Source organism: Papaver somniferum, chromosome 10 (genome assembly GCF_003573695.1).
Source record: "Papaver somniferum cultivar HN1 chromosome 10, ASM357369v1, whole genome shotgun sequence".
Taxonomy (NCBI): Eukaryota; Viridiplantae; Streptophyta; class Magnoliopsida; order Ranunculales; family Papaveraceae; genus Papaver; species Papaver somniferum.
In genome coordinates, this window is record NC_039367.1 from 143897170 (window position 1) to 143969258 (window position 72089).

The 72089-nt window shown below is 37.0% G+C and overlaps 3 protein-coding genes and 1 pseudogene across 3 annotated transcripts in view; 1 reads left to right on the top strand and 3 right to left on the bottom strand.

The window, feature by feature from the left end:
- LOC113316396 overlaps positions 1-5140 on the top strand; it is a 9752-nt gene extending 4612 nt beyond the window's left edge. The window contains exons 2-7 of the mRNA XM_026564583.1: positions 3372-3577; positions 3674-3982; positions 4059-4220; positions 4333-4386; positions 4489-4635; positions 4751-5140. Of these exons, the coding sequence (XP_026420368.1) occupies positions 3372-3577; positions 3674-3982; positions 4059-4220; positions 4333-4386; positions 4489-4635; positions 4751-5140 (1268 nt within the window). The remainder of the gene's footprint in view (positions 1-3371; positions 3578-3673; positions 3983-4058; positions 4221-4332; positions 4387-4488; positions 4636-4750) is intronic.
- Positions 5141-32185: 27045 nt separating this feature from the next.
- Positions 32186-34060, bottom strand: LOC113316876 (annotated as a pseudogene).
- A 3760-nt stretch (positions 34061-37820) lies between these two features.
- Positions 37821-39468, bottom strand: LOC113318634 (NADPH-dependent codeinone reductase 1-4-like). Its single transcript, XM_026566827.1, has 4 exons — positions 39009-39468; positions 38630-38876; positions 38308-38487; positions 37821-38208 (listed from the first exon to the last, which is right to left on the bottom strand). The coding sequence occupies exons 1-4, from the start codon at positions 39323-39325 to the stop codon at positions 37981-37983; spliced, it is 972 nt and encodes a 323-aa protein (XP_026422612.1). The 5' UTR covers positions 39326-39468; the 3' UTR covers positions 37821-37980.
- A 9066-nt stretch (positions 39469-48534) lies between these two features.
- Positions 48535-52444, bottom strand: LOC113318633 (cytochrome P450 71B9-like). Its single transcript, XM_026566826.1, has 2 exons — positions 51469-52444; positions 48535-49242 (listed from the first exon to the last, which is right to left on the bottom strand). The coding sequence occupies exons 1-2, from the start codon at positions 52381-52383 to the stop codon at positions 48631-48633; spliced, it is 1527 nt and encodes a 508-aa protein (XP_026422611.1). The 5' UTR covers positions 52384-52444; the 3' UTR covers positions 48535-48630.
- Between the last annotated feature and the right edge of the window lie 19645 nt (positions 52445-72089).

A 72089-nucleotide genomic window follows, 5' to 3' on the forward strand; every position in this document is an offset into this window, starting at 1 on the left:
TTCAAAGGGACTAGACGAAGTCATAGGTGATATGGAGATGCGAGAATCATGCTTTTGAAGAATTCATCCCACAACATGATATCCTGAAGGGAGTATAGGTTGAGATTAATTTTTAGTTTTTAATTTTTAAAGTCTTAATGATGTTTATATCTCTATTTAGAGTGGGGTACTTTCAGGAGTACTCTTGATAAACTCACCTATGTGAATGTAAAAGTGTGGCCGCTTTCTATGAGAATATGGGTTGTTCTCTAGATCATTCATTAAACTGGGATACAAGCACATGGCGTAATGTGTTGGCTTTAGACTTTACACTAGTATAGTCGTGTGTGTTAAGCATTCTTTTTATCTCCTAGAGTTCAAGAATTACGTTCACTCTATGGTCAGATTTTAAAAGAGCCTATTAAAACTACGTAAAGGTTCAAGTCGCAAGACACCTTTGCTTATGCACAACTTTGTACATTCTTGCTCAATATTTTAAAAATATAAGTGGGGGATTTTTTGGGATATATGTTTTAAAACATAATTTAATTTCCATAAAAAAATATTTTTTAATGCTCATAAATTTCTTCATGAAAGAAATTTATTTCTTACTCTCTCTTGACCGTTTTACTTTTGGGAGTTAAGAATATTAATTACACAATAATAATTTGGAAACATATTTGATGGGGGCGTTTTCTGATGGGGGCATGGGGGACAAATTATGTCTTGACACGTGTCTTTGTTATAATTTGATTCCATCAAATTTTGTTTCCAAATATATAAAAGAAGTGTATATTTGGTGAAAATATTGGTTATCTTAATTGGTGATATTTTATCCTTTATATTTTTGGTAGCAGAATTTGTTAAAATAATCAATTGGAAAAACACATGTCAAGACATGATTTGTCCCCCATGCCCCCATCAGAAAACGCCCCCATCAAAAATTTACTCTAATAATTTGTCATTAAATAATATTGAATTTGTAGACTATAAATCAGACTTTGGTCGGAAAATGAAATAAGTGTCAAATTTCTTTTATGTTTTTTGTTTTAACAAGAGAAAAGATTTTGTGAAAGAAAACAATGTGTGAGCATCATTTGTTTTGAAGAGTGATTCTGAGCAAGAATGAAAGTGTAGAAGTTTCACATCCTCTCACCGTGCAAGAGTGATTGTGTAAGAGATTGATCTCGGCAGTTTTATCCTGAGGACGATGCGCCATTGAAGAACTGCTTGCACAATCTTGGGCAGAGCCGCAAAACGTCTTAAAGAAAGCGACTTAGTCCGCGACTCAGCCATAACAATTTATTTCTTGTTTGATTTTATTTGTTTTGCAGGCATAATCGGCAATTGTTCCAACATAGAGTCATGTCGGGAGGGTTCTGTATATGTGACAGCTATCAAGAATTATGTTACAATTGTGGTTAAATAAGTTAAATACAATCAAGCTAACTGTTTGTGTCGAAATAATTAGGGATGGCCATTTGCCCCACTCAAATCCATCCCCGTGGGTACCCGCCCCGTTCGGGTAGGGTTTTACCCGCACAAATGGAGATGGGATCGGGTATGGGTAATACCCGAAAACTAAGCTATGGGGATGGGGTGGGGATGGGATTCAAGGTCCCCGCCCCATGCCCGCCCCATATCTTTCACAAGTTAGGGGTTTAGACTTTTATGCAACAATGTGTATAATTTTTATACTTCCACCACTTAGTCGAGCTTTCTTTCATTTATCATATTCTCGATCGTTCTTGTACATTCATCACTTTCGTTCTTTTTTTTGTGATCAAACACATTTTCTAAAAGTTAAAATAGAGAAAATGAAGCAGATAATGAAATGGTTAACGTGGACGAAGATAGAACGGGACAGGAAAAAACAGAAAAACTAATAAGTCATTAACAAATTCTTTTGTTCACTTTAAGATAAATTACGGAATTTAAGATTCCAGAATGCGTCGTTCTTACGTTATTATTTTTGTTTGAATCATATTTAAGTTTTGATTATAATCAAATTTATGTACTAACTCAGTGTTACGGGTAATCCATGAGAAACCTGCCCCATATAGATATTCCCCATACCTGCCCCGCCCCAATTCATATGGGTAACGGGGAGGGGTATTTTTTTTTACGAACGGGGCAGTGACTGGGATTGACACTACCCGCCCCATGACCATCCCTAGAAATAATGCTATATTTCCATATCCATTGCTCATTGGAGAACTCATTTCTGGCTAGGCGCCTGACACACTAGTACCAAGGATGCAGTAACTATTGCTAGCAAGGATTTTGCCATCTTCTTATGAATGGATGATAAGTGTAGTTATCCGCATATTCCATGCCTACTTCCACTCTTGTTTAACTCTGAGGTTCCGTTAGATCTTAAAGTGCACCATTTGTAACACAAGAGTTGCTGGGATGTCACTTTTTCCACCAGCAATGGCATCATTAAGAGGCTAGGTATGAGGAGATCTGTAGCTCGGACATCTGCCGTGCCCACAGTGTCTAGCCTCTAATCCAAAACTAGGTCTGTTGCATTTGTTTCTTCTAAAAATGCCTGCTTATATATGATTTTACCTGTTCCTGCATAAATCTATTGAATCATGTAAGGTCGAATATGCTTGATTCACTAGTCATATTCTCGTTAACCATTTGTTTATTGCATTTTATTTTCAATCAGAATGTTATCACAAAGAAATAAAAAAGTTTACTCAAAAATAAATTCAATTCAAGCGTAAATGATGAGGATGAGAAAATTAATAATTTTAAGATTTTGAATGCTTTTGAAAGATCCAACGGCTAACCAGATCCAACGATCATCCGTCTTTTTCATCAATTCTGATTCAAATTCCAGTTCCAGTTATCAGCTGTAGTCCTAGAAAGTTACCTGAGCAACGTCTCACTCTGGAGTTTCTCGCATGCTAAACCTGACCATTTTTAGTACTTAGAAATTTTTATAGTAGTTTTATTACATTTATAATCTAACAAACATGACAACATCTATATTAATCCTTTTCTTATTAGACTCAGCATCAAACAGAATCGAAAATTGTTGGCAAAAAAATATGCCATTTGGCTCTACCAAATATGGCAATGAAATCCCTTATCAGAGCTTCAAGAGTTCAAATCCTACTGAACCAATAACTACTTTGTTCCTCGTCTAGTCCCTGGGGCACAACTAAATATACACACACAAAAGAAATCTCAAGATTGTTCATCAAAACAAAATGCTTCAACTAAAAGAGACAATTAAGTTACATGATTCAACTTCACATTTTCGCTATTTAAATAAGTTTGGCATCCCTTAGTTACAGATATCAGAAGCCATAGTTATAGTACATTTCAGATGAAAATGGAAGTGTATGCTTTTATTTTGGTAGTTACATTATTGTTGTTAGGAATTACTGTTTCAAGCTTTGGAGCAGTACTAGGTGAAAAGTTACCATCAAAACAAACACATTCTAAGGTTGACGAAAAGTTAAAACTTCTCAATAAACTCTCACTTAAAACCATCCAGACTGAATATGGTGATGTTATTGACTGCGTCGATATCTATAAACAAACTGCTTTTGATCATCCTTCTTTGAAGAATCACACCCTTCAGGTAAAAAAACGAACATTTTTCTTTTATTGTTCGGTGAAGTTCACAGTATATTGTCTTCTTTTGCTGTTGTAACTTATTATGTACATATTGATACAGATGAAACCAAGCTTTTACCCAACAACTATGAGCAAAAACGGGTCATCGATGCAAGCCATGTCCCAAAGTTGGTGGAGAAGTGGAAGTTGTCCGATGGGTACAATACCTATTCGTAGAATCCTAAGACAAGAACTACTTAATGCTACCTCTCCTGAGAATTTCGGAAGAAAAAATCCATACATTGTTAATCCAAATAGGACTACAGTAACCCAAGAAACTAACAAGACACATACATTTAACTTTCTCGACAAAAATGGAACGTCAAATTTTCTCAATGGAACGTCGAATAGCCTTTACATCAATCGCTCGGTAAGCTCCCTTATAAGACTTGAACTGCCCTGCACGGTTTATTTTATATTGACTAAGAGCTATTATCCATTTGCAGACTGCAATGCTAATAACTGAAGGATACAGTTATATAGGAGCTAAAGGAGAGATCAATGTTTGGAATCCATATATTGAAAAGTCAAATGAGTATTCGACAGCTCAAATATGGCTTGTTTCTGGTTCTCGCGAGGGAATGGAGAGTGTCGAAGCTGGATGGATGGTAAGCTTACATGCATGCGTATAATTCTAAGTTCCATATTCACCACTATAATTACTTGTCAGGTAAATATTTTCCGATTATCCTTAAATCTAGATTTCATGAAACTTTTCAGGTAAATCCCACTCTGTATGGCGATACAAAAACACGATTCTTCGTATATTGGACTGTAAGCATCTATTCCACAACACAACACCTTACTGTTCAGCTTCTTCATCTTTTCATAAGTTGCGTACCAAGCAATTTCTTTCTGAATATTATTTCACAACAGGCTGATGGATCACATACGACGGGTTGCTTTGATCTTACATGTACTGGGTTTGTACAAACAAACCATGAAGTTGCTCTAGGTCTCCAATTGAACCAGTTTCCAGCGAATTTTTGCCCTCAATACGAAATAGCAGTTTTTATCTTTATGGTAAGACTACGTGCTTTTTCATGTGAGAAATATTAATTTGGTCATTCTGTTCTAAAACAATGTAATTTTATAGTGTAACGAATAGTCATTTTGGTCATTTTTTGGGTGGTTTCAGGATGTAAACACAAGCAATTGGTGGTTACTGTTAAACCATAAAGAAGTAGGATATTGGCCAGCTGAACTATTCGTGTTATTGAAAGGAAGTGCTAAAGTGGTTCAGTTTGGCGGTGAAGTGTATTCCGAAACCATAGGTAAAGAAGGAGTGAAGCACACATCAACAGCAATGGGGAGTGGAGGTGATGCAAGGGACATGTATACTGGTGCAGCTTACATTCATCATGTCCGAATCATCGATTATTCTTTAACAGCAAAGTACCCTGAATGGGTTATGGAGTATATGGATGAACCTTATTGTTACAGTGCTTACAACTATGTTCAGTACATTAAAGAACCAGAATTTTATTTTGGAGGCCACGGTAGTCATTGGAACCCTTATTGTCGATGAGAAAAGAGACTAGATAGTTATTCCGATTATTCTTTTGTTGTCTACCTAGTACTGCTGATTAACTAAGGACTTGTTTAATGATACATTTTGCACAAGTTGTCCATCATTGTTTTTTCTTGTACCACCTCAAAAACGTGTGTTTACAACTGCTTTACATCTATCCAAATGTTTAGAACTATTGGTACGTTTCTCGGCAAAAACAAGTGTTGTTAGAACAAATGAAAAAAATGGGAAAGGCGAATGCACTATATTGACGTGCAAATACCATGCATGAGTAATTCTTCTTGCCTAGGCCACGGTAAAGTTTGAGTCTGCGTTTCAAAGAGAGAATCTAGTGTTTAAATTGCAAGATGTTAAGGTCTAGTGTATGGGATCTTATATCTAGTGTGTTTTGAGCCCCACGGTAAAGTTTGCTATGTCCTCCTTTACGGAAATTATGGTAGCATTTCTCATCAAAGTAGACAGTTTGCTATATTTAGGGTAACCAGCTTAGGGTTCATGACCCATTTCAGCGTAGTTTTTGCCCTTTTGGAAATATAGGATTTCCGAAAAAACAAAACGATCGAGTCCTACATACAAGTAAAGGAAAGGGAATGGATGGCCTATACGGACATACCTAGAGGTAGAGGTGTAAATTGGGCTGTGCCAGCACGAGCACAACCCAGCAAAACAAGCTAAAATCTGAGCCCAACCCAGCCCAACACGTGATTTAGCCCAGCACGGCTCAGCACATTAGTTTCGTGGGTTGTGCTGGGTTAGCCTAATCAGCACAGTAGCACAACACAGCACCCGACACGGATAAGCACGTGGCCCAGCCCAACAGAACACGTTAAGAAAGGACGTCATAGCATGCACATGTACACCATATAACAAGGCATAATACATCACATTTTGTGTATATTTCACAAAAGAGTCACTATTCAAGCTAATTTTTGACATTTTATGCTGACTTATTTTTATAACAACACATATAATACCTTAATATTTGGAAAATATATTTCAATATTGTTGTTATAATGTCGTTACCTATATTTGACTAGAACATTAATTTACATAACAATGATCCAATTTTATATTTGATGAGCGATTTATTTTTATTGAATAAACTTGTTAATTTTACTTGAAATAATTTCAAATGATATGTTGTCTATTTAAATTCTCGTGATAATGTCCGACTTAATGTATACATTAACTGATTTCAAATTGTTTATAGCATGTGTGCCAGCACGGCACAACACAACACGTTTATTTGTGTGTTGTGCCCAGTTTTGACTAGTAAAGCACAACACGGCACAAAAAGTTTAAATCGTTGGCACAACACATCACGACACATGACATAGATCTGTATTCAGCTTCTGCCGAGGAACGCGAAACTGTGTGCTGCTTTTTAATCTTCCAAGAAACATGAAAAAACCAAGAAGAACAAACCATCCTGTTAATGAAGGTCTAGTCAATGGACAGCTCGCCCAATCTTAATCACACCATCCTTTTAAACTATGACCATTATCAGAACGCAGTAAAATTCCTTGTCCTGGACTCTTCTTCAAATATCTAACCACACGAAGTGCTGCTTCCCAATGCTCCATTCTTGGTTGTTGCATAAACTGTGTAAAATGTGCACTGAGTAAGTCAGATATGGTCTTGTAGCTGACAGATAAATCAAACGACCAACCAATCTTCTATACTTTTCCATATCCTCAAGGATTTTTCCCTTTGCCAACGCCAGTTGATGATTCGTCTCCATTGAAAACTCTGCAGGTTTTGCACCCAATTATATTGTCTCCATTATAATATCTGATGCATATTTCCTCTGGCATATGTAGAAACCTTGTTTGCTATGAGCCACACCAATCATAAGAAATATTTCAACTTTCCCAAATCCTTCATCTTGAAACATTGTCCCAAGTAAGTTTTAAAATTATGAAGTCCAACAAGATCATTGCTTGCCATAATCAGATCATCCACATAAACTAAGACATTAAGTTGTATTTTTCCTTTCGTCATAGTAAAAAGAGAATAACCTGAATACGATTGTTTAAAACAATAATTCTTCAAGGTTGTTGATAACTTTGCAAACCAACACCTAGGCGCCTGTCTTAGACCATATAATGATTTGTTCATTCTACAAACCATATTGGAATTTCCTTTGGCAAATCCTGGAGGTATCTTCATATACACTTCCTCCTCCAAATCTCCATGAAGAAATGCATTATGGACATATATTTGATGCACTTCCAAATTCTTAACTTCTGCAACAACTACAAAAGTACGAACTGTTGTCATCTTTGCCACTGGCGCAAATGTTTCATTATAATCCAGTCCTTCAACTTGATGATTCCAAAATATCACCAATCTTGCTTTTAGACGTATTAAATTCCTATTTTCATCACGCTTCTCTGTATAAATCCATTTACTTCCTAATGCCTTCTTACCAGGTGGTAATTCTTCCAATTCCCATGTTCCTTTTTCCTAAAGAGCTCTTATTTCTTCATCCATGCCTTTTTGCCAACCTAGATGCTTCGTAGCTTCTTTGGATCTCTTGGGCTCATTTCCAGCCGTTATAGCTGCAAGATACTTTCTATGCACATCATAAAAATGATCACTTACAACTAACATGATATGTCAAAGGATAAGGCGTACCTGAGGCTGATGATTGTGTAGGTTGAGTGGAAGGTGGACTATTCTCATGTACTGTATGCGTCATAAATCCCTTGAGTCAGCTAGAAGGAATTTTCAGACGTTTTCGTTTACCCATCTCAATGATGTTATTATCTACCATAACTTCAGCCGGAGTTTCATTGGATGAGGCATCCTGTTCAGTCTCCTCATGATGTTCTTGAACATTTCTTTGCAAATCTTTTGTTGCACATTCAATACCAAGCTGTGTTTCATCGCTTCTTTGTTGTTGCTGCATCTCAGGATGCTGAGTTTCAATAACTTCTCTAGGAAACTGTACTTCTTCTCTATCCTCATCATCACTCCAACACGTTTCCATACTTGATGAAACAATATTAGTTGACTGTTCAACATTGATTGTCATATATGGAAACTAGTGTTCATAAAAATCTGCATCTCTTGACACCCAAAATTGTTTTGTGTCTAAGTCATACACTTTCCACATGGATAACTAAGAAATAGACACCTTCTTCCTCGGCTTGCAAACTTATCTCCTTTACTATTCTGATTATGCACATAACACAAACATCCAAACACTTTCAACTGATCATATGGAGGTAACTTTCCAAACATAATTTCATATGGTGTCTTGTTATTATAAAAAGGGATATAGTAGGTTCAAATCGTCTTTCTTAGGGAGTTTACTGACTCATATGTTCTATCTTTATCACAGAACAATCTAATGGACGCAGATGTCATGTCAAATTTATTTACAGAGCAGGCTTTCTCTTACAAAACGAGGATATCCAGACTTTGCAGATAAGGTTTTTCGTAGTTCAAGATCGGATTGACCATGAATTTCATATAATAAGTGAGTATAGGTGTTGGTGTTCGATTAATCAAGTATGCTACAGTCAATGCACACTCCCCCCCAGAATTGTATTGGTAAATTGTCTTGAAATCTCAAAGCTCTTGCAACATTCGTTATATGCTGATGTTTTCTCTCAAGTCTCCCATTTTGTTGCGGTGTACCAACACAAGACGTCTCAAATATTATTCCATTAGTCTTAAAATAGACACGCAAAACATTAAATTATGTTCCATTGTCACTTCTAACATTTTTGATTTCCTTGTTAAACTGACGTTTAATAAGAGCAATAAAGTTAAGAAATACCAATTCAACTTCAGTTTTATTCTTGATCAAATAAATCCACACACCTCTTGAAAAATCATCACTGTTGTTAAAAAATAATGAGATCCACAAGACGAAGGTGTCTTGTAAGGCCCCCATAAATCCAAATGAACTAACTCAAAGATGCAGCTAGCTTTACTCTGACTATTAGGAAAACTTATTCGACGATGGTTTGCTCGTGGACAAATATCACAAGTATTATTATTCTTCCAAACTAACCTACTCACAGTTGGTATCTTTTGTAATACTTTGTTTTACCGGATGTACCATTCTTTGATGCCATAGCTTGTACGAATCTCCACAAACTGCAAGCATTTTAACTGAAGGTACACCACGAAATAGATATAGTCCACCTTGTCTCTCACCGACTCCAATCATCTTCCTCGTCAACTGGTCCTGTATAAGACATAAACTGTTAGTACATTGCACAACACAAGCTAAATCATCGATCATCTGTGTGACCGAGATCAAGTTACATGTTATTTGAGGTATATAAATAACATTTTTAAGCTTCAAACCACCAGGAAGAATCACAATTCCTATTTTATCAGAGTTCACATACTTTCCATCTGGCAAGCCTAATGAGCATGCCGTAATTTCTTTTACTTCTATCATGTCATCAATGTTACATGTGGCATGATTCTTAGCCCCTGTATCCACAATCCAGGAAGTACAATTATATTTACCTTGTAATTGTAGTTTTGATTTGTTTGAACTGATGAGTGCCTAAATTCCAAGCCTTCAGATTAGATTGTAATTGAATCCAACGATCGCTTTTTTGCCTGCGCACCAAACCTCGATACTTCCGCTTAACACTACAACATCTAACTCCATCTGGTGTCGTTAATTTTGTTGTACTATATAATCCAACGGTCGCTGCAGGATCCACTTCATCTCACCGTCGGATTGATCTTTCATCTCCATATCCCACGGTCGAGATTCGTCAAACATAGAACTCGATGATCCCGCTACACACCATAGGTATCGAACACCTATACCCATCGCCAAACACACCCTTCTCCCAAAACCATCGACTTCACCTCCCCCATCCCTCTGCAGAGAAACTACCACCACCACCATACCTCACCTGCTACCACCTCGCCACTGCCATCACCACCACCTAACCACCTCCAATTCAGTAAACCCATCATCCCATACTGCAAAACCTATTCACCTAGCCAAAATTATTTCATCAAACCCACACTCACGCCACTGAACCCTAGGGTGTGGAGTTGATGAAGCAATTCAAGCTAGACACGGCAATTGACAGCGGAACAGGGAGCAAAAGAAGAAGATAAAGCATGGGTCGAAGAAAAATTCAGAGAATTAGGTGATATTTCTCAACTTTCAAAAAACCCTAATTTCTCAATTTTTGGGGATATTTATAGAAAACCCTAATTTTCTGTTAGGAAGGCATGGAGGAGCTAGAATAGGGATGTGGGTTCGAATTAGACCCATTACATTAGGTAAAATCATATACCTAATTTTACTGTTCAATTGGGTAAATTTGGGAATTGGGTGTAAGAACCCTAAAATGTAAATTGAGTATAAAAAGGGGACTGTGGTGTGTGTAATTGGGATGCTGGACTAGCCAGTGTCCAGAACTTAGTTCTGTTAAATGTTCATTTTGCTGTTCACTGTTTATCCATTTTAATGTTTTGATTTTCTCCATTTTATGTCAATGTGATGTTGTTATGTGTTGTTCCTGTTATGAACTCCACTGTTGTGTTATGTTTGTTCTTTGCTGTCACTCCCATATTCCTGTTATGTTATGTTTCTGTAATGTTTGTATCATGTTCTGTAATGTTCTTGTTATGTATGTTCTAAACCTCAAATGCTAGGACTAGATGAAACCATGAATCAATAAGATAGTCTTCATCATGTGCAGCTCATGTCCAATGTTGTTAAGCCCTTAGACTAGTTGTACTTTAATCAGACAATTAGTACTTTGGTAACTATTTTCGCTGTGAGTAGAATATCCCCTAGGTTAATGGTGGATTCAACATCCTAGTGTTCTTTCATCACTCATGTTTACTGTTTTGTGTGAATGTTAGGCTAAAGCCTTTAGAGCATTGTGTTGATTGAGCAGTGGGGAGAAACTAGTGCTCACTAGTGACTGTGAGCAAACTAGTTCTCTTCCCACTATAGTAGTATGCCTAGGCTCACATTCACCATTTCACCTTCTCCACACTCCTGCCCTTGGCAACAGCCTTGGTTTACTTCAATACCATTGCTTCACATCATCTTCACTGTCACCTTTCTCTTACCACTTTCTTTTGTAACTTACTTTGCTTCGTTGGCACTTTGCCACTGTTAACAATCACCATTTCACTGCCATTGTATATGCTTCCATTGTTTCATTGTCTTTACCACTGTTACTTTAGTGTTTTTGTCTCACTCTTTTCTTATTCACTTCATCTGTTTTCTTTCTCTGTTTCTTTTCTGTTTTCATTTCACTGTAAATAGCATTGCATTGTAAATAACATTGTCTTCTCTAGCTTCCTTTGCCTCATTAGAGCCATTGTCTTGGCTTGTTAGCTTACTGCCCTGCCTTGGCCATTGTCTCTTAATTGCATTCTGTTTTGCAAAGGACCAGCTCATTGTACGGCCAAAGGCCCAGTCCACCGTTGAGTCAACCAAAGCCCACTTCATTACCAACTCAGTTCATCCCATTTCCAAGGAAAGGCCAAGTTCAGGTGTAAACCAAAAGCCTAACTTAACCTGAGGCCCATCCAACTGAGCCCAAGGCTCAGTTCACTTCAAGAATATTGAGCCCAGACCACTTGAGTACAAAGGATCAGTTCACTTCATTGGTACTCAAAACTCATTGGTACCAAAGCCCATAGCCCATTGTTATCACCTTAACTCAAAAGCCCAATAGCAATTTAGAACCCAAAATAGCTAGAAACTACAAAACACACCCAGTCTCTGTGGATCGACCCGTACTTGCACGAGCTATAACTGACGACCGTGCACTTGCGGTATTACTGTAGGCCCGCGTTTTATTACGCTTAATTTTACACATCTCCGGGTCCACCAAGTTTTTGGCGCCGCTGCCGGGGACTCGGGTTGTTTTCTCTAGTAGTTTTATTAGCTATTTTGCATTCCACTTCATCGCACTTGCATCTGCATCTGCTTCACTTCATTTGCTGTTGGACCTGCTGTTCTGAACCAGTTTCTCCTCTGCTGGGACGCCACCAAGGAAAAGAACCAAAGCCCAACTGGGTTTTTGCAACAATATCAGAGCAGCTGGGCTGTGCTAAAAAGGTAACCCATTTAAGAGAACCCAACCTGTGGGCTTCCATTTTTAATTGTGGGCTTGTAATAATTAACCCAATTTTTGGGCTTTTTATTTTCTGTTGGGTTTGTAATTAATTTTTGTGGGCTTGTTTGTTTAATTTGTGGGCTTGTATTTAATTTTTGTGAGCTTGTTTAATTTGGACTTGTATTTTGTATTCTGGGTTTTTAAACCCAGCTGAGCTTGTAACCGATCACGCTAGGTTAACTCGTTAGTGGGCCGAGTACCCAAATTCTAGGTCGAGATTTTGGACTCAGTTTCACCAAACGTTTTCAAACGTTAGTGGGCGTGCTCCCATTCAAAAACCAAATTTTATTTTCTTTTTTAAAAAAAAAAAAAGAAAAAAAAAAAAATTTACTTTTTCCCATTTTTACAACCAAATTTTTTCCTCTTTATCCCATTAAAACCAAACTTGCTCCCAAAATTTTTTAAAAAAAAAAAACCAAAATTTTCTTTTGCTCCCAATTTTAAAACCAAATTTCTACTTTGCTCCTATTTTTAAACCAAATTTTCTTTTTCAAATATATCCCATCAAAACCAAAATTTTCCCATAAAAAACCAAATTTTTGAAAACCCATTAAAACCAAATAGTGGGCTTTGTGTCTTTTCAATATGAGCCAACCTCGTGCTCTCCATGAATACATGTATCCGACAATAAAAATTCCATTATCATGTATTGTATTACCTCAAACCAATAACCCTTTTAAAATAAATGCAAGCATGATACAAATACTTCCTATATTTCGAGGGTTCGATTCTGAGAACCCCTATACTCATGTAATAGAGTTTGAACAAATTTGTCGGACTATGCAACCTGATCATATGTCCGAAGACTCTCTGAAATTGCGTTTGTTTACATTTTCTTTAAAGGAAAGGGCCAAAACATGGTTTTACGGTTTGAGACCACAATCAATCAACACTTGGGACCAACTCACAGATCTATTTTTCAAAAAATTCTTTCCACATCATAGGACCATCGCTATTCGTCAAAGTATCAATTGTTTTGTCCAATTGGATGAGGAAACTGTTTTTCACTATTTTGAACGTTTTAATGATTTGTTGAGCGAATGTCCGCACCATGGATTTGAGAAGTGGAGACTTGTCGTCATCCTCTATGAGGGACTAGACTTTAAATCTCGAACCATGGTTGAGTCTATGTGTAATGGTGAGTTTATTGATAAATCTGTGGATGATGCATGGAATTTTTTAGCCGAGATTGCAGAGAAAACCCATCAATGGGAATTCGTTAGGGAAACAGGAACAACACCACATGATATGAGTCACCCCCATGAATTAGAGTTTTATTCTTGTAATAGCTCCGACCTTAGGATTGAAAATTATCCTAGATTGCAAAATCCCTATCATGATGATGATGATTATGATGTTATGTTAGAAGAACATGTCTATACTGAAAATGTTATGGAACCTTTGGGTTCAAATACATTAGGCTTCTCTGCCCCGACCTTAATGCATGATATTTCTTCTAGTATTCCATGTGATGTTTCCCCTGATGTGCCGATACACGAGAATCAATCTGTTGATGATGTTGAGGATTCTGATTGTGATCTTGCCAATTTGATTGATGATTGTGAGCATGATGTGACATGTGTAGATGAGTTAGGAGATTTTGATTTGATTGATAATGATATGCCTATTCTTCTACCTAAGTCACAATCTGATGGCCTTCCACCCAACCTAGATTTGGTTTGTACCCATATTGTCAAACCGATTTTTCTGAAAATTCCTAATCTAGGATTGGAACTGTATGCTTCCCAAGTCCTTTTGGACTATTTTGCTTCTAAGTATAATATCTTTGAGGCCAACCAAGTTTTTGGCGCCGCTGTCGGGGACCATTTTGCATTTAAATATAATATCTTTGAGGCCTACCAAGTTTTTTTTTTGTTATCAGTGCTAGGATTGTGCCTTTGATAGCTAGATTGACATCTCCATTTTGCTGTGAGCTTAAACTGACTTGCACATGTCACATTTGATGGAATCTGAGCTTATATTTTGACCTAGAACTTTGTAGGTACGTTCTAAGCAAACCTTCACGAGACTTCAACTCGTCCACTAGGGACACTTAGTGGTTTAAAAGGCTTAGTGCATACGCTAAATGCATTCGAGAGACCAGCGACAGTGGTATAGGTAGGATTTCCTTAGTTTTGTTTTACTTGAGGACAAGTAAAATTCAGGTTTGGGGGTATTTGATGAGTGCCAAATAATGTATATATTTATCCCTTTTTGTTGGCATTTAACTCATCTTTTGTGCAGTAATTCTACATTTTATCCCATATTCTGTATTTTCATTGTTTTCAAGAATAAATATTTTTCTTACTTAATTTTGCATTTTTAGGTAATAAATAAAGTTTGGATGAATAGCAGAGCGGAAAAGAGCAGAAAAGTAGTGAAAAGCCGGGAGGAATTACACAAGGAAGACGCGAAGAATGGTGTGCACAAGACCAAAAGGCTAGAAGTGGGCTTGAAGAAGAAGAATTGTCCTTAAAGAAGATATGGGCTTGGCATACCCAAGGCCCAAAACCCTTACTCAAACACATTTCCACTATCCAAGCCCGTCTCGGATTTCAGCCGTCAGATCGAAGCATCTCAGCATCCTACGGTCGCTCCATCATCGCACATCAAACTCCGAAGCCCCCGATTTACATCGCAACGCCCATCTCCATCTTGGGTCGTCCGTTTTGCTACATCCCTTCATCCGACGGTCGCTCCACGCTTACCTCCGTATCGCCGTTGGATCCACCTACCATCTTCCCATCCATCGCTCCTTGTCGCAGATCATCAAACCTCTCTGCACCCGCCTAACACCCAAGTATCGAACACCCTATACCCCTAGCCAAACGCCCCCTAACCCTAACTCTATCGACTTCTTCTTTCTTCTCCATCTCTTCTTCCTTCCCCCGTCTGCAGAACCCGTACCACCACCATGTCCGCCATCATCACCACCAACTCCACTTCCACAACCACCACTCCCTGCAACTGCCGCGCCACCACCTCTACCTGTCTCACATCATCCCTAAACTACCAACCCATCATCACCCCCTAACTATCTAGCCCCCTATTCCCTCAATCTCTCACGTTTCTTCCCTGAAACCCTAAGCGTGAGAGGTTGATGAAGTAGGTGACCTAGAGAAGAAATCAAGGTATCGGAAAGGCACCAGGAGAAGCAGAGAAGACATGGGTCGATGCTAATTGAGGAGATTTGTCACATCAAGGTAAGAAAAAAAACCCAAGCCCAGTTCACAATTGAACTGTTGAGCCCAAGTTCACAGTTCATTCCAAAATCATTCAAAGGCCCAAGGCCTAAAGCACTTCATCATTACAAACAAACCCACTAAGCCCAAAGCACAATTAGAAGCCCAATAGCAATTTAGAGCCCAAATAGCTAGAAAACTCCAAAACACTCCCAGTCTCTGTGGATCGACCCGTACTTGCACGAGCTACAACTGACGACCGTGCACTTGCGGTATTACTGTAGGCCCGTTTTTATCGCTTAATTTTCACACTCCTCCGGGCCCACCAAGTTTTTGGCGTCGTTGCCGGGGATTGGTGCTGTGTTTTTCTTGTAGTTTTATTAGCTATTTTTGCATTTCACTGCATAGCATTTGCATCTGCATCTGCTTCACTTCATTTGCTGTTGGGCCTGCTGTTCTGAACATGTTTTCCTCTGCTGGGACGCCACCAAGGAAAAGAACCAAAGCCCAACTGGGTTTTTGCAACAATATCAGAGCAGCTGGGCTGTGCTTAAAAGGTAACCCATTTAAGAGAACCCGAATTGTGGGCTTCCAATTTTTAATTGTGGGCTTGTAATATTAAAGCCAATTTTTGGGCTTTTTATTTTCTGTTGGGTTTGTAATTAATTTCTGTGGGCTTGTTTGTTTAATTTGTGGGCTTGTTTTTAATTTTTGTGAGCTTGTTTAATTTGGACTTGTATTTTGTATTCTGGGTTTTTAAACCCAGCTGAGCTTGTAACCGATCACGCTAGGTTAACTCGTTAGTGGGCCGAGTACCCAAATTCTAGGCCGAGATTTTGGACTCAGTTTCACCAAACGTTTTCAAACCAGCTGAGCCAAAGCAAACACAAAACCAACAGTGGGCGTGCTCCCATTTCAAAAACCAAATTTTATTTTCTTCATTTTATTGTTCTTAAAAAAAAAAAAAAAAAAAAAAAAAAATTCTTTTGCTCCTAATTTTAAAACCAAATTTCTACTTTGCTCCCATTTTTAAACCAAATTTTCTTTTTCAAATATATCCCATTAAAACCAAATATTTTTCCCAAAAATCCAAACCCATTAAAACCAAATAGTGGGCTTTGTGTCTTTTCAATATGGGCCAACCTCGTGCTCTCCATGAATACATGTATCCGACAATAAAAATTCCATTATCATGTATTGTATTACCTCAAACCAATAACCCTTTTAAAATAAATGCAAGCATGATACAAATACTTCCTATATTTCGAGGGTTCGATTCTAAGAACCCCTATACTCATGTAAGAGAGTTTGAACAAATTTGTCGGACTATGCAACCTGATCATATGTCCGAAGACTCTCTGAAATTGCGTTTGTTTACATTTTCTTTAAAGGAAAGGGCCAAAACATGGTTTTACGGTTTGAGACCACAATCAATCAACACTTGGGACCAACTCACAGATCTATTTTTCAAAAAATTCTTTCCACATCATAGGACCATCGCTATTCGTCAAAGTATCAATTGTTTTGTCCAATTGGATGAGGAAACTGTTTTTCACTATTTTGAACGTTTTAATGATTTGTTGAGCGAATGTCCGCACCATGGATTTGAGAAGTGGAGACTTGTCGTCATCCTCTATGAGGGACTAGACTTTAAATCTCGAACCATGGTTGAGTCTATGTGTAATGGTGAGTTTATTGATAAATCTGTGGATGATGCATGGAATTTTTTAGCCGAGATTGCAGAGAAAACCCATCAATGGGAATCCGTTAGGGAAACAGGAACAACACCACATGATATGAGTCACCCCCATGAATTAGAGTTTTATTCTTGTAATAGCTCCGACTTTAGGATTGAAAATTATCCTAGATTGCAAAATCCCTATCATGATGATGATGATGATTATGATGTTATGTTAGAAGAACATGTCTATACTGAAAATGTTATGGAACCTTTGGGTTCAAATACATTAGGCTTCTCTGCCCCGACCTTAATGCATGATATTTCTTCTAGTATTCCATGTGATGTTTCCCCTGATGTGCCGATACACGAGAATAAATCTGTTGATGATGTTGATGATTCTGATTGTGATCTTGCCAATTTGATTGATGATTGTGAGCATGATGTGACATGTGTAGATGAGTTAGGAGATTTTGATTTGATTGATAATGATATGCCTATTCTTCTACCTAAGTCACAATCTTATGGCCTTCCACCCAACCTAGATTTGGTTTGTACCCATATTGTCAAACCGATTTTTCTGAAAATTCCTAATCTAGGATTGGAACTGTATGCTTCCCAAGTCCTTTTGGACTATTTTTCTTCTAAGTATAATATCTTTGAGGAACCACAGTTGGAAATTGCATGTTTGCCCGTCCCTAACACAGTTCACTTTGAGCTAGACCTTGTGCATGATGAACCCCCAAAACTGCGAGATTTTGTTTCCAAAATTTTATCCGTTGAAAAATCCAGGTTTGGGGGTAGCTCATTTTGTTTCACAGTTTCACTTGCGTTTCTTTCCTGTTATATTTGTGTGAAGCTGTTGAAACCTCTACACTTCGTCTTTTGGGTTGATCCTCAACTCTTTCGATTGTTAGTGTATGGTGAATTTTTTGTATATAATCCAGTAGATACAATTTCTTAAAACCCTTTTGTTCCTTTTGTATATATTTTTATAATCCAATATGATCTCGGCTGAAATATGTTGGATTTTTGCCTTCAATAACGGAGTTCTAATATTGCTTTCGCCGAAATCGGGTATTCTCTTTCCTTTTTCTCTACTCAACATGATCCTCTTCATATGTTGTATTATAATTTTGTTCATATTTTGAAACATTGAGGAGAATGTTTAGTTTAGGTTTGGGGGTATAGAGTAGATACCACGATAATATGCCATAATTGAAAACAAAACTCCATCTTTTTGAAAAAATTGAAAAATTCCAAAAAAATTGAAAAATCAAAATTAAAAATTAAAAAATTAAAAAAACATAAAAAATGGAGCTCATTTACCTTGAAATGTTGACTCTTGTGCAAATATGTATTTTTATTAGGAGTCTTAGTCTAGATATTTAGGCACCCTGATTCTAGCACAATTCACATAGTGATAAGAAATTTGCACGCGCACGATCTACCAATACATGTATGGCCTCGATCTTCAAGGTGTTTGATAGGAAGTTACGATTGCCAATCACTTTAGAATACTGAACGAAACTTGACTAGCTTGTTCTTTGGTTGGTTGGGATAGAAGGTGGAGGTTACATTAAAAAAAACAACCATCGAATTTAACTGGGTGCATCAAAAAGGGCTACCTCTTGCAAAGTGTCATGTAATTTTTGTTTCCTTTTGTATATGTATCAAAAGTGTCTCCTTCAAAAAAAAAAATAAAAAAAAATCAAGTATTTATCAATTCCATCATCTCTTGTAAGAGAGTAGTCAATGTAAATAAGAGTCATGTAAATAGTCATTTTGTTGTTTCATTGTAATAAGCAAGGAGGGTGTATGCCATTGATGTACAACGCGAGTAATTGTGAAATACCTCCAACTCATTCACAATTCTCGTAAAGTCTGGACAGCTAGCTAGATTTCGACCTTGGTTCTTAGCCTGAGAAACTATCTCTTGGTGATTAGTAGTCATAACATCCGATCTTTCTTTACACATGTGTAGATACACTTTACACTCTTATCACATGTCTTTATTTGTTATCAGTGCTAGGATTGTGCCTTTGATAGCTAGATTGACATCTCCATTTTGCTGTGAGCTTAAACTGTTTTGCACATGTCACATTTGATGGAATCTGAGCTTATATTTTGACCTAAAACTTTGTAGGTACGTTCTAAGCAAACCTTCACGAGACTTCAACTCGTCCACTAGGGACACTTAGTGGTTTAAAAGGCTTAGTGCATACGCTAAATGCATTCGAGAGACCAGCGACAGTGGTATAGTTAGGATTTCCTTAGTTTTGTTTTACTTGAGGACAAGTAAAATTCAGGTTTTGGGGTATTTGATGAGTGCCAAATAATGTATATATTTATCCCTTTTTGTTGGCATTTTAACTCATCTTTTGTGCATTAATTCTACATTTTATCCCATATTCTGTATTTTCACTGTTTTCAAGAATAAATATTTTTCTTACTTAATTTTATATTTTTAGGTAATAAATAAAGTCTGGATGACTTGCGGAGCAGAAAAGAGCTGAAGAGTAGTGAAAAGCCGGGAGGAATTACGCAAGGAAGCCGCAAAGAATGGTGCGCACAAGACCAAAAAGCTAGGAATGGGCTCAAGAAGGAAGAATTGTTCTTAAAGAAGATATGGGCTTGGCATACCCAAGGCCCAAAACCCTTACCCAAACCCATTTTCTATAACCAAAACCGCCTCCATCTTCAGCTGTCGGATTGGATCCATCTCATCATCCGATGGTCGCTCCTTCATCGCGCATCAAAATCTGAAGCTCCTATCAAACACCATAGTGCCTAAATTCCAAGCCTTCAGATTAGATTGTAATTGAATCCAACGATCGCTTCTTTGCCTGCGCACCAAACCTCGATACTTCCGCTTAACACTACAACACCTAACTCCATCTGGTGTCGTTAATTTTATTGTATTATATAATCCAACGGTCGCTGCAGGATCCACTTCATCTCACCGTCGGATTGATCTTTCATCTCCATATCCCACGGTCGAGATTCGCCAAACATAGAACTCGATGATCCCGCTACACACCATAGGTATCGAACACCTATACCCATCGCCAAACACACCCTTCTCCCAAAACCATCGACTTCACCTCCCCCATCCCTCTGCAGAGAAACTACCACCACCACCATACCTCACCTGCTACCACCTCGCCACTGCCATCGCCACCACCTAACCACCTCCAATTCAGTAAACCCATCATCCCATACTGCAAAACCTATTCACCTAGCCAAAATTATTTCATCAAACCCACACTCACGCCACTGAACCCTAGGGTGTGGAGTTGATGAAGCAATTCAAGCTAGACACGGCAACTGACAGCGGAACAGGGAGAAAAAGAAGAAGATAAAGCATGGGCCGAAGAAAATTCAGAGAATTAGGTGAGATTTCTCAACTTTCAAAAAACCCTAATTTCTCAATTTTTGGGGATATTTATAGAAAACCCTAATTTTCTGTTAGGAAGGCATGGAGGAGCTAGAATAGGGATGTGGGTTCGAATTAGACCCATTACATTAGGTAAAATCATATACCTAATTTTACTGTTCAATTGGGTAAATTTGGGAATTGGGTGTAAGAACCCTAAAATGTAAATTGGGTATAAAAAGGGGACTGTGGTGTGTGTAATTGGGATGTTGGACTAGCCAGTGTCCAGAACTTAGTTCTGTTAAATGTTCATTTTGCTGTTCACTGTTTATCCATTTTAATGTTTTGATTTTCTCCATTTTATGTCACTGTGATGTTGTTATGTGTTGTTCCTGTCATGAACTCCACTGTTGTGTTATGTTTGTTCTTTGTTGTCACTCCCATATTCCTGTTATGTTATGTTTCTGTAATGTTTGTATCATGTTCTGTAATGTTCTTGTTATGTATGTTCTAAACCTCAAATGCTAGGACTAGATGAAACCATGAATCAATAAGATAGTCTTCATCATGTGCAGCTCATGTCCAATGTTGTTAAGCCCTTAGACTAGTTGTACTTTAATCAGACAATTAGTACTTTGGTAACTATTTTAGCTGTGAGTAGAATATCCCCTAGGTTAATGGTGGATTCAACATCCTAGTGTTCTTTCATCACTCATGTTTACTGTTTTGTGTGAATGTTAGGCTAAAGCCTTTAGAGCATTGTGTTGATTGAGCAGTGGGGAGAAACTAGTGCTCACTAGTGACTGTGATCAAACTAGTTCTCTTCCCACTCTAGTAGTATGCCTAGGCTCACCTTCACCATTTCACCTTCTCCACACTCCTGCCCTTGGCAACAGCCTTGGTTTACTTCAATACCATTGCTTCACATCATCTTCACTGTCACCTTTCTCTTACCACTTTCTTTTGTAACTTACTTTGCTTCGTTGGCACTTTGCCACTGTTAACAATCACCATTTCACTTCCATTGTTTCATTGTCTTTACCACTGTCACTTTAGTGTTTTTGTCTCACTGTTTTCTTATTCACTTCATCTGTTTTCTTTCTCTGTTTCTTTTCTGTTTTCATTTCACTGTAAATAGCATTGCATTGTAAATAGCATTGTCTTCTCTAGCTTCCTTTGCCTCATTAGAGCCATTGTCTTGGCTTGTTAGCTTACTGCCCTGCCTTGGCCATTGTCTCTTAATTGCATTCTGTTTTGCAAAGGACCAGCTCATTGTAAGGCCAAAGGCCCATTCCACCGTTGAGTCAACCAAAGCCCACTTCATTACCAAGCTCAGTTCATCCCATTTCCAAGGAAAGGCCAAGTTCAGGTGTAAACCAAAAGCCTAGCTTAACCTGAGGCCCATCCAACTGAGCCCAAGGCTTAGTTCACTTCAAGAATATTGAGCCCAGACCACTTGAGTACAAAGGATCAGTTCACTTCATTGGTACTCAAAACTCATTGGTACCAAAGCCCATAGCCCATTGTTATCACCTTAACTCAAAAGCCCAATAGCAATTTAGAACCCAAAATAGATAGAAACTACAAAACACACCCAGTCTCTGTGGATCGACCCGTACTTGCACGAGCTACAACTGACGACCGTGCACTTGCGGTATTACTGTAGGCCCCCGTTTTATTACGCTTAATTTTACACATCTCCAGGTCCACCATGAACTCAAATAGTCAAGCACTTGTTGAAGCTGAGTCGTTGTACGCCAACCAAGCCAGCTTCATCTGCAGATGTAGTACTACTGTATTTTTGTGCTGCTGGTACATTCAGATTATTTTCTCGTACCGTATTGGTGTTTCTATATCCTCTGCCACCTATGCCAGGCACATAATTACCTCGGCCTATACCACCAGCTCTGCCGCCTCTACCAGATCCTCTACCACCACGAGATCTTTCAACCCACCATTCAGAGTATGTAGCCAATGATTTGAAAACACCCATCTTCAGATTGTGCAACTCTATTACAGTGCTTACAAAACTTCGCAGCATCATAAGTGCTTGTGGTTGCTTCTGATCAGGTTGCACTTTAAACGCCATCACATTCTCCTGCACTTCTTTAGATAGAAGACCATCTCCTATTCTTAATCTTTCAGAGTTCACCACAGTTTGGTACGCAACATCGATAGTTGGTAAAGGATCTCGTTCTAGCAATTGTTCACGCAGTGAGCTATACATACCATCCAGGACAATCAAAAAATAATAGAAATAATCTTCTTCAAGCAAGCTAGTTAGCTGAGTTGCAATATTACAGGTACAAAGACCACACTTGCATTGTGGTATTTTCATATATGTCACCGGCTCATCTAAGATTTTGTTTAATCTTCCATAATAGACAACAACACTCTTAGATTTCCATTGTTTACACTCAAAGAAGATTCAGTTGACAGATTCTTGTTCCGCTGACAATACAAAATCTCTTCTTTAAGTGTGTCCATAGAAGAGTCACATCGTCATAATCTCCTAACGTGGATATGATTGAAGAATCCAGCGTGTTATTAATCCAGGAAACCACCATTGAATGGACAACAATCCATTCCTCCAACTGGTCAGGGTCTTCAGGTTGTTTAATGGTACCGTCAACAAAACCAAACTTCCTCTTAGGTATCAAAGATCTTCAAATGGCTCTAGCCCATTCATCATAATTGGTTCCTTTCAAAGCAATCCGAGTAATTAGAATACCAGGACCATCACTTGATCCAAGATGATACACCGAATTTTTCTTCGGCGAATCATACACTATGTCTTTTCCCTTCGTTCCACCTAATAAGTTTGTTCCATCTCCTTCTCCCGTCGCTTAAGAGAACTTGAAAATTTTAGGGTTAGGGTTTTAACTAGGCTCTGGAGACCATGTCAAGTTCTCCACAAGTCTTATTTTCTCATTCATTAAACATGATATTTATACATTCAAGTCTTGGTCATCAAGACACAATACGTGAACTGCACGTATTCAAACTTCCGTAGAATAAACATAACTCAAATATAGTATATTTCCTAATACAGTAGAACTTCTGTAAACTAATACTTGCTAAAATAATAATCTCGCTAAAATAATAAAATTTTTTAGTCCCTTCTTGGGCCTATAGTGCTAAAATAATAATTTAGACAATATAATAATTTAATACGTTTCAAAAATCTCCCTTAAGTATTTATAGGCCCCAGGTATTATATAAATTAATAGTTACTGATAAGAAAATTGAAAAGTTTTTTGTACGTATCAAACTTTAGGAAACTACGAGTCAATAGTTTCTGTTTTTCTTTGAAGTTCAAATCTAATGGTATTTCATTCCTAATACTTCGTAATGCACTCATAAGAGCCGGAGTTGCATTATTATATTGCAACAAATTATATTCCAATGAATGAATATCTAATTTTATGTAGTCACTTCAAATTCCAAATCGTTCAAATCTAATGAGTCGAAATCAATTTATTGACGTTATGAATAGGAAATATTCTCTAAATTAATATATTATTAATTTATCTTTAAAATAATAAATTATTAATTTATCGATAATTTAATATCTCTTTAAATTAATAAAATTTAGTGGTTCCAAGGATATTAAATTATAGAGGTTTAACTGTAGACATCAATCAAGTATATAAACCCCACTCATGTCTCATTAGATACATAAGAAAAGCACACACCAAAAATCTGATTTCACTTGCATTCATTGTTTTCATAGTATTGAGAGATAAACACTAAATTTGGTTCGTCATTTCCTTGAGTTTGGAGTGCTTCTACTTTAGGAAGAAAGGTCGTTGTATCATGGGAAACGTTTCGCAAGTAAGACCCATTAACACCGGAGTGGGGCGAGTCTTAAGGAAAAATTATCCAATACTCGACTCGATCTATACATAGGTTCTTGGTCTTCAAATATATTTGGTTCTCTTTTCTTATTCTTTGGTTCTCGCATTTCGGATCAACATCAGTTGCATAAAAGGAGAAAATATTCAACAAAATTCGTAAGGCACATAGACCTTCCATTGAAACCAGTTTCTCCATCATCGATGGATTTTCTTTATCCTCTTTTGATGGTAAATAAAGATTAGGTTTAATCACCACCACTGCTATCTACCGCCACTATACAACCATCATCATCAATGAATTTTCTTTATCCTCTTCTAATCCTATCTGAATCAGCTGACTGAAAAGCATGTTGGGTTTTTGAGAACCATCATCAAATCAAAATCGACGTTGTTCTTCGTCATCAAAATCTTCTCCAATCTTATGTTTAAATCTGTAAGTTTAATTTCCGAGGTTTTGAATTGATTTTGGTTTCTCTGTAACTGAAATTAGGAGAAACTGACGAGGATTTTTGAGAGAATGGATTTGAGACAACAACAACATCAACGAAATCCCAATATAGTTGAGATGGTATCGATGGATTTAATCTATGTGTTATCTATAGAATTTGTGATCTCAACATCCGAATTTACCCAAGAGTAACACACGATGCAACCCAGTTTCATTCAGTTTGAAGTTGGAGAAATATGGATTCACACGAGTGTAACACACAATGCAAGCCAGTTTCATTTAGTTTTGAAGTTAGATAAATCAGGATTCACCCAAGAGTAACACACGATGCAACCCAATATTAATTCAGTCTGTAAGTTGGATAAATCTGGATTCACCCAAAAGTAACACACGAAGCAACCAGTTTCATTCAGTTTGAAGTTGGTTACATTTGGATTCACCCAAGAGTAACACGAGGTGCTCATTCAGTTTAATCTTCTATAAATTCAAATTCATCCAAAAATAGCACAAGATGCAACCAGTTTCATTCAGATTAGTGTTGGCTACATCAAAGAATAACATAAGATGCAACCAGGTGCATCCAATTTAAACTTACATGAAATCGGCATTTTTTGTATGTGTGTGTGTGAGTGTTCTTCTTCTGTTTCTTCTTCAATTCTTCTCTTAGTGGGGGTTTTTGGCGGTGATGTTTATTTGATGGTGGCGATGGAATTTTTTGGTGGCGGAGATGGTGATGTTAGTGTCAATGATGTTGGTGTTTGTGTGTTTTGGTGATGGAGAAAGATATTAGAGGAAGATGATGTCGGTGGCGTGGATTTTTTTGTTGGTGTTGAAAATGAAGATTGTGAATGAAGAAGACGGTTCCCATGGCGGAGAAAGAGAATTTTTTTTTTCTACGGGTCTTGTGAAGTCTGTAGAGAAAGATCTAGTTGTGTTTCAAATGTGTTTACAAAGATATGATTGTCTGTTACAAAAATAACTAGCTGGCACCCATCCATTTCACCCATACCATCATTTTACTCGTTCATCACGACCAGGTTTGTTGGATACTCGTCCATTTAACCTAATTTCTCTAGATTAGGCTATCCAAATATTTCAATTTCAATTTTTTGATTTTCTTTTAAATTTGTTTTGGTCTGTTGTATTTTGTAGTGGTGATTGATTCTTTTAACAAGTCAGGACACATTCTATTTTCTTGGCCAAACCATGGAATTTGGAGCATTGGATTTATTTTTAGTATAAGTATACCTAACAAGTGTTAATGTCTTTTTAGGGGTTTTAAGGATATTTTTTATGATTTTAAAATTGTCCCAACCCAAGTTTCTCTGTTAAGCTTTAAGGCATCGTGTCAAGAGAGTTATTTTTGATTTTTTCGGGAGGAGTTAGGATGTTAGTTTGTTCTTAAATATAGGGGCTATCATTTCACCTCATTTGGCTGTTCCTGCTTCTAATTTAAACCTAAATTCCTTTTGATATTATTAGAGGAGATTTATTTTGATGTTCACCTTGTTCAGAATATTAGTCCCACATTGTCTGGGAAATCTAAGATCCTGCAGTTTATAATTCTTTGGGCCTCTCCAAGCATTGTTAATTGGTTTTGAGTTGGAAGCCCGTAGAATTTAACATGGTATCAGATCAGGCTATTGATTGATTCTGCGGTTTATAATTCTTTAGGCCTCTCCACTCATTGCTATTGATTGATTCTGCGGTTTATAATTCTTTAGGCCTCTCCACTCATTGCCAATTGGTTTTGAGTTGGATGCCCGTAAACTTTAACATGGTATACCTTGGGGTTAGTCCCAAACTCCAATACATGATTACTGGAATACTGCACCAGTGTGAAGGACCTGCATGGAAATGATGTACATCTGAAGCCGTAAATCTCCTCTCTTTTATCTTTAAAGATGCGATTATTTCATTCCTTCGAGATGGTCCCAACATATGGCGTAAGGGATTATGTTCCACATGAAATTTCCTGCAGTGTAAACCTCACCAGTAACCAACACCTGCGGTTTAAACCTTACCGCCACCGTGGTGAGCAGTAAGGTTTGAAAATAATGGTGTCTAATTAATTAGGGTTTCATCTGGGATATAGGCGACTCCCCCATGTCATTTAAGAACGATTTTTTGGGACCATGGTTTTTTTGGGGGATCATGATTCTATTTTTAGTAAGACATTTAGAAGTAAATCTAGGTCACCCCTTATCTAGATATTTATATTAATACCTAAACTACCCTTCTGATTAATTTTGGGTAATGATTAGTGAAATCATTAGTGAAATGATTAAGATAAAGAAGTAGAATTATTGAGAGAGTAAAGTTAGACAAGATGAAGAAGAAAAACATGGAAAATAATTATTTTTTTTAGTTCACCAATCTTGAGTATTCAAGTGATGATTCAGTTGATGATAGCACATCTGAATCTTCATCTCCTTTCTCTCCTAGAGTATTTGTTATTCTTCACAATGATCCGGATATTAGTTATTTCTTAGATGGTGATTGTATTCTTCCCCAAACTCAATCTCAAGATGATAACGATGGATTTTACCAACCACAACCGAAGGAAGAGCATTTGGGTTATCAGGTATGCTTCAAACTTAGATAATGTTGGTTTAATTGCTCCCAACTTTCAAAAAAAATGAATTTTTTTATGTAGATTTGGGCCAGTTCGGTTACCATATGTCAAGAACATGTAACCGAACACACCTGAAAGTGTAGTTCGGTTACGTTTTCCAAACACGCAGGTTATTGTACTCGCTCGTTAATGGAGGTTTTGGTCGTACAGTATAATCTTCGGTTTGCCCACAATGTAACCGAACATTAGGGTCTAGAAGTTTGGTTGCTTTGCAAACAATAACTAACCGAACTTTACGTGAAAATAAAATTTTACCAATTGTACATAGTTCGGTTGGTACGCAAAGTTCATACCAACCAACTATCCAACCAAACTTTACGTTAAAAAAAAATATTCCAAGTGTAAGAAGTTCGGTTGGTTCGCAAACTTTTATCCAAAAGCGTATCTAACCGAACTCACCGATTAAAAAAACAACCAAAGTTACAGTGCTATATTCGGTTACCTAATATAAAATGGTAGGTAACTGAACTTTGAACTTAACAATTTATTTGGGTACATCTTGTGTGTTCGGTTACATATCAAATTGCTCTACCAACCGAACTTAAAGTTCGGTGATATCCTTATTTTGCGAAGGAACCGAACTTATGGACTTGTGTTGTTCAAATACAAGGAGTTCGGTTAAAAGTATTTTTTGCGAATCAACCGAACTCTGAGTTCGGTTAAGAAAAAATTAATTCGTGATAACCGAACTTTTTGCGACGAAACCGAACGTTTTGCGACGTAACCGAACTAAAAGTTCGGCTGAGACTTGTTTTTTGCGACGTAACCGAACTTTTCTTTGATAAAAAAAACCTACATTAAACCTCTCTGCAATTTCCATTTTCAACTCATTTTGATGATTACTTCTCATCTATTCAACCAAAAACAAATGACAAGTAATGAGTTTGTGAGGATATCTTTGTTAATGTTTTAAATTAATCTATATATATAGAGGTGGTGGTGGTTGGAGGTGGTGGTAATCGGTGGTTGGTGGTGGTGATAATCGGAGGTAGTGGTGGTGGTAATCAGTGGTGGTGGGCGGTGGTGGTGGGAGGAGGTGGTGGTTATATATATAGGTGGTTATTAGGTTGGTTTTAAATTAAATTAGGTTAAGGATAGGTTAGTCATTTCAACACTTTAGGACACCCCATATAACTATAAAGAAGGTGGCCAAATAAAATCATGGTCCCCTCAAAAAAACCATGATCCCTAAAAAATCTTTCTCATTTAATGGGTTTTTAGGCTGTGAAGAGGTTGTGTCTCATGGGCTTCTTATTCATACAATTTGTAAGAGATTTTTTTGGAAACCCATTTGGAGGCATACTAGATTTTTTTGAGGCATACTAGATAATGCCAAAATAGGGTAACTAAATAAAAAACAACATCACCCCTCATCCACCATTTTTGATAATGACATAACTACCCTTATATAATTAGTGTAAATGATTATGATTAGAATTGATTAATTATGAATTTTAAGGATTGATTAAACATTAAATTATTAGTGGTGAATTAGTAGAAAAATCAAATTTATGTGAGAGAGTTGGGATTTTTGAGAGGAAGAAGAAGAAGTGAAGAAAAAAAGCTTGGGTTTTGACTTTTGAGATTTTAGTGATTAGAAGTGACCAAAATGTCTGATTCAAATCAGAGGTAAACTTCTATCGAGGTTTAATTTCCTTTTATAAGTTGAATCTGCCAAAAAATTGAATTTTTAAAACCTAGATCTGCTGACCAGATGAACAGTTCGGCTCAAAAGTTATCAGCCGAACTTCACTCAGAAATTGAATCACCCACTAGGTTCGGCTTGAAAAATTGAGGTTCGGCTGGAAAATTGAGGTTCGGCTGAAAATATTGTAAAGTCGCATTAGCCGAACATAGTGTTTCTCTAAATCATACACTAAGTTCGGCTCAAAATTGATACTGCAAGATCAGCCGAACTGATCTTCTGAAAACCCTAATTTCATCTTTGAAATCATATTCTACCGATCAAACAAAATAAAATCAATCAAAAACAAGATGGGTTTGTTACGCATACATTCTAAAATACATCTAAGAGCAATTGAGATTTGGATTTCGCATTCCAACATCACTCACTTCGATTCGTGTTTCCTTTGTTTGATTAATTTCTTTATTGAATTGGAGTCCTAGATGTTTAAGTTTAAAGTTTATTTTGATTTTTAATTTAGGTTTTTTAGGATAAGGGAACTATGAAAAATTGAAATTATTTAGGGATATATAGATAATTACACTACCTTTAGACACCCCTTATAAACCCACCTTAGATAATATAATGGATGAGTATGCCTAGGGATGCACAACGGGTAGGGTGGGTAGGATATGGCCTATTTCTCCGCCCTACCCGCTGACTGGTGGGTAAGAAATTTTTTACCCGCCACCCTACCCACCACTAAACGGATAAGGTCCTACCCGACCCATTAATTGGCGGGTCGGGTAGGATAGGGCGGCGGGTATAACCGTTTTTTTTTTTAATTTTCTATATTCTGGATTTTCTGGTTACTAGTTACTACCTTGACTGTGTATACAAAAAATGCTTCCCAAAAAACAAAAATGAAATCTTGCAACAACACATCAAATAAGAGCCATCCTATCTAAATATGTACCCAATGGTACTGCCAATCTAACTAGGGAAAAATGAAAAAACAAAAGCATCATGCCTTCACAATGGTTACACTTCTCCCATTTAATACCATCTTCATCAAAACTCGTCGTAAAATGCCCCCATACCCAAAATGTCCTCTTCCGCTTCTTACTTTCTCTGACCTCAAGTTGACAAGATGGTGGAGGTGGAGGTGGCGGAAATGCAACACTACTGGCCCTTATGTGTATTTGCGCTGGTAAATTTGAGAGCTTAGGTGACAACTGTTTTAGATAACTCTGCTGAGTGTTCCCCTGTGGATGTTCCCTTGTGGACAACCATCTTGCCTATGATAATTTGGATTTGTTGTCTTTACATTTTTACCCGTTTCTTTGAATATTATTCAGTTGTGCTGTAGTGTTTCTCCTATTTGTAGTTCAAGTAAAACTTCCACTGGAACTATCGAGCAGTTTTTTTTTTTTTTATGAATTTCACCTTTGCTTGGGCAGTTGGTTCTCTCTAGGTATTTCTAGTAACTTCCCTATTAGGTTTGGCATATCCTTGAGGCTGTGGATAAATGAATTAATAAAGCTGAATGCTAAAAAAGGAAAAAGAATGAAAACGCAAAGTGATCTAATTTGTCGTGTCAGTGCTCTATTAATTCATTCATTATCGACATCATAGATCTCTGTACAACCAAATTATCAACCACAAACAAACTCCCGAGTCATGCCAAACAAATGTGTCATGGTCGACATCTTAATTAATTTACCTGAAAAGAAAAAGAAATTTTCTCAGTGCCCTCTCTCCTTTATAATCTCAATTATATAATCTCAGATTTCTCTCTTTGCCTCACTCAAACAGTCCGTTACCATGACCACCATGAATCTGCTCTTCTTCTCTGTTCTTTTGCTCAGCTCACTTAGCTCACTTGCTGTCTCAACAGTGGCTTTGGAAGTCTGTGTGAAAGCAACTATTGGTGCTCCTGACAGGGATTACTTGGTCTTTTATATATATTAGGCGGATAAGCGGGTAGGGTAGGATAATTTCGGGTTTTATCCGTCACCCTACCCATTTGACGGCGGATAAAATAATGTTTACCCGTCACCCTACCCGTCAATGGCGGGTAGGATAAGATACGGATAAAAATTCTGGCGGGTAGTATAGGATGGATGGTAAGGGTAGGATATGTGCACCCCTAAGTATGCCTCAAAAAAAATGAATATGCCTCAAAATAGATTTCTTTTTTTTGGGCCATCTCATTTTATATGTCACACTTCCAATCGGAAGTTGTATCTCGATGTAATTTTTAGTTTTTGGCTTGATTGTAATAATTCTTGTTTCTTCAATATAATCCCTCTTTCACGATCCAAAAAAAAAATCCTGCAGTGGAAAAGTTCCATATATCGATCTCGAGAAATGCACGGGTAACTTGTTCATTAAACACCCAACTTGCCCCGAAGACATTTATGAAGTGATTCCAAATTAATGTTGCCTTGGTGCAGTGAAGGAGTAAGTGATTGACAGATTCGATACTCTTTTTACACATAACACACCTATTTGCCGCAATACGACCTATACGGTAAAGATTATCGATAGTCAAAATGGAACCTTAGTCGGCACGTTAGAATTCGTTTTTCGGGAATCAAAAGGTACTTGGGTTCTCCAAATGCTCATAAAAGATTTTAGGGTGAACTCTCCATCTTTTTCCCACTAACATCTTCTTGTGTGGTCTTTTGATAATAACTAGCATAACTATTCAAACATTTACACCACAAAGACTTAAGCATTGATGCAGGGTGGAAATTACTGAGTAGGGGGGGCCATGGGAACATGAACGCCTGACCTCTAGTGCTAAATTTTTCCTTGGCTACCAATTACGTTGATTATGACAAGTCCATTTCTGCTAATCGCATAACAGAGAAAAAAAAATTAAAGAATCCAATAATTTGCTTGGCTAAACAATCATGGCTGCTATGAGCCAGTAGAATTCGGTAACCCCCATACATCATCCTTGTAGATAGCGCCATTGATATTGTGGTGCATGTTGAGGCCGTGTACACTAACACAATCTTAAACCTAGCTAGAAGTGTTATTATTTTTTCTTTGCTTGTCGCTGTGGAGTTTTACTAAGTGAGTTGTGAAAAAAGAGAGGCAAAATATAAAAAATATTCATGCAAAATTCTCTTATTTAGATTTCTCCCAGTCATACAAACTTGATGGGTACAAGTTTAAGCGGAATTTTCTTATGAATAATAAGGCCTGATAATGATTCCTCCATGCTTATGTCTTCCTTCTTCATTCCTTTTGGTAATTCCCAATCGAAAGCGTACAATACATTAGCAAGGACAAGCTCTGTTAACACGACAGCCATATTCATTCCTGGGCAACCCCTTCTACCTCCCCCAAAAGGTATGTATTCAAAATTTTGGCTTCCAAGATAATCAATGGAGCTATCTTTGAATCTCTCTGGGGAAAATTCTTCTGGGTTTTTCCAATATTGTGGACTCCTCCCATTTTCCCACACATTTATTAGAACCCTTGTTTTGGGGTATATGTCGTATCCATTGATCTTTCTATGTTCCATGCTTTCTCTTAGAAGCAATGGAGCTGGTGGATGCAACCTCAGAGTTTCTTTAACTACCATTTTTAAGTATTTGAAATTATCAAGGTCTGATTCTTCAACCTTCCTTTTTGATCCCACATAGTTTCTAATCTCTTCTTGAACTTTCTTCAATGCTTTTGGATTTTTAGTCAGTTCTGCCATTGCCCAACTCACTGCTACAGCCGGTGAGTCTACTCCACCAAGAAATACGTTCTGATAAGGTTTATACAGAAAATCATATATGTGTGGCGTAAGATTATGCTAAAATGTAGAAACTAAGAAGCAAGAATCAAAAATATGTACTAAAATACTAATTATTATTTTTTGGTAATAAAAACCTGACTGCTAAGTACCATGGCCATACTTGTGGTCAGACTTCAGAGGTTCAAAATCCTAGATAGAGTTTGTTGATTTCTAAAAACTTCACTCACCGTGCCAAACAATAAAAAGAGAAAAAAATGGAATTAATTACCATAAGAATTGCTTTGATATGGTCGTGTGTGAGATGAATCGTACTCTGCTGATCCTTCTCTAGCTTAAGAAAAACGTCTATGATGTCTTCATGATCCAGTTTCAGTCTCTCCGGGTTGACATGTTCGTCTATCATTTGTTGAAAAAAATTGTCCAAATCATGGAAGCATTTTTCAGTTTTTCTGTGCATTCCAATGATCCTATCAACAATCCAACCTACCTTAGGAAAGAAGTCGGTCGCCGAGAAACCACTCAAAACAACCACGACTTCCTTAAGAATTGCCGTGAGTGTTCCATCATCAAATTGGTTCTTACTTTGACCACTTGCGCAACCAAAAGCAACTCTGGATATTGTTTTGTGCGCAAAACTTGTTAACTTTTCTAAAACATCAACGGGAGTGATATTTGAAGAATCAGATGATATGGATTCGATCAAAACGACGACTTCCTCTGCCCTGACTGCCTTAAAAGATTGCACCCTTTTTGTACTATAAAGTTCAAGAACACATATTTTTCCAATTTCTCTCCAATACTCTCCATATGGGCAAAAACCATATCTTTGTAGTTATACGAAAGACGTTTTGGTCCAGCAAGCTGAGGTCTGGTACAAAACTCAAGATCATGTGTTTTCAAGATTTGTTGGGCAGCTTCAGCAGAGGATATTACAATTGTTGGTACACTGCCAAGTTGTAGTAGCATGACCGGACCGTATATTTTTGATAGTTTTGATAGTGCTTGATGAGGAGGTTTTGCAAGTTGATGTAAATTACCAATGATTGGAAGCTAGGAGGACCAGGTGGGAACTTGGGTTTATTCGGTCATTTCTGCCTTTGAATAATGTGATGAGAAAATATACAGGAAGGAGAAGTAGAGGAAGAAGTAGAAGGAAATTATAGGGAAGAGTACTCTCCATGTACAAATGAGGTGAGATTATGATCTGATTTTGTTGTTGGTGGCGTTTTAATGTTCCCTTTATATTGCTTATAAAGAGGCATTTGGTGTGTAATAACTAGCATAACTATTTAGACATGTCTGTGGATAATGTACGTCATGCTTATTGTGGTGCATGTTGAAGCCGTACACACGATAAGGATGTTACTATTTGCTTGTCGATAACAATGAGATAATAGTTACCAAATTTTACACGGGTTACCAAACACTTCGTAATCGTAGTAGTTCGTAGGGTTAAAGGGTGGATTTTAGTAACCGTAGGTGGCAGCCTTGTCTTACAGTATTATTATCATGAAGAGTTTTTTTTACTGTTGGAACTTGGTAGACCGTAGACTCCGGTCTACATGAACTGTGAAAAAATGCAGGGACCTTTAACCTAGGGTAGGGCTAAGTTCATACTTGGGTTGGGTCGGTCGCCAAGAAAAAGAAATGCTTTTCGGAAACACAAAATTTGTTAAAAAGATCAAAATCAACAATTTCTGGGTGAAAAAGACATGTAAAATTTGATATTGTTAAAATTGACAAGAATATAAAAATAGCCAAGATGTAAACAGTTTCATCCTACCCATTTTCAATTTTGTGTTTTCATCCTCGCTCTTTTTTTAAGTTTAAGCCAGGATGAATCCAGTTTCATTCTTGCTATTTTTCTGGTGTCCATTTCACTCATACTAATTTTCACTCGTCCATTAGAACCACGTTTTAAAAATATTTGGAAAAATGACCCATTTTCTGTTTCGGAAAAGGGTTAAACAAACAGAAAAAAAGAAAGAAAAAAGAAAAAAATTTGTAAACATGCGGTACCATTATTAAGTGATTGAGTTCTAAAACTCTTCGATAGAAAAACAGTTTAAACTTAATTCGTATCAGTTTAATTACCTACTACTAGCCTGATGGTAAGATCGTTGGATCAAACAAATTAAAAATTGCAACAGAAATCTCTTAAATGAGTTTGTGAAAGGACAAATAGTCTCACATCCCTAGTTTCCGCATAATGAACTAAAAATATAATATGGAAGGGCCGCTTCACTCGTTGCCAATTGGTTTTGAGTTGGATGCCCGCAATATTTAACATGATATCAGAGCTAGGTCCCATACGCGGGGTGTAGGCCGAATTAATAGCCGTCGTGACCCGCATGGGCACATGTACACCCGTGACCGAATGACTCGTCACTCGTATGACCTGTACATGGGATGGACCGTGACCGATGTCACCTGCACATCCAAGACCCACACGTGCGTAGGTCCACGTGTTAGGCCGAGTGACTGGTCTTACACGTGAGGGAGGGTGTGAAAGGACAAATATTCCCACATCCCTAGTTTCCGCATAATCAACTTAAAATATAATATGGAAGGGACGCTCCACTCATTGCCAATTGGTTTTGAGTTGGATGCCCGCAGTCTTTAACATGGTATCAGAGCTAGGCCCCATATGCGGGGTGTAGGCCGAATTAGTAGCCGTCGTGACCCGAATGGGCACATGTACACCCGTGACCGAATGACTGGTCACTCGTATGACCTGTACGTGGGATGGACCGTGACCGATGTCACCTGCACATCCAAGACCCACACGTGCGTAGATCCACGTGTTAGGCCGAGTGACTGGCCTTACACGTGAGGGAGAGTGTGAAAGGACAAATAGTCCCATATCCCTAGTTTTCGCATAATGAACTTAAAATATAATATGGAAGGGCCTCTCCACTCATTGTCAATTGGCTTTGAGTTGGATGCCCGCAGACTTTAACAGAATTTTAAGCATTTCCTTAGTCCAAATCAAACTTTATGTAACAAGGATAAATGTTTTTTTATGGTTGGAAACCAAGCCAACCTAATATTAAATCAGACATAGCAGAAGTATTGGCCTATTCGGTTCTTCAAACAATAACCATTTAACAAGGTTAGATGGAAACAGAGTAACAAAGGTGTCGCACATGTGTCGGTCTCAGACTGCTGGAATTAATCCCCACCAAATTATTGGTACTCTCACAAGGATTATATTCAAAAATATCTCCGGTAGAGTCATTGATTGAGTTTTGATCCGGCCCTGAATGGGATCCATTTGACAACGACAAAACATGGTACACTGCCGTATACACGATAAGGATGTTACTATTTGCTTGTCGGTAACAATGAGATCATGGTTACCAAATTTTACACGGGTTACCAAACACATCGTAATCGTAGTAGTTCGTAGGGTTAAAGGGTGGATTTTAGTAACAGTAGGTGGCAGCCTTGTCTTACAGTATTATTATCATGAATGCTAGAGTTTTTTTACACAAAATTGGTTAAAAAGATCAAAATCAACAATTCCTGGGTGAAATGGACAGTTAGATTTTGATACTGTTTAAATGGATAAAAATGTAAAAATAGGCAGGATGTAACCAGTTTCATCGTGCCCATTCTCAAATATTTTTTCTTATTTTTAATTTACACAGGATGTATCAAGTTTTATCCTTACTATTTTTTAAATTTAAGCTAGGATGAAACCAGTTTCATCCTCACTATTTTTTTTTTTTGGCCATTTCACCCAAACTATTTTTTACTCGTCCATTTGAACCGTGATTTAAAAATATTTGGACAAATGACCCATTTTCCGTTTAATTTACTGTTGGTACTTGGTAGACTGTAGACTCCGGTCTACATGAACTGTGAAAAAAAGCAGTGACCTTTAACCTAGGGTAGGGATAAGTTCATACTTGGGTTGGGTCGGTCGCCAAGAAAAAAAAAATCGTTTCGGAAACACAAAATTGGTTAAAAAGACCAAAATCAACAATTTCTAGCTGAAAATGACATGTAAATTTGATATTGTTAAAATTGACGAGAATATAAAAATAGCCAAGATGTAAACAGTTTCATCCTACCCATTTTCAATTTTGTGTTTTCATCCTCGCTCTTTTTTTAAGTTTAAGCCAGGATGAATCCAGTTTCATTCTTGCTATTTTTCTGGTGTGCATTTCACCCATACTAATTTTCGCTCGTCCATTAGAACCACGCTTTAAAAATATTTGGACAAATGACCCATTTTCTGTTTCGGAAAAGGGTTAAACAAACAGAAAAAAAAAGAAAGAAAAAAGAAAAAAAATTGTAAACATGCGGTACCATTATTAAGTGATTGAGTTCTAAAACTCTTCGATAGAAAAAAAGTTTAAACTTAATTTGTATCAGTTTAATTACCTACTACTAGCCTGATGGTAAGATCGTTGGATCAAACAAATTAAAAATTGCAACAGAAATCTCTTAAATGAGTTTGTGAAAGGACAAATAGTCCCACATCCCTAGTTTCCGCATAATGAACTAAAAATATAATATGGAAGGGCCGCTTCACTCGTTGCCAATTGGTTTTGAGTTGGATGCCCGCAATATTTAACAAAGGTGTCGTACATGTGTCGGTCTCAGACTGCTGGAATTAATCCCCACCAAATTATTGGTACTCTTACAAGGATTATATTCAGAAATATCTCCGGTAGAGTCATTGATTGAGTTTTGATCCGGCCCTGAATGGGATCCATTTGACAACGACATAACATGGCTACGCTATAAGAAAATTTTGATGGTCGAATGAGAATGCTGACAATGAGGTGCAAATATACTGGGGAGAGGCTACTAAAATTCATATAGAACAAACTCGAAAATCCCCGGTCATTTATAGATTTTGGTGCGTTCTATAATAATTGCGCACCGATTAGCAATGCTGCAACAATTGTATTCTCAACAATTAAAAGGTTATCGAGTGTATAATATAAATAAAAGGATAATTCGCCAATGGTATTATGCTGAGAGCAGCACCAAATCAATTATATAGATAGGCAAGAAACAAAACAATAGGAACCAAATATTAAAAAGATGTCAATGATTGCATACATACAACGTTAAACACGTCCGGAAACAAATAATGGCAATTCAATGACCATAGCATGTTCTAACATGAAGTTTCAAGCTGCTTTTTCATCCCAGAACTCTTCTAGAGATTTGAAAGGTCCATTAGATGATATCATAAATTCCTGAATGATTAATCTGCGCTGTGGAATCTCACCAATCCTTTCCAAGTCTTCCTTAGTCAGTTCCCAATCGAATATGTTCAAGTTTTCCCTCATATTCTTTTCACTGAAACTTTTCACCACAAGAATCGCGCCTTGCTCGTATACCCATCTCATACTAACCTGATCAGAATGTAAGTTAAAGATGTTAAATTCTATGCATGACAAATATCCGTGATGCTAATGCTATGGCATATGATATATGTGGAGAACTTGACAAACCTGAGCAATAGACTTTCCTCTGGCGATAGCAATCTGGTTAAGCACCTCGGAACCCAAAACTGAATTGGAGCCCCATGCGGTTCCTTTGCCACCCAAAATCGAGTATGCAGTCACCAGTATATTATTGGCCTTGCAATACTCTCTCAGATTCGTTTGGTGGAAAACTGGGCTCATCTCCACCTTAATTAATCAAGGGTTTTATGTGAGGGAACTTATATGTATGCTTGTCGAATGTTGAAAGTTATTTGATTAGCATTAGATATCTTCGAGGTCCAACAAGGAAAGCATTCATTTTTTATCAAATAGTTTACTTTTTACTCACTTGATTTACAACTGGAGGGATGTTCGCTATCGCCAATAATTCCTGAAGCTTTTTGCAGGAGAAATTGCTGACACCGATTGACTTAGTGAAGCCAAGGTTCTGACACTCTTCCATGGCTGCCCATACAGACTTGTAGTCCATTAGAAAAATTTTGCCCCCTGCTGCGTCCATAGTGACCTCATTCCCTGGCTTCAAGCTTACCGGAAAGTGTATCAGGTATAGATCCAGATACTCCAACTTAAGATTCCTACATTACACAAGAAAATTTGGAATGTTTCTAAAATTTGTTTCAAAAATTTGTTTCTAAAATTTGATAGATGTTTAAGAAATGCTTAATTGCCCATAAGCCTTGGGTTCAATTTGCACCAAATGATTTTACCTCAGAGAACTCTGAAGAGCCAAAAGAACACGATCAGGGTGAGCATCGGTGCACCAGAGCTTAGAAGTGATAAAGAGTTCATCTCGAGATTTGATTAGGCCAAGTTGAAGTGCTTCCCCTATAGCTTCACCAAGACACTCTTCAGTTTGGTAGCACGCAGCAGTATCGAAGTGTCTGTAACCCACCTCTATCGCTTTCAAAAACGCCAACCTCTCTCGTTCACCCCCTTTACTAACTGTTTCAAATGTTCCCATACCTAAAACAGGTATCCCTTTCCCCGAGCTCAGAGTGATAACAGGTACACCAGTGTTCACCATCTTTATCTCTCTCTCACTCTCTTAAACTACCCGCACCACGACATCTATATATAGATAGGTTTAATTGTTCACATATTTCATGAACGTTTAGGAAATCAAGTTGTGGTCACCTAACGGAAAATTAAAAAATCGTAGAAGATTCAAACTGTTGTGTTAGTGTTAGCACAGCTAGAGGTGTAAAACATATTGGGCAGCGCCAGGCCACGAACTCACGTGTTTTGTACTGTGGTGTGGTGAGTCAGAAATTAAAGCATGTTGTACGCGTGTGTTAGAGGACGCGTTGTGCCGTTGTGTGTGTTAGAGGACGCGTTGTGATGTGTTTTGCCGGAAAAACAACTATGAGAGTTATGCTATGCTGACACACTTATTTATTTGGAACCTTTGAGATATCTTGGTATTGTATGTATTTGTATAGAAATAAATTGACTTAACTAAAATAAAATGAAATATACATAAAATGTACTGAATAATTTTATTTATTTATTATTATTTGTTCCTTTTTACGTTTCTTTTTGTGTCTTTGATTTACAGGTTCGAAGTGGAATACTAAGGACTTGGGAACAAAAAGCTTAAAGCTAAAAGCTAAAAGAGAAGAAAAAAAAAGACACAATTTTTTTTTAGGATTTAATTTTATTTTTATTATTATTTTTATTTTTTTTTATATATAGCTTTTATATATGTTTTTTAGAATTTTTAAATAGGCTTTATTTTTCATAATTTTTGTAATTTTTGGACTTTATTCTGGACTTTGGACATTATTTTTAAAAACCCTACGGAAGGGTTATAAATTAAAAAAAAATTAAATACAAACTGTTTGCAGGGAAGGACGACGATTACTATATCGTCTCGGCCCCTCGGGTTCGCACACGGCATAGGAGTCGTGGCCCGAGTCGACAACAACGGTTCATCGCCCGTCTGGTACGGGAGGTAAGTCCAATCGAAACACCCGCGAATCTCCTGCAAGCGGGTTACTGTCTGCCTTAAGGTGATAATTGTTTGAGGACGAACCAGACTGTTTTTAATTTCCTAGTAAAGGGCAAGGCCTGGCCAAATCAAGATAAGGACTCGGATTTCATCACCGTTTCCTTCTTGCCCGCCTTAGGAAAACGAAACCAAACGCGAACCTAAGCCTAAAATTTTGAATAGAACGATACCAATAGGGTAACGAGCTTAATAGGAAACTCGTTCGAAAAATATTGGTTGCTCTTTAAGCACATTTCAAAGTTCATGATGGTTTCTGTGAGTTGAATGCGTGACTGCGCCGCCTTGTGATAGCGGTGAGGCCTTGGGTATCAAAGATCCACTGAGCTTCCCTCGCCTCGATTCAACTTACATTAGCTCGGATTGATTCCAGAGGGGTGTGCTCAAATTGTAACGAATTCCTTTTCAAAGGAATAGAAGCTGGTCTAGAAAACAATCTAAGTGGAGCCATCATGCTTTTTGTTTGCTAGAAATCTTTAGGTTTGTTTTGGTGGAGTCGAGTCGGCCTTGTTTGTGGTTGTGTAAAATTCCCTTGCAATTAAGAATGTCGAACTGGTATGATAGAAGCCAATACAATGAGTATCGACCTGAATTTGAATATGGACATCATCATTTTTATGACCATGTTGGGAATAGTGGTTGGGAACGCTATCCTTTGGAAGGATATGGGTCATACCCTGGTGAGCCCAATTACTATCCACACATGCATCAGTCTTACGAGCAAGAAGATTATAGTACTAGTTCTTCGTCTCTAGAGGATACAATCAAACTATTGAAAAGTAGTCATTTTTATCTGCTCGCAACTCCAAGTATAAGCAGTTGAAAGCGAATTATATCCTCACTGTTTCAAATAATGGTAAGGATGCCCTTCGCGCTCGTGATGCAGTAATTAAGAAAGTCTGTGTTGACAATGACATTCCTCTCTCTAAATATAAATTCGCAGATGTTCCTCCCAACGAAGTTGATCCTGATATTATTGATAGTGAAGAGGAATATGAAGAAGAATACGAAGAAGAAATTAACTCTGAGGCCGAACATAATGATTAGTTACTATTCACTTGATGTAAATTCTTTTTCTTCCTCTTGTATATCTTCACTTTTTCTAAAATTTCTTCTTTAATACATACATCTTAAAATGTTAACTTTCATCCCTTAATTAAATTCGCATTCACAAATATGAAAGTTCTATCTTTTTCGTACATGCATAAGACTGTCAAATGAGGATAATAACTTTCTTTTATGTTTGCATTCCCATTCTCGCCTCTGCTAGTTATCACAGATTGATAGGCTGATGAATATAGTGCCTCTTTCTACTTCAATCACATTTTGTGTCATGCGAAACTACTCGCAGGCAACTTATTTCTATCGAGTCCTGCAAAACAAAGTTAGTTTACATCGTATTTTTCTCGTGAGGTTTTATTTTGCCTTCGTAATTAAAGGTCTTATTTTTCCCAAAATTTTCTTTGTTCTTGTGCGACGTAATCGCAGGTAGTCTTTATACTGCATAAAGATGACAAGACTTAATACTCCCATGAGTAAAAAGCCTCGTGATATTTACGTCTTTTGACACAATTCATCTCCCCAATGGAGGGTGTCGTCCTTATATTCCCCCTGGTTGCCCCTTCAAGGAAGCTTACCTCTACCGGGTTAAGGTTGGCTCCTTCCATCCGGTGATACAACAACCAGTTGATTTCGCAGCCTCTTATCCCTCCACCGATAAGGTTTATGGTTACGAGACCGTACCCTAAGTGGGGTATCTTCGGACCGAGTGCATCATAGTCAGGACTTGTCAAAAATAGTAAGGTAGTCCAATGCCCCCCGCACTCTTGACTCAACCGTGTACCTCGGCGCCCTGATCGAGTTTCTGCACTCCTTAGGAGAGACTTTTTTACCTTAGTCTCTCAATCTAAGGCAATGAGCTTAGATTAAAATTTTAAGGCAACTCTCCTGGATTGGCTTTTTCGTTTTTTCTCACCCCAAATCTCCATGACTCAAGTTACAGGGTCGATGTATCTTTTCCTTGAGTCATTCTTATCAGGTTATCCCCAAATGTGACGTGCGATAGGTCTAACTTTTTGCTTCTTGAATGTATACGAACTAGGGTGCACGCCACAGTTGGATGCCTCTCTTATGTGGTTATATACTCTGTTGCCTTACACTAAGGTCTTACTTTAAGGTCTTACATTTTCATTATGAAAATGATATCATATTTTGAAAATAGAAACTTTTTCATTCCATTCTTATGTGTGAGTTATATAACTCTAGTACATAGAATTCTTACTGATTTCTCATACATGAAGAAAGATATTCATATTACTCTTCTCCTCCTGTCATCTTTTGTATTTCTTTAAGTTCATTGATGCTTCTCAGATCATTATTTCGCATGATATCTTCAATTTCCCCTGTGTGAATATCATCACATATGGTACTTTTCTTCTGAGAACATAACTTCTGCCTCTGAACTCGCTCTCCTCCTTTAGAAGTAATCTTCCTGACTCGCTTGATGTTATTATTTGTAGAAGATTCTGCTTCAAAATCCTTCTTGTCTATCTTCCCAGATTTAGACACTACATCCATCATTAATCTTTCACCCCTTTGACTATCCTTAGAATGTTGCTTCCAATTTCTTCGTTTGTATTCTCGCTCTTCACGCTTATCAATATCAATTTCCTGACAATTTCTACCTTCATTTGTATCTCCTCTTATGATGCCTAGGCCTTGAGGTAAAGGAAATTTTATGCATTGGTGAAATGTCGAAGCCACACCCAAGATACTATGCAACCATGATCTTCCAATAAGAGCATTATATGGTGATTCAACATCAACAACACAAAATACGATTTCTGTTGGTAGGCTTCGCGGTGGAATTCTCATTTTGACTTCTCCTTTTGGTTTGTTCGCAGCTCCATTGAATCCATAAATCTTGTAAGTTGAAGGAATTAACTCGTCATCCCTTCCTCCCATAGTCTTGTATGTATGATAGAATATCAACAGAACTCCCAGGATCTATGAGTATTCTATTTATATCCCAAGTATTCGCTTCATCATCTTTTTCAGCATCATCATCTATTTTTTCTTTTGGATTAATTCCCAATTTCACCACTAATGGACACTCATGTAATTCTCCTCCTCCTGGTGTTTCTTCCGCACTGAACGAAATGGACTGTTTTTGCCAATCCTTTAATGGTGATATGTTTGCATGGTTGAGAATTTCTCTTCTATCATTATCTCTCGCATATATACGACTTAAGATGTTGTCATGAAAATATTCTATATTTTTGAAAGAGTGTGTAATCGAATTGCAATAAAGGTTCCTTTCCTTCGCGCCCACTTCAATTACAAATGTATTCTTTCCTCTTTCCCCACCATATGTATCTCCTCCTGGTGGTGGTGGTGGTTGATTTTGCGGCTGTTGTACTAAGAAGTGGCTCAATCTTCCTTGATCAATCATTATCAGTATGATCTTCCTCACATTTCTGCAATTACTTGTTGTGTGGCCATGAAAGCGATGATATACACAGAATTCTTTGCTCCTTCTACCCGGTGGTGGTTCATCTCCTACGTTGTGTGGTTCAGGAATTTCTTTCATTGGTATAACAGCTTCCCACTTTGTCTACTGTAGTATTCAACTTTGGCAAGCTTATTTGTTCCCAAATCACTTTTCCAGTTCCCTGTCTTATTATGATATGGTTGTTGACCTCCATAATCTTCCATGGGATTATCCGTTCTTTGAATCTTATTATTTCTTCCTCTAGCTTGGGATTGTGCTTCTTTATATTCTCTTTCGAGTTCCTCCTGATCTTCACTACCCATTGCTACCGGTTTTTGTTCTATTTATGTACTTTTCTTTCCTTGATTTCCCCGTGATGTACTCGCAACTGCATTTGTCATCCTTGGGAGTAAACTCGCATTCCCAGTGTTCGCATTAGGCATTGCAACTGGATAAGATTCCATTTCTCTCTGCTTCTCCTCAAGTGCAATATACTCTTCTTGAAATTCACGCAACTCCGACATTGTGATGGTGTCTTTTATCTTGAAAATCTGTGTATATAATAAATCTGTAGGAAAAAGAGCATTGACAAAAGCTAGTGTATATAAGAAATTGTTCACCTACTCATCTTGCCATTTCACTACACATGGTTCTCCAATGTGTGTTTCGTGACGCAAACTTTCATTGACTGCGAAGTCCAAATGTCGTCTCAATTCCTGGTTTTGATATATTATTACTGATATATTTTCCTAAGAAGACGTTATGTAGATGATGAAATGATCTAATAGTTCCTGCTGTAAATCCTTCAAACCACTGCAAGGCTTCTCCTGTCAAGCTCACAGGAAAATACTTACACAGCACGACATCATTTTCTTCCCACTGCAATAAAGATCGGTTATAGGCTTTTATGTGTTGTACTGCGCACGTACTACCATCAAATATACTAGTGAATACAGGTAAATTGCATTTTGGTGGTATTATTGCAATTTGAATTTTCCTCGCAAAAGGTGTTTTCCCAGCTTCTTCTATTGCTTCCTCTAACTGTCTTCTTCCACCATTTTTTCGCATAGTCATCATTTCTCTCAATTCAGCCATTTCTCTGAGAATTTCTTATCTCATAGTTTTTTCTAAATCTTGTTGCATAGTTGTTTTTAATTTAGCTAGTCTTAATCTATTCTCATGATTATTCTGACGTATAGCCTCCTCAATCTCTCTTTTTTCAGTTTCTTCTCTTCTTCTTCAACGTCTTTCCCGTTCAAATCTCACATGTTCCCGCACAGCGTTGTTTCTCTCTTCCTCTTGTTCGCGTGCATATTGATCCCTCAACATTTGTCTTCCATGTAATAGAATTGTCCCTTGTTACGGATCATGTTCTCCATCATTATCTGATGCGTAATGAGTATGATGGCGTGCGGTTGCATCTTGGAGTCTATTGTTCCTTTGATCTTCTTGTCTGCGACGATGCTCATGTGGTTGTTCGTATCGGTCATTTACTGTGCGTTTCTCTTCGCGTTGACCTTGTAGATTATCATCTTCTTCCAAATTCTCATCGATATTTTCTAATGTTTGTTCTCGCCTGGCATTTCTTCGATTTGATCGACTTTGTCTTGATGAACTTCTGTTAGTTCTTGATCTTGATCGCGTAACGCTTCTTGATCTTTGTTCATGTAATCTGAGATTCTCTTCTCTTAAATCATCATTTTTTCGTATCAAATTCGCACGCTCTTCATCTTCTCTTTGCCGCTCAGCAATCAATCTTTGTCTAAGTTCTTCAAGTGTCATATTTTATTCATTTCTTTCAATCCTTCCTTCACCTCCAGTTCTCTGTGTTTTATCTTCAGTAGAGTTCGTATGCGCAGTATGAATACTCACTCTATCATAATAAATATCATTATTCTGCTCTTGTGTACGATGTAGTCCATTCGGATCATCATTTCTTTGATTTGTTCTTTCTCCTTCCTCCAATTGCTCATGAATTTCTCCTCTTCTTCGTTCAGCTATTCTTTCACTTCTTATGGCTGCTGCCGCTTGCTTAACAGTAGATCTAATTCTTACCATTTCCACTTTCTTGTATTATCGAATGAAAATCTCAAATATTGAAGGAAAAATTCTAGGTTTTTTAATTCTAGAAACATGATTTTTGAACACATTCACCAACATGGTATACCACTCCAAGCTGTTTCTAGCGCCAAAATGTAGTCGCAGGAAATCCTACAACCACACCACTATGAATTTAGACAAGATTCTAAGTTATCATAATGAAATTCTTTTATTATCTCAAGTTCTTGAATCAGTTACAAGATAATACAATGACTTTATTTGCTCTTCAAATAAAATTTCTCTCCCTTAATTTCTTGTCTAACACTCATTTCAGATCTCTCTCCTTAATACACAGATTCCTTTCCCTTATATAGAGTACTACATAGTGGATGACAACTAATAGATCCCCTATTTTCGGAATCACTGTGTGTTACAATCGCTCATGTACACACACTTAATCTCGCACACTTTACTCCTTCGCACAGATCATCACATTTTTCTCGTGACTATGCTGACATCATTAAGTACGTCATCCTGATTGTAACATGTGCGATAATCCTCGCTTAAGACAAATGACCTTTACTTCGCATACATAATGAATGTGTGATATTTCACTCCTACAAACTTATCCGGCGATGGAATCTTCATAGGTGGTCTTTTTGTCCTATTAGGTGACACCTCTCTAATGGAATGTGACGTCCCAATAATAGCCTTCCTATTAAAGGGAGGAAAAAATATGATCTGATCATAATGATATTCAAAATCCTTATCTCTTATCAAATATTTTAAACTTTTAAAACCTAAATTTCTTTTTTCTCTAACTATTCAATTTTGCTGCGTTACCACTCGTGAATAATGATGGACGCTTCACTGAAGCAATATTGCAGTAGAATTGAGGGGACGTTCTGATCCATAAGGTCCGTGCAGAATCAAATATGGTTGAAAGATAATACGCTATTGTTAAGAGTAGACAAGGGAAAATCGGAGGCAGTGAATTTAGGGACATAGGATTCACTCGCTGATAAACGATGAATTTTTCCTGCAAATCTCTGTAGAGTTGGTGCAGGTGATATTCATTGGCAACCCTCCAAAAGGGTCTCAAAGACCCGAGGATCTTCCGTCGTCCCCTAAGTATGTTGGACTATCTTCAGCACTCTTTGTACTTATTGATATCTCCATCTTTAAAAATAAATTCAGACCGATACGTTTTACACCTCTAAGTACAACTACCACCACTACTCCTACCGTTAGAGAAAATCATCATTAACATCGTTGTTTCCTCCACTGCTCACCAACATTATGGAGATTTCATCTATTAGCATGCCCCAACACAATCACAACCACAACTAAGCTCTGCTGGTACAATTTTCCTATTCTATTGCTTTCTCTATCCCAGTTTAGGGTTTATTTTTTAGTCCCCAAATAAAATGTGATGATATTTTCATGTCTTTTTAAAAAAAAAGAAATACTGATGTTTTTCTACGAATTTTTAAACTTTTCTTTCTATAAATGCATTTTCCAGTACAAATGAACGTTATCTATCATATATTTTATTGTTGTTTACGATTTCAGATGCCAATGATTGAGTGTTATTTTATGTATGGATGCTTATGGTAGCAATCTAGAACTGAAATACTCCACAGCTGTACAAGTTCTTTTAATCTAGAATAAATTAAAAAATAGTGACTGCAAACTATGAAATTTAAATACTGTAGGAAGGGTATATCTTGACAAAAATAATTTCTCGCATCTTTCGAGATCTGCATGAAAATATCTAAACATTTCACTAAACTAAGTTGTTGAGATTATTAGTCCCACATTGTTTGGGTAATCTAAGATCCTGCGGTTAATAATCCTTAGGGTCTCTCCACTCATGGCCAATTGGTTTTGAGTTGGATGCCCGAAGACTTTAATATGGTATCAGAGCAGACTATTTGCGACGAGTCATTAGACCGCGCCTTTACTCCGCGTCATCCGATTTAATTGTCCACGTGTTAGACCCAACGAGGCTACACGTGAGGCGGCGTGTTGAGATTATTAGTCCCACATTGTTTGGACAATCTAAGATCCTGCGGTTAACAATCCTTAGGGCCTCTCCACTCATGGCCAATTGGTTTTGAGTTGGATGCCCGCAGACTTTAATATAAGCGGACATGGAGGGAGTTGTATGAGATTATTGAGATACATTTATTATTTTTGGACCCTTATTACATTTTTATATACACGAGTCGATGGATTGTTCTTCGTCAAAAGAAAAAGAAAATACAAATCAATGGATTGTTCAATTACTTTTTATTTTTCCCATTTTTAATTTATATTTTTTCTCTTATATATGACAAAAGGTCGTTCTCTGAATGCTCGCCCCAAATCTCTAAATTTTTAGAGACAACCCTGATTATTAATTATTGACGAGAGATTTAGAGTCCTGATGTCATGGTGGGTTCGTGTGACAGCACAAATGAACTCGGAGGTCTCGTCCATAAATAAAAAAATTTCTTACTCGCACGTAATAATATGAACCAAATTAAGAATCTATAATATGATAACCAGATTAAGAATCTTACTTGCCTTTTCAATATTTAATGATAAACATTAATTATACAGACAATTACAACCATAAATTTATCTTTTACAAGAGTAAAGATGACAGGCCAAGTTATCTAGCTTTACTTAGAAAACTTTATTTTATATAGTAAAATAAGAAGCAACCCGGCAATATCTTTCTTACTATATACTTAGTTCACTATAACCCATGCAATATCATGCATTAACACAAAAATATATTTTCAAATAATTAATCATATTTGCTTACCACATGCTTGATGGGTAAAAGCTCTAGAGGATATCTAGTACCTGATAATCCTTCCATGTTCAAGTCTTCAGTGTTCAATCCTTCTGGCAGTTCCCAATCGAAAGTGTACAATATATTGGCTAGGACAAGCTCTGTTAACACACTGCCCATATTCAATCCTGGGCAAATCCTTCTACCTCCCCCAAAAGGCTTGTACTCGAAATTTTGATTTTCACCAAGAGCAAATGAGCTATTTTTAAATCTCTCAGGCAAGAATTCCTCAGGATTTTTCCAATATTTTGGATTTCTCGCCAACGCCCATGTATTTATTAGGACCCACGTCTTGGGGTATATGTCGTAACCATCAATTTTACTGTGTTTTATGCTTTCTCTTGTAAGCAACGGAAGTGTTGGATGCAACCTTAGAGTTTCTTTAACTACCATTTTTAAGTAATGGAAATTATCAAGGTCTGATTCTTCTACCTTTTCTTTGGATCCCATATAGCTTCTAATCTCTTCTTGAACTTTTTTCTTTGCTTTGGGATTTTTAGCCAGTTCTGCCATTACCCAAGTCATTACACCAGCTGCTATGTCTACTCCACCGAGATATACATTCTGGTAGTTTTAAACACATTCTCATGTATTACTTAGGATTCATAAGTTGATGATAAAAATGTAGAAATAAGAAAGAAAAGGAATCTACGATATCATGCTAAATATTTTACAATGTAAAAGAAACTGTTAGAAATCACCGTTGTTCGAGTGTAAATTGAAAAATCATTCAGAAAACCTTGACATATTTCTTTGTAATACCCAACAAACCCCAGAATTTGAGGTTTTATATGAATCTATGTTCCCATACAGTGGCGGAACCAGAAAATGAATCTGGGACTGGCTTGAAACCTAGTTGGCATGAAAAAAATTTATTTAGGGCTGGCTTAAGCCTGTGTTTTAGGCTTTTCTTCTTAGCTAAACTTAAAATCCATTACAAAATGTAAGCTTTTTCTGGACTTTGGACTGGCTTAAGCCATCCCAGGTCGCCATGTAGTTCCGCCCAGGTTCCCATATACGGGAGTTAGGAAAATAAATGATAGCTATCTACTTCAAGTTAAATTTTCAATTGAGAAGACAAGAAAATTTCTTCTATGCACGTTATGTTGCCTTATGTTATCGACGGGTGTAGACTAATTAAAGTAAACCAAGATGATTCCATTAAGTATTTATGTTACCGGTTTTAGTCTTTTATCTTTCATCCTTTATCGTTTTCTTTATGAAAATATATTAAAGGAATAAAAGAATAATCTTTGTTAAAGATGCAGTCATTTTTAAATTCATATCTTTATGAAAATAACGATAAATTACATTTTCTATCTTCCGAACTGAGTTTTTTATGATTTATAATTTATTTGTTTTAGGAAAATTGAAATAGATATATGCAATGTTTTTATAATTTATAATTTATTTGGACTCGTTTTTCTTCAGACAATGTGTTGGCCAAGTTAATCTAAATCAGTAAACTCTTGAAGCGAAAATTTTAATTATTATATAAAAAGACTTGACGGAAAATGAAGGAATCAACTTTGGGACCTCAAGGTTATATTGAATAGTTACAAACTGTTGTTCCATGTTCTTATTTGATGATAAAGAATGATTTATACATCCATTTTGGAACCTCATTTTGTATGGAATAGTTACAACCCATGATTTCATTTTCTAGCTAGGAACTATTACTTTATATTTGATGATAAATAATTAATCAAAATTGATATATTTGAAAGTAAAACGAAGAACCTTTTACGCATTTTTTTTTATATTGGCTAAATGTCCTTTTACTTTTAATTTATTTATTTTCAAATTTAAAATTTTATACGATCTTATTCTTTTTTAAATGTTTTTCTTTTAAGTTTTTGTTTCAGAATCAACATGATAGAATGAAAAATACCATGTTGATTCTAGATAGTCGGCATGGAAATAGATGAATACCATGCCGACTTTAGTATTTCTTTCCCGGAAATCACAATTGATCGTGCCGATCATGTCCAAATTTTTAGGCAGTAGTCTACACGGTCATTTTTGTCAATACCGATTATATATGATGGGTATTTGTTCATGTAATAAACACCATGTTGATTTCTTTAGATGAAAAACGCCATCAACTTTCGGCGTAGTATTCAACAAATACATAATGAAAACTATATACCACCGGCATGATATTCATCGGTTATCTCTGACGATGTCATAAAAAAAATGGAAAAAGCAAAAGGGTTTTCTTTTTCAATACAAAACTAGTCATAAAAACCCAAGGTGACCAAACTTGTGGTACAAAAACCCCACTCAAATGTTGGGATTCATTAAAACTCCATCTTAAACTAAATTATACAAAAACACCAAAATTTTAAAAAATTGATACAAAAATCCCAAATTTCAAAATTGGTCTCATCAAATTTTATGATGAAACAAAAAATTGGTTTCGTCAAATTCTATGAGGTTTCATCAAATTTTATGTCCATCAAAATTTTAATTTTTGGGGTTTTTGTATTACTTTTAATTTGGTGGATGGATAGTGACTCATTTGGGGTTATAACTCGCGGACCGTTTTAAATAATTTAATAACGTATGGAGGGATAACTTGGACTTTTATAGTTTTGAGAATCCCTCGCAACATACCCAGAATAGGAATAAATCTCCCCAGTTATGGGTTCCTAAACAACTGGGTTCGGATACAAAAGTTTGGTTCAGGATGAAGCCCAGTAATTAGATCAACTTAACTGGGTTAGGCAGATTACTACTCCCCTGTTTAATTAAAGAGATTAATTAAAGATAAAGAGTAAAGGAAATTACCAGAACTACTGCTTTGATATGATTGTTAGTGAGACGAAATGTACTCGTGTGAGCCTTTCTTAGTTTAAGCAAAACGTCTATGATATCTTCGTGCTCCAGTTTCAGTGCCTGCGGATTGTCATGTTCGTCTAAGACTTGTTGCAAAAACATATCCAAATAACGAAAGCATGTTTCTGTTCTACGATGGATTCCAGTGATCCTATCAATAATCCAACTTAACTTGGGAAAAAAGTCGGATGCCGATAAACTAGTCAAAAAGGCAACTTCATCAAGAACTTGTGTAAGTCTTCCATTATCAAATATATTCTTACTTTGACCGTCTGTGCTACCAAAAGCAACCCTACAGATTGTTTGGTGCGCAAAACTTGTTAACTTTTCGTAAACGTTAACAGGATTATTATTTGAAGAAGAAGATAATATGGATTTAATCAAAACATCAACTTCCTCAGCCCTGACTGCCTTAAAAGATTGCACCCTTTTCGCGCTCAAAAGTTCAAGAGCACATATTTTCCGAATCTCTCTCCAATACTCTCCATGAGGTGTTAAAGCGATGTCTACATAATTATAGGAAAGACGTCTTCGTCCAGCAAATTGAATTCTATTACAGAACTCAAGATCAAGTGTTTTCATTACTTGTTCGGCAGCTTCAACAGAGGAGATTACGACTGTTGGTACACGACCATATTTTAGACGCATGACTGGACCATATATTTTAGATAGTTGTGACAGTGTTTGATAAGGCTGTTTTGCAGTAAGCTGATGTAAATTACCAATGATAGGAAGCTCAGGAGGACCAGGTGGGAAGTTGGGTTTGTTTTGAACATTTCTGCCTTGGAATAGTGTGATGAAAAAATAGAGAGGAAGTAGAAGCAGAGGAAGAAGTAGAAGGAAATTATGAAGAAGAGTATTCTCCATGTTGAAATGAGGTGTGAGATTAATTATGATCTGATTTGTTGCGAGTGATGGTGTTTTAAATGTTCATATATATAGGCACATCTAGTACATGATAACTAGCATAACTATTCAGACGATTAAACTGACCGTACAGCCAGTTCATTGCAACAAAAAAAAATTTTTTTTTTTTTTTTGCTCGGTCTTTGCAAGTTCATTTTCCGTAAATATTCATAAGTTCTTCGTGGAAAATGTGATTTTTTTTTTCTCTCTTCAATTACACCACCATGATCGTACAAGTATAATAAACACCCCCACTGGCACTGCCCCACTTAGGCTGGTGAAGGTCTAGATTTTTCGTAAACCACATAACCGAGGAAAAATAATTCATGGGTCGGATGATCTTTTTTTTGGTACGAAGTACAATGATCACAAATAAGACCTTCATGAAAAATTATCTCTACCCACCTGGTACGTGCTAATGGAAAATGGCTTTGGATATTGGATATTGGATTGTACAATGATCACAGATGCTAGAATTCGGTAATTCCAAGTAGCTTCCTTGCCAACAATGGTCGCTGTTGTGGTGCATGTTAGCTGCATACATAATAATGACCGCACACTTAATATTTACTGTAGGCTGCAGGTGAACGTCTGTCTTTTAGTGCAAGATTTTTCGTAAACCACGTAACCGAGGAAAAATAATTCATTGAATCCGATGAATTTTTTTTCTGGAACAAAGTACAATGATCACAGATGCTAGAATTTGTTAATTCCAAATAGCCTTACCAAAACTCATCCGTGTTGTTGTGCATGTTAGCTGTATACAAAATAACAAGATTTGTGCCTGTGCTAGGCACCGGGCATTTATTCTTCTTTTAGTTTGGTATGCACGTCGCTTCGTCACGTGCGTTCCATGACGATGCATTTTTAATTTGGTATGTGTGGGGTTTCGTCCCACTCTGAGATGATGTATTCTTAATTTGGTGTGTATGGGCATCGCCCCGCCCTATAACAATATATTTTTATTTTTGTGTGCGGGGCTTAACCCCGCTCGTGACGATACATTTTTGATTTGTGTGGCGGGGTGAATACATTAAACAGGTTGAGATAGGATAGTAAATATTTAACAAAATTGGTTAAAAAGACCAAAATCAACAATTCTTAGGTGAAATGGATAGTTAGATTTTGATACTGTTCAAATATTTTTTCTTGTTTTTAATTTACAAATGATGTATCCAGTTTCATCCTTATTATTTATTTTTTGGCCATTTCACCCAAACTATCTTTTACTCGTCCATTTGAATCATGATTTAAAAATATTTGGACAAATGACCCATTTTCCGCAAATATTTTTGCAGGAAATATGTGTGAAATATAGACTATTTTTTCCCTATGACTTCCAAATTGAATTTTTGGACTTCCATAAAATTCAACACGATAAATTAAGTTTTCCTTTTGAGTTTGTAATTTTTAAACCAGTCATATATTGTCAAGTGTCTTGACCAAAACACCATAAAAATCAGAACGACAATTTTTTTTAAGTGTGAATGTGAATACAATAATGACTCTTTCAGAAACAATCGATGGATTCATAATGTTTAAAACAAACTTTATGGATGCCGATACAGGTGGGGGTGATAAACTGTGTTTAACCTCTTCTACCATGACAATGTAAGATGGGTCCGATGGTCGATTTTTGGTGCAGTACTGCAGTAGAGTCCAAGGTGCCATAAATGGATGATGCACTATTGTCTGGTAATGCTAAGCCAATATTTTAAGTTGAGTTATTTAGTGTTTGGGTCGTAAGTTTTTGATATGGTTCTGTGTTTTGGTCCTAAGTGTGTCCAGTGTTGGGTGCAATAATCAAAATAAAGAAAAAATCAAATAAGCAAAAGTTATTGATACTTAGCTCCTTTATAATGGAAGCGATCGATTGACGAAACGAACGAGCTTCTCATATCTCCACAACAGCAACAAGGCAAAATGTTGGAAAAACAGAGTGAGTCACGTGTTCAACACGTTGCCCTTAAGACATTAGCGCCCGGCTACACTCAAGAGTGATGCTATAGCCCTCACAGGATGGACATCTGTAGGATAAAACACCCTACTATACCTACTACTAGCATATGTAGTAGATGCTCAACTTGAGCTTGGCAACTCCGAAAAAACCGTTAAGGAAAATCGCGAACTCTTAAAAAACGCTATATAATATTTTCCCTTAGGGGTCCCTCTAAAATATAGAGCAACCCCTTTCCCATAGATTTTACAAAAGTAGTGAATTTGTTTATATAATGGAATAAAACAATTTAAGAAGTCGAAACTCCACAATGTGGGACTGATAAGTTTTTCATTCACAAAAGAAAACAATAAATTATTATTTTTATTAAAACCATTAAAAATCAATTTTTATTAATCGTTTTCCAAAAATCCCCCACATGAATGAAAACTCAATAAAACACAAAAACACAGATAGATCTTGGTAAATCAACAACCCAATCTCACGAACCGAACTGAGTGAACAGACAGAAAGATCGTGCATGTTAAAGTCATACTAGCCATTCCAATGCCATCTCCCAAACACAACAGTGTGTTGACCCCAAGGTCATATTATGGATCGCAAAAATCATATAGTATAGAGAGTTTTCATCTTTAGCTCCTCATAAGTGAGACTAAAGGTTCCTTTCACCAAAGTGAAAAAGCATGAACTAGTGAACCCTTAGTGACCCTTGGGTCCTAAGTTCCAATAATACCAAAACCATCAAAACGAAAATCACATAAAAAGCGCAGGAAATACCATTTTAGGCAGAGGTGTCCATGAGGTCTTGAACCTTTGCTTAGTGAGATATTACCGGAATTACTTGCTAGAGACAGTGAACTATGTCTTGAACTGCTAGCATTTGATGTAAATCGCGATAACAACCATAGATGATATCTCCAAGAGTGCTGCCAAGCTCGTGCCGTTTTGTCCAATTTGTCCCTGGACATATCTTGTTTCTCAGAATGCCCTAGAGAATCAAAGCTCATATTCTCATAGGAAGCGGCCCACTTCCTCATTCAGATAGGTGAGTTCACATAAAGAGTGTTACTGCTACACCCCACTTCAATCTTAAATTGAAACTATATAACTCATTAAGACTTCTTAAAAGTCATCCTTCACATGCAGTCACAGAATCACGTCTACACCATAGGGAAGGGACAAAGAATGAAATTCTCTGATAGTGTTTACGTTTACCCACCACAAATTAGTTGTCTCATTCGAAACCTTGATCTTGGGATCTTCAGTCAGCAAGGTTGAGTATCCTTCATGGCAAGTTTAATTTATGAGCTTAAGCCCCATCCCCTTCGATGTGTTTCTAACAATCTCTTTGGATGAACCTTTCGTCAAAGGTTGCGCGATATTCTCCTTGGACTTTATCCAATCAATGGAAATAACGTTGATAGACACATTTTTGTGTTTAATATGATCTCAATACTATATATTGTTGGCACTCGAGTTTGTACTAATTTTGGTGGTTTTTATGTGTTTGTGGGCACCTTTGGAAAATAAACATTTTTTGGAAAATTCGGCTCGAAAAGTTGGTAAAAGCCCCGGAGGACACATGTTATTCGGACTCTCACCGTTGGATAAGGGGCACCTCAATTACTAAGGGGCACCCCAAGTCACCCCAAAATTCATCTGGTATTCGCACCCCAGTACAGGATTAGGGGGAGGTCATCTTCTCCATTTGAATTTTGTTTTTGGCGGGAAAATGGAGAACACTTCTGCAGATTTTTGATCGAATTGTTGAACGTGTTCTAGGGAGATTCAATGGCTGATTTTTGGTAGATAGTTCTGATATGGCCTATTAAACACACGGTGGGCGTTTGGTTCGACCAGAATTGGCTATAATCAGCTAAACAATTCACGGGTTGAAAACATGGCAGTTCGTGTATATCACGGGTTTCACGTGATTTGGAGAAGATTCAACGTGTTTTGTGCGTGCATGGAAGACCCTCACAGCCTGTTGGAGCGTGAAGGAGTTAAATATGGTAATTTGGAGGCTTGAAAACGCGTGAGATAGAAACAGAAAGAAATATTCCCAGAAATTTTCTTTACTGCGAGTTAAAGAGAATTATATGGAGTGAATGAGCGAGATTTGATGGGTCTTTTGGCTATAAATAGGTTGTTGGGGTTGAGTAGAAAGGGTGTCGAGAGTTTGGGGTCGATAGGAGAGCTCAGGAGCGAGAAATCAAGAGTTGATAAAACTCTGTTTCTGCTGCTGCTGATGATGAAGAACACCAAGAACACGAAGAACAGACTCGCAGGGACAGTCATTTATCAACAGTGAAACAGACTCACAGGCGTGGGTCGTAGGTGGGGGTCTTAGAGCTACAGTAACAATAGCACTTCTTTGTCATTTATTATGGACGCTTTCTGTGGGTCGCACATTCACTGTTTTATTATTTCATCTCCATTTCCATCCTTGTAAACACCCTTTGAGCAATAAAAATGAATTTTGAGCGTGTTTTCAATATGCGGAGCTAGAACCCATCATTGGGACGACGGAGGAAGCTGTTTTTCACCCATGTGGTAATTCTATTTAATTTCTTTATGACTATTTGCACTATTATATTTGATTTATGATTTTTCTTGATTATTTGTGATTTCGTTTGATGTCGCATGCTTAGTCTTAGGTACTTTTGATGCGTCATGCTTGTGATTTACATATAATTCTTTATAAAATCTACCTTGGCAAAGATTTAGAGTCGATGTTTGTTATTTTATGAGCTTTAATTGTCCGGAATTAAATATTGAACTGCATGAATGTGAGAATTGGTGGAATCCCGAGTGCCAGTAACTCTCTCCTTGTTAATATTTTTGTATATATAATTTTATTAAATCTTTAAATTTAATCTTCACAAGTCCGAGAGTTTGAACCTCATTACTACAACATCATCAAACATTATCATTTTGGCGCCGCCGACGCGGATGTGCTTAGGTAGAATTTTTAGGTTTTTATTATTTTTTATTATTCCATTTGTTCTTTTTACGTCTCTTTGGTTGTGTCTTTGTATTACAGGTTTGAAGTTGGATACTAAAGACCTTGGAATCAAAGCTTAAAGCTAAAAGAGAAGGAAAAAAGACAAAGCAAAAAAATAAAGAAAAAAGAGAGAGAATTATTTTTTATTTATTTTTAAGAACTTTCCATTTTTTTTTGTAATTATTATTATTATTTTTTGTATTTCTTTTCATTGGACTGGACTTTGGACATTTATTTTAATTTTAAACCCTACGGAAGGGTTATATAAAAAATATTAAATATAAACTGTTTGCAGGGAAGGACGACGATTACAATATCGTCTCGGCCCCTCGGGTTCGCACACTGACACCGGAGTCAGTGGCCCGAGTCGACTACAGCGGTTCTTCGCCCGTCTGGTACGGGAGGTAAACTTCTAAACACCCGGAATCTCCTGTCAGCGGGTTTACTGTCTGCCTTAAGGTGATTATATGTTGAGGACTGAACCGGCTGCTTTAATTTCCTAGTAAAGGGCAAGAACTGGCCATATAAGATAAGGGTTCGATTTCATCACCGTTCCCTTCTTGCCCGCCTTAGGTAAACGAAACCTAACGCGAACCCAAGCTTAAAATTTGATTAGAACGAGACCGATAGGGTAACGAGCTTGGTAGGAAAATTTCGAAAAATATGGTTACTCTTTTAAGCATACTTCAAAGTTCTTGATGGTTTCTGTAAGTTGAATGCGTGACTGCGCCGCCTTGTAATACCGGTGAGGCTTTGGGTATCAAAGCTCCACTGAGCTTCCCTCGCCTCGATTCAACTTACATTAGCTCGGATTGATTCCAGAGGGGTGTGCTCAAATTGTAACGAATTCCTTTTCGAAGGAATAAAGCTGGTCTAGAAAACAATCTAAGTGGATCCATCATGCTTTTTGTTTGCTAGATTCTATAGGTTTGATTTGGTCGAGTCAGCCTTGTTTGTGATTGTGTAGAATTCCCTTGCAATTAAGAATGTCGAACTGGTATGATAGAAGCCAATACAATGAGTATCGACCTGAATTTGAATATGGACATCATCATTTTTATGACCATGTTGGGAATAGTGGTTGGGAACGCCATCCTTTGGAAGGATATGGGTCATACCCTGGTGAGCCCAATTACTATCCACACATGCATCAGTCTTACGAGCAAGAAGATTATAGTACTAGTTCTTCGTCTCTAGAGGATACAATCAAACTATTGAAAAGTAGTCCTTTTTATGATCCCTGTTCCTATTCCTCCTTTAGAAGAGTCCCTCAGGGAGTTAGTCGACGCGTAAGTTAGCTGAGATGAATAGTAATTATAGACGAAAGAACTACAATAATGAGTGAACTTTCTATAGAGGAATCCCTCGAGCGGATAGCTGAGACGAACGAAAGAATTGCTCGAAATTACTTGAATTGCCAATATAGTGGATCCAATAATACCCTTGAGAATGAAGATAGTTATTTACATAATCAAGATAACAAGGTTAGAATTGGTAGCACTACTTGTTTTGATGAGGTTCAATCATCTTCGTACTATATGATGAGGATAGTAGTAATGAAGAATCTGAAATGTGTAGGCATAGTGATCAGGAATCTATTAATCCAATTGAGCTTTATAATGATTATATTATTTCTAGTTCAAATCCAAATAATTTTTATTATTCACCTATTCAAAAGGAGAGGATTTGATTAGGGATACCACCGTTTTAGACGATGTAGTTTTTTCTTTTGATTACGAAGCGATAATGCTTTAGAGGAACGGGTTTATTCCGAAAATGTTGTTTTAGAGTCTAGCGACTTAGAAACAATAGTCTTAGAAGAAGAAAATGAACTCGTAAGCTAAAATATGAGTGAGGATGCGTCACTTGAGTATAACCTCGAAGAAGCAATTGACTATTTTCAGGATTCCAATGATCTAGAAATTAAGGAAATTGTAGCTAGTCTATCTAGAGATACCCAAAAATCTAAGTTTGGGGGTGATTATCATTCTCCTTGTGCCATACCTTTAGCTCTTACAGAGATCCCTCATTTTGGACTTGATATCTCTGCCTCGACCATTTTACAAGATTACCTTCATACTCGTTTTCCCGAACCTAATGATGTCCAGGAAGAAGTTCAGTCGTTAGAAACCCATCCTCTGGTTGATGTGGTTTGCCCAGGCTATGATACCCAGATTGACTTTGTTTTCCCACCAAATAGTTTTCTTCCAAATGTGGGAACGTTTATATTTCAAATGTGTCGAATATTAAGTTGTGAGACTAAACCTAAATGCTTTAGGAAATTAGAATCGACACATTTGCTTAAGAGTGACCACTACTCTCATTGTGGTCAATTTTGTAAGTCAAATCTTATTGACTTAGAGGATCCTCAGTTATTTAGGTTATTATTGTGCGCTTCTAAGATCATATTTGAGTTTTTCCAGACTCTAGGACCTAATGATTCGGATCCCACCTATGAAGAAACGCAACCAATAAAAATATTTTATTTAGACCCTTTCTTAGAATGAACCTGAACCACAATTAGATATAAATATCTTAATCAGGAAACTAGATAAGGGCATGCTATCCTTGTTCACTTTCTTGGGTTATTGTAGTTTCCTTTGGTCATCTTTTTGGTTTTGAAGACCCACAGTTATTTCGGCTGTTACTTTTTGATTCTATAAGGTGACTAATTCCTTCCGATGTCTGGCTGAAGACTTTAAACTTAGCACTTCTTTGGAGGTAACCTAATCTCATGCGACACGGTAATATCTTTCCTTAACTCTTTTGCTTCAAATGGTAACAGTTTCTCCTTGTTCATATGCTTTTAATTTTATCTTTAGAACATTGAGGAAAATGTTAGATTTAAGTTTGGGGGTGTGAGAGAAACTTTTTAGTTGCACTTTTGAAACTTCTAGCGTCACATGGTATCCGGTTAGCTAAGTTTACATACTGTTTCTCACCGAAAAGATAGAAATTGGAATGCTAGAGATAACAACTTATTGAGACATTAGAGAAAAAGACATTGAGATCCTTGAAATTCAGGAGAGAACTTGTTCCCTTTAGAGGGTAACTGTGATGGACCTAACCATACATGATGGAAAGGCGAGTAGGTCAGGGAAATGCCAGAAAGACAAAGCAACCTCACAATGTAGTCTTAGTTACTGGATTACGACTCTCTCTCAGTAGAAACATATCATCAACAACAAGCGGAGCGACATCAAAATCTATGAAGAAAGTTGAAGAAGTTTTAGGTTTAGAAGCAACAATAGAAGAGAATAATTCAGAAATCAAAGTTAAAGTTATAAGAGAAAATGATATAAGTTGTTAGAATCCATGATACCAAGACATCACAAGTTGCGAAGATCCAAGTTTTGAAAGTCCTTCTCTCATGGACATGTAAATTTTTGTCTTGTAATTTTTTGAAAAAAAAAATGAAACATCATTACGTTCTTTTTGTTCTATAAGGCCATAAGAAAGAAGAAATTTATAAGTCAAGCAAGAAATCGAAGAGAAGAGTTAATTGTCAAGGTTCTACGAGGTTCGATAGTTTATCATCAACAGTTGAAGACCGAAGAAGGCGTTGTTTCTACTGAGCACTGTGAGAGAGTCGAAGAAAGATGCATTTTGGTTGCTTTGTTAGTATGCTTTCAATCTGTCACAAAATCTTTCTAGTACTGGTTTAACTCATCACACGTAATTAGTCCAGCTGTGTAGCAGATGTCCTTCTCATTTTTATCTCTCTCCTAATCTTATCCAGTTGTAAAGCAGCGGACACATCTTACAATGTTTATCTAGATGTGTAGATGATATCTCTTTATCTAGTAGTGGTGTGGATGTGTCTCCCCTTTTCTTCAGTCAGCTTTAGAGCTGACACCTTTAATTTCTCTGGCATTCTACTTACTTGGAGATAGGTTGAGAATATGTATGTCCTCATAGCTCTTTGGATACTTGTGACCAATTAGGAGTAAAGGTTTTGTGGGTACACCTCTGGTAAACCCTCCGGAGACAACACTCCGCCGCTAGGGCCACCTAGCGGTTTAACGGCCTGCTGCACGTGCTAAGTGTAGTCTTTTTATATTTTAAAAAATAAATTTTGCTCGAGGACTAACAAATAATAAGTTTGGGAATATTTGATAGACACATTTTTGTGTTTAATTTGATCTCAATATTATATATTATTGGAACTCGAGTTTGTACTAATTTTGGTGTTTTATGTGTTTGTAGGCACCTTTGGAAAATAAACATTTTTTGGAAAATTCGGCTGGAAAAGTTGGTAAAAGCCCCGGAGGACACGTGTTATTCGGACTCTCACCGTTGGATAAGGGGCACCTCGATTACTAAGGGGCACCCCAGGTCACCCCTAAAGGCATCTTCTATTTGCACCCCAGTACAGGATTAGGGGGAGGTCATCTTCTCCATTTGAATTTTGTTTTTGGCGGGAAAATGGAGAACACTTCTGCAGATTTTTGATCGAATTGTTGAACGTGTTCTAGGGAGATTCAATGGCTGATTTTTGGTAGATAGTTCTGATATGGCCTATTAAACACACGGTGGGCGTTTGGTTCGACCAGAATTGGCTATAATCAGCTAAACAATTCACGGGTTGAAAACATGGCAGTTCGTGTATATCACGGGTTTCACGTGATTTGGAGAAGATTCAACGTGTTTTGTGCGTGCATGGAAGACCCTCACATCCTGTTGGAGCGTGAAGGAGTTAAATATGGTAATTTGGAGGCTTGAAAACGGGTGAGAATATGAAACAGGAAAGAAAATATTCCCATAAATATTTTCTTTACTGTCGAGTTAAAGAGAATTATAGGGAGTGAATGAGGGAGATTTGATGGGTCTTTTGGCTATAAATAGGTTGTTGGGGTTGAGTAGAAAGGGTGTCGAGAGTTTGGGGTCGATAGGAGAGCTCAGGAGCGAGAAATCAAGAGTTGATGAAACTTTGTTTCTGCTGCTACTGATGATGAAGAACACCAAGAACACGAAGAACAGATTCGCAGGGACAGTCGTTTATCAACAGTGAAACAGACTCACAGGCGTGGGTCGTAGGTGGGGGTCTTAGAGCTACAGTAACAATAGCACTTCTTCTTTGTCGTTTATTATGGACGCATTCTGTGGGTCGCACATTCACTGTTTTATTATTTCATCTCCATTTTCATCCTTGTAAACACCCTTTGAACAATAAAAATGAATTTTGAGCGTGTTTTCAATATGCGGAGCTAGAACCCATCACTGGGACGACGGAGGAAGCTGTTTTTCACCCATGTGGTAATTCTATTTAATTTTTTATGACTATTTGCACTATTATAATTAATTTATGATTTTTCTTGATTATTTGTGATTTCGTTTGATGTCGCATGCTTAGTCTTAGGTACTTTTGATGCGTCATGCTTGTGATTTACATATAATTCTTTATAAAATCTACCTTGGCAAAGATTTAGAGTCGATGTTTGTTATTTTATGAGCTTTAATTGTCCGGAATTAAATATTGAATTGCATGAATGCGAGAATTGGTGGAATCCCGAGTGCCAGTAACTCTCTTCATCTTGTTAATATTTTTGTATATATAATTTTATTAAATCTTTAAATTTAATCTTCACAAGTCCGAGAGTTATTTTTAGCTTTAGCTATTATAGCTTGGCTAACACGGTATATAGATATAGCTGGCACAGGCCTATGCCGGAGAGGAATGTCTTCTAAAAAGCATCTTAGGCACTCAGCCCCCCTCGTGCTTTATCTATCGTAATACTCTCAGATTCCATAATGAATTGAGCAATATATGTATGTTTGGAAATCTTCCAAAAACAAACCTTCCTGCTAGAGTGAAAACATATCCACTCGTAGACTTAAGACTCCTCTGAGTCAACTATCCAGTTTGCATCACAAAGTCCCTCAAGGACAGCAAGATACCTTTCATAAACCAAACAAAAGGTAATAGAGTATTTTAGGTACCGTAATACTCTACTAAGTGCATCCCAATTCTCTTGCCCTGGACAACAAGTATATCTACTTAACTTACTCACACTATAGGCAATGTCTGGACACTTACAATTCATTAAATTCATCATACATCTTATAACTCTTGAGTATTCAAGTTAAGATACTCCACTATCCTTAATTTTCTTGAGTCTACAAGAATAATCGTACGGAGTACAAGCAGGCTTACAATCACACTGATTGTATCTCTTAAGCACAAAATTAAACATAATGAGAACGACTAAGACTATAAAAGCTAGATTATCTTTTAATCCTCATCCCTAAGATTACATCAACATGACCTAAGTCTTTCAAGTCAACGTTCACATTCAGCGCATGTTTTTAGTGTAATTAATCACATCTATGTTTGTATCAAGTATAAGCATATCATCAACGTACAAGCATACAATCACACAGGCATCCTCTTAACAAGTTACTTATAAATATACTTGTCAGATTCATTAAATTAAATCCACTACACATTATCACATGATCAAATTTTCCATGTCATTGTTTACGTGCTTATTTTATAAACCATACAAAGATTTGTTCAACTTACAAACTTTGTATTCATAACCTTTCACTACAAAGTCCTCAGGTTGGTCTATGTAAATTTCTTTATCTAATTCACGGTTTTAGAAAAGCTGTCTTAACATCCATCTGATGTATTTCTAAGTTCTTTATGGCAGCAATAGAAATTAGCATCTCAACGGAAGTAATTCTCGTCACAAGTGAATACGAATCAAGCAAATTTACACTTTCTTTTAGTTTATAGCCTTTAGCTATCCACCTAGCCTCATAATTTTCCACAGTTCCATCTACCCTACGTTTCCTCTTAAAGACTCATTTACATCTTATGGTCTTACTTCCTGGAGGTAAACTAGCAAGCTCCCAAGTCTGGTATTGACGGACTGAGTCCATATCACTAAATGAAGCTTCTTACCAGAATGGGGTTTCCGTAAATGTTATGGATTATTTACGAGTCTGGAACTCATATTAATCTAGGCATATTATGAAGTCAGGTCCATAAGAAGTCTCAGTTCTAATCCTTTTACTTTTCCTAGGATCAACTCTACTACATCTTCCTTTGAAGGTAAATTTGACTAGTTGAAAATAAATCTAGGGGATCAACAACACATCTCTAATGAGGTACAGGTTTAAGAATAAACATGTTCAAAGAACTCCGCATCCCTAGATTATATAATAATATTCACAAAAAAGTTAGAAAAATCACACCAAAGTCTGAAAAATCAGAACACCCAACCAAAAATATATATGTAGAAGTATACTCAGCATGCCCTACATGAACACACAATCAACATTTTTGGTTTCTATCTAGTTCTTTTAGGAAGAGGAATGACAATCTTAGTCAAACACCCCCACACTTTAACGTATGCATAAGAAGGTTGTAAATCTTTCCATAAATCATATGGAGTTTCGTCTGATCCTTAAAAGGGTACTCTATTCAGGATATACTAGTTAAGAGACCTGCCTCCCCCGACAAGGCCGCAGAAAATCCTGAACTAATCAACATGGCAATTATCATCTTCTTAAGGATACAGTTGTTATTTTGAAGGCTTCTAATCGGTTTTCAACTTCAAGTTTATACATCTTAAGGCTTCTAAGGCATCATCCTTATCCCTAAGAAAGTATACAAGATAGTACCTCATACAATCATCCACGAAAGTTATAAACCGTATTTTACCATAGTGCTTTTTGGTTGACTCATGTCAACTAGGCCTAACTGAATTAATTATAAGGGCTTAGAATTATTCTGAACATTTGTGCTAAAAGATTTTATAGCATATTGATTTCACTTTTGTGTTCAAAATCCAAACTAAATTTGGGTACGTAGCCTATGCTAGGCAGTATATGCATTGACTTATAATTTTAAGATTCCAAGTCTACCATGCAAAAATTCAAATACACACAAAAGAAAGAACAAGAATCAACTATATTCATTTCATCAGATTTTCCTTTAAGCTTATATAAACCCTAAGTCTTATAAATGTTGCCTAAAAAATCACTGCCCTTAGTTATAACAAGTTTTCCACATTTAATTAAGATCTTCAATATTTTAACATCTTCAAGAGAACAAGATATAAGATTCTTGCATATATTCGGAACATGAAAACTTCATTCAGTGTGAGAATATTACAGATATGAGCTTATGCTCGACCTTTCCCTTTTATGCAACTTCTGTCGCAGATGAGTTACTCATATCGAGTTTCTCGACATCCCTTATCCTATGATAAGAGGTGAACAGGTCTTTGTTTCAACAAACATACTTAGTGGCTTCATAGTCCACCCACCAGTCTCTCACATTGGTTATTAAAATAACTTCCGACATCATGAAAATGAAATCGTTTTAATTTGTTTCAACTAAATTAGCATTAACTTTCAACTTATTAAGGTTTTACGTTGTCTACACTTTACTGTCGTTGACCAGGAATTTTACAAACATAACAATCACCCTTAATTAAAGTAATGTCGGATTCAGTTTTACGAAACATACCTTTCCTATGAAGATTACACTTAAGTTGTATTTGATGTTCTCGCCTTTGTCATCTTTGGAAGACTTGTGTTCATCCACATGCGCCAGGTATCCATCTTCCTTTTCAATTTCATGTCACAATCCTCGTTTATACTCTGACCACAGACACGGTAATTTACGAATCACCTAATACACCACAACTCACAAACCTTAGTTCCGAATCGGAAAATAATATATGAGTTTTGAAGATAACATCTAGATCTACAAAATTCTTTTGAATCACCATTTCAAAAAAAACTCATGGTTACCTCATAAAAACTACTTTAGTTAACAACAAATTTCTGCCCGTCAGAATTTTTCAGGAACGTTTCTCTGCTTTGTAAAATATCAAAAAAATACTTTTGCAACTCCCAAAATTCTGAAATTTTACGTGGGTAACTATCAGGATGTCTACTACGTTGTGTCAAAAGGGTTCATCGAAATTCCATCTAGGTTGAGAGATAAATTTGAAATTCTACAGCTGACCAAAAATTCGTTTTTTGTTTTTCACTCCATAATTAACATCCATGATTATTACAAATTCTAATGTCTTAAGATTGTTGGGTGCAATAATCAAAATAAAGAAAAAATAAAATAAGCAAAAGTTATTGATACTTAGCTCCTTTATAATGGAAGTGATCGATTGACAAAATGAACGAGCTTCTCATATCTCCACAACAGCAACAAGGCAAAACTTTGGAAAAACAGAGTGAGTCACGTGTTTAACACGTTGTCCTTAAGACATTAGCGCCCGACTACACGCAAGAATGATGCAATAGCCCTCACAGGAAGGATAAAACACCCTACTACACCTACTACTAGCATATGTAGTAGATGCTCAACTTGAGCTTGGGAACTCCGAAAAAACCGTTAAGGAAAATCGTGATCTCTTAAGAAACGCTATAAAATATTTTCCCTTAGGAGTCTCTTTAAAATATAGAGCAACCCCTTTCCATAAATTTTACAAAAGTAGTGAATTTCTTTATATAATGGAATAAAACAATTTAAGAAGTGGAAACTCCACAATGCGAATAAGTTTTTCATTCACAAAAGAAAACAATAAATTTTTTTTTATTAAAATTATTAAAAATCAATTTTTATTAATCGTTTTCCAACATCCACTTCAGTGTTTGGGTTGTTGACCCGTTAGTCGACTAGGTTTTACGGTCAAACAGTTAAAAGAGTAAATGTCCCTTACGGTCTGTTATAGTCTTGAGGTTAACTTGTCATTCGTTTACCAAACCCTACGACTTCTACGGCATCTCACTCCTTCCTTTCTTCTTTCTCAACTGAAACGACGTCAGTTTACTTTTCAACAGCTTATTCAGTACTCTTCAATCTATGCCTTCATGTACCCATCTTCAGTACTCTCTACAAAGATTTCTACTTTTATCTCAAACAATTGTTAAGAGTTTAATCTTGGATTAATTTACACTTGCGGCGGTAGTGAGTGTTTATTAATTTAACAATCTAATGATTGTTAGGCTTTGTTGATAATCGACAGTAGTTAGTGCTGTTTACTGTTTACCAATCTAACAATCTATTGATTGTTTCTGCATTGGATGCATTAGCAGCAAAACAGTTTGGTGATTAAAGATCACTTGATCGTTTTCTGCACCCAAATCTCATCTTCAAGAAACCTTTGCTTTTGGTGATCAGTTTTGAATTTTGAATAAAAAAAATTCATAAGGAGCGCAACGTATATAGCTTTGTTAACGGTGTACTCCATGAATGTTGATGTTGGATGGAAGAATGATCCTCTTATGGTTGTATGTAGCAGCATACTTTTGGTTAAGAAACTTCATGAACTTGTGAAGTATAAATTGAAAGAATCTTAATCGGGAATTACAGATTTACATGGATTTTTGAGTTGCACTGAAGCTGTTCGCTGAAATGCCCAAGAACTTTCGATCAGATTTAAACAGATTTTAGGCGATGGCAAACGTGTAATAATGAACGTTAACTCACCTAACTGTTTGACTACAATACTTAGTTGACTAACGGGTCAACGACCCAAACACTAAACTGGACAAATTTAGGACCCAAACACTAAACCATACCAAAACTTAGATCCACACACTAAATAACTTTTAAGTTTGAATGTAAGATTATTAAGCATCCGGCTAAGATTGCATCTGTGCAAGATTGTCTATCAAGGTAGAACATAATAAATCAAGACACGGGCCTAGGAAGCATTAGATGAAGGTACACCTATATTATAAGCGCCAGAACATTACCTGGGGATAAAATCAAAAACATGAGATGCATACTGATGATGCTCCAAGGAGCACCCAGCTCACTAACGGCTTTCAAATTGAACTCAGTGTGATTTATATGGTTCAGGAGGCTTTCCAGTTTGAGGATGGTTCCGGCAATGTGAAAATGAAAGAATTTACCACCGGCATACATTACCACATGGACAATTAAGGGGTCAGAATGACGGGATAACAAACATTTACAGCCATCTGCAAACAGACACTATAGATGGAACACCATCGGGTGTTCCACAATAAGGACATGGTCATCCTTTCTAAAAAACAAAAAAGTTCAGCAAGGAAAAATACTTTTGTTGCAGCTTTGCAGGGAGTGTGATCTCATGGGGCCGGGTGACTCAGCAACACCCTAAGACAGCCAAGAGGAAAAGTTTAATTAACAAACGCAGTCTGGAAATTTAAAGTGGAAAACACAATTTTAAAATCACCTTTCTCTTAGATCTAGATATCCAGGTCAAAGTGGAGAGCATTGTTTGCAGACGCGGGAGGGGTGGTGGTATTAACACGATGCTATATAAGGAAATCAATCAATCAATCTCGGTCAACTCAGTGAAGAATATCAACAGGATTGCATATGCATAGTGTACGCAGTCATGTGAATTGAATCTCCGAATCATACAAATTAGCATAAACAAAATCACATACACAAATATGATTCAAGACATATCACGCAACGTACCTAAGTACCTTTTCCCTTGGACCCCCAACGGAAAACTTCATCCTCGAGTATATGAACTGCCCGATACATCCCTTTCCCCATTAGAGAGCACACCCTACAATGACATGTACATTTAGATAGAGGCATAAAAGTCGAAACTCAACCTCAAATAAGAAGATCCAAGTAACGAAAAGAATGATGTAGTAGTGAATGCCGGGATTAAAACCACAGTAACCTTACCTAAATACCAGCACCATCCACAAAAAAAGAAAAAAATAAATTGAGCACGACCCAAACAAATTTTTGTGAGCATCGAGAGAGATATTTAAAAGGAAGCAATATTCTTTTTTTTTTTTTTATCGGAAACAGGAAGCAATTAAAATTGGGGAAATACAGACCCTTCGTCTCTAGTAGGATTTATGTTTCCGATAACGGTCCGCGAGTTATAACCTCAAAGGTGTCACTATCCATATACAAAAACTCCAACAAAACAAATTGTTCACAAAAACCCCATTTAATATAAACTGTTTACATTACCCTTCTAATTTAAATCACCCCAACAAAAACAAAAATCAACCCCACTTTAATTTTTATTATATTGTCACCCCAACAAGAAACAAACAACCACCAATAAACACCGGCACCTTCCACCACCGACCGCCGCCGCCACAACTTCCAACCACCGCCGCCACCGCCGCCATATCCGACCACCGCCAACGCCACCTTCCGCCACCGTCGACACCTCCGACCACCACCTCCGCCGCCGCCACCGACCACCGCCGCCGCCACCGACCACCACTGCCCCGCCGTCGTCGCCCACCGACGCCACCGATATTGCGCTATTGCACCACCACTGCCAGCCACCCTACCATCCAGCACCACCATTGTCGACCACCACCGCCACCACCTCCGACCACCACCACCACCGATACTACGTAATTGTACCACCAATACCAGCCATCCTACCAGCCAGCACCACCACTGTCGACCACCATCGACCAAAACCAGCACCACGACCGCCCACCACCACCACCTCCCAAAAATACGATGAAACCAATTTTGGTTTCATCATAAATAAGATGAAACCATAATTGGTTTCGTGAGAATTCAACTGTAAGAAAAATTATAAGAGATATTATACATGTTCATTGATAGATGGAACCAATTTTGGTTTCATCATAAATATGATGAAACCATAATTGGTTTCATCATAAATAAGATGAAACCATAATTGGTTTCGTCATAATTCAACTGCACATGTACATGAACCTGCATGTTATTGATTCATTGACCTCCACATGTACATGAACCTGCATTTCATACTTTTATGACATAAATAAGCAATTTCTTATTACTTAGCACATGGTTAATGAACAAGTTGTAGACAAGTTCGAAGTCTCTGATATGAGTTTTGTGACTATCAACACAAATCAAACATCCATTGTTGATTACATCGCATTTTACTAGCTACGAACGTAGGTCAACATATACAGAGTTGATAACCAAACAAGAACAAAGATATCAGGACACCTAGGAGAGTATAATCGGGCGAAAGTCATGCATATTGTGACAAATGAAATTCTTAAGCATGAGATTTATTTAATTTCAAGGTTGGATAGGCTACACACACTAAACAATTAAGATGCAAGCAACATCCTGACACTGGAAGCATGTAGATTAAAGAAAAAATTGAACAAGGAGAATTGAGTTACCCGTGGCATATTCAACTAGTTGAATAAGCTCAGTGTCCCTAACTTGGACGATAACATATGAAGTAGTGGACAAAGTTGTGATATTACCAAAATCATTGACTGCGGCTTCTTTACAGATGCTTTTTGTCTTGTCCAATTTAGCTTCTCTAATTCCCCTATATTCCAAAGATTGCAATGTTGATAACTTCTTCTCATGCTCAATATTTTCCCAGAGCCTAAAAATCAAGCAACATATAACACATATAAGCAATCATTAAGACTAAGACTAATGCTCCACGTTACATTGAAACTCAACAAGACACCTAATGGCTTCACAAGCAAATTAAAATCTGAATTATCAAAGGTCAAATTTCCAATTTATAATGAATTCAATGTTCAATATCTTAGTCTATTGGTTCTCAATTTTGTGTCACAAACAAGTAGTACAATTCTCCATACCTTAACTTCCTGGTGTAGCTTCTTCACCCATGCCAAGAGTTGCTCCAATGTGGAAAAGTGACTCTTCGGACCTTGTTCCACAAGCGCGCCTGTATCCAATCGATACTAAATATCCAAAGGAGTTTTTGGTATCTAGCTTGAACTCAAATTTGTCAAAAGACAGTTTCTGGTCAGTCAAAATGTGAAACCCCAATCAATCCTAAACCCAAATAAACTTAATTTTCATCAAAAACAAAACTACAAACTTTTCATTTAGATGGGCACGACTAATTTCAAGCATATTAGAGACAGGATCACCAGCAACAACAGCTTTCTCAAGATAGTATTTGATACAAGCAACAATTTGAGCAAGATCTTTATGTCTTACCACCAATTTCATATTTTCTATCTCACCACCACCTCCGCCGCCACTGCCGCCATGATTATGAACAAACTTATTACCCAGTTTCATATGCATCCTAATCCATCACCTGCAGTTCAGTTTAGCTTACAGTCACCACTGCCATCAAAAAATTCATCTCAGTCATAACCTAGGAACAAAACAAACAATCAAGTCTATTAAAACCCAACACCACAAAACCCATTTCAGTTCAACATCTCTTCTTGTCGATCGACAACTCAATCCACCGCAGAATCATCTCAACCAATCACTACCACCATCAAACAACAACCAAAAGACTCATCCTAGTTTTGTGAAGTTAGCATTTCCATTTCAATTTCATATTTGGTTCCTTGATTATAATGTTATCTACCATTTCAAATAAATGCTTCCACCTTAAAATTTTCATTCTCCTCTGTATCCACATCTAATCCTTGGCTTAAATGTAACCAACCAAATTTGATTCAGAAAAATTTCAGTACAGATCCATGTACACATTCAATAATATACAGATCCTTGTCAAACTTCAAATGAAAAATTAGTTCAAAAATCATAAAGTCTTCGACCAAAAAAAGATCATAAAATTAGATCCCTCACAGACTAATTCCACCAACAAATTTGAAAAAAATTTAACAAAAAATTACAAGAAATTTGTGATTTCTTACCGCTATCGCCGATGAGACAAATTAGGTTATCAAATTTGACATCACCACTCTGTCATCTCTTCCTTGAAAATCGATCTCAATCAT

Coding starts and splice junctions, on each gene's coding strand:
- LOC113318634 (XM_026566827.1), bottom strand. CDS start 39,325: ATGGTGAACACTGGTGTACCTGTTATCACTCTGAGCTCGGGGAAAGGG. Junction 38,877..39,008: donor GCTCTTCAGAGTTCTCTGAG/GTAAAATCATTT, acceptor TGTGTAATGTAG/GAATCTTAAGTTGGAGTATC. Junction 38,209..38,307: donor GAGGAAAGTCTATTGCTCAG/GTTTGTCAAGTT, acceptor CATTCTGATCAG/GTTAGTATGAGATGGGTATA.
- LOC113318633 (XM_026566826.1), bottom strand. CDS start 52,383: ATGGAGAATACTCTTCTTCATAATTTCCTTCTACTTCTTCCTCTGCTT. Junction 49,243..51,468: donor ATATCAAAGCAGTAGTTCTG/GTAATTTCCTTT, acceptor TAAAACTACCAG/AATGTATATCTCGGTGGAGT.